The sequence below is a fragment of the Phyllobates terribilis genome, unplaced genomic scaffold (genome assembly GCF_046119375.1).
Source record: "Phyllobates terribilis strain yellow unplaced genomic scaffold, ASM4611937v1 Scaffold_7__3_contigs__length_470593459, whole genome shotgun sequence".
Taxonomy (NCBI): domain Eukaryota; kingdom Metazoa; phylum Chordata; class Amphibia; order Anura; family Dendrobatidae; genus Phyllobates; species Phyllobates terribilis.
In genome coordinates this window covers 141057028-141129116 of record NW_027362767.1, presented here as the reverse complement: position 1 = coordinate 141129116, position 72089 = coordinate 141057028, and the positions used below count along the sequence as shown (strand labels likewise).

At 45.8% G+C, this 72089-nt stretch overlaps 1 protein-coding gene across 2 annotated transcripts; it reads right to left on the bottom strand.

Moving 5' to 3' along the window:
• Positions 1–24879: 24879 nt before the first annotated feature.
• On the bottom strand, positions 24880–65908 carry LOC141153986 (Fc receptor-like protein 3). 2 transcript variants are annotated; one of them, XM_073639334.1, is made up of 14 exons: positions 65784–65908; positions 62620–62640; positions 50779–51054; positions 45724–45987; positions 45383–45640; positions 44618–44896; positions 42297–42560; positions 36019–36300; positions 29453–29779; positions 29031–29159; positions 28398–28475; positions 27869–27937; positions 27508–27545; positions 24880–26850 (listed from the first exon to the last, which is right to left on the bottom strand). In XM_073639334.1, the coding sequence occupies exons 1-14, from the start codon at positions 65812–65814 to the stop codon at positions 26716–26718; spliced, it is 2451 nt and encodes an 816-aa protein (XP_073495435.1). In that variant the 5' UTR covers positions 65815–65908; the 3' UTR covers positions 24880–26715. The 2 variants fall into 2 exon arrangements, with proteins under 2 accessions (XP_073495435.1, XP_073495436.1); XM_073639335.1 differs by lacking the exon at positions 27508–27545.
• Positions 65909–72089: the final 6181 nt, after the last annotated feature.

The window sequence follows — 72089 nt, the reverse complement described above, 5'->3', positions numbered from 1 at the left end:
GCAACGAAAAATCCTCCCAGTGGACGATGTGTTTAGGACCATACTTGGTGGCCTGCTGAAGGTGCGTTCTCTGGAGTATGAGAGACTGGGTACACGAAGGGCCGCTCTCCTCTGGAGGGGCTTTTATTTTAGTGTGCCTTAGTCTGGTCATCTCCTCTCCTGGTGGTGGGCTGCTGCTGACACCGTAGATTTTTGTTTTGTTTTGATCAGTAGACAGTGATGTAGGGCTGCAGGCTTTGTCAGTTGTGGTTATTGTATTGTTTGTTTCTGTATATATTGTATATATGGGTTTGGGTGTAGGTGTTAGATTGGGTGGTGGGAAAAGGGGGGAGGTGGGTTCATCTTGTGGGACACTGGTTATTTGGGTGAAAAACTGGCACTGCCTGATCTGTCCTATGGACGTTGAACATGGACTGAGGCATGAGGCGCAGGACCAGCTCTCAGGTCAGTGCCGGGGAGGGACTGGTGGGCTTGAGTGTGGGGTGGTTAGTTTAGTCTTGTATATATTTGTATAGTTAGTATTTATTTTATATTATTTATATAAAAAAATGTATACAGTATGGATATATTAGTTTGTATATATTTTTGTCGGCTATTGTTTATTTTACTTATTATATTGTTATTATTTTGTTTGGTAACCGGACCAGATGTCATAGTGTAAGTAGTTGTTATTCTGTATATATGTGTAATATGTGTGTGAGGAGAGAGGGAGCGGCTGGACCAGTTTCACTACATTGTTTATTTTGTGGTTATTAATTTTGTTATGTTTCTGTTATTATTATTGTTATGTTTTTTATTTTCATAATAAAAAGATCTACAGGATGTAATGTATGTACACAGTGACTGCACCAGCAGAATAGTGAGTGCAGCTCTGGAGTATAATACAGGATGTAACTCAGGATCAGTACAGGATCAATAATGTAAAGTATGTACACAGTGACTGCATAAGCAGAATAGTGAGTGCAGCTCTGGAGTATAATACAGGATGTAACTCATGATCAGTACAGGATCAGTAATGTAATGTATGTACAGAGTGACTGCACCAGCAGAATAGTGAGTACAGCTCTGTAGTATAATACAGGATGTAACTCAGGATCAGTACAGGATCAGTAATGTAATTTATGTACAGAGTGACTGCACCAGCAGAATAGTGAGTACAGCTCTGTAGTATAATACAGGATGTAACTCAGGATCAGTAATGTATGTACACAGTGACTGCACCAGCAGAATAGTGAGTGCAGCTCTGGAATATAATACAGGGTGTAACTCAGGATCAGTAATGTAGTGTATGTACACAGGGACTGCACCAGCAGAATAGTGAGTGCAGCTCTGAAGTATAATACAGGATGTAACTCAGGATCAGTACAGGATCAATAATGTAATGTATGTACACAGTGACTGTGACGCGCCCCCTGGGCCATATTCTTTAGGGGAATACCCGGAGCCGGATCAGATGGGGGTTGTAGTCTTCCGAGTGGCTGTGACCCGGTCCGTGCCCAGGGTGTCAAGCTCAGAGTATGTGGCAGTCCTACAGATGTTATAAAGTTCTTAATGTCGACTACGCCACCCGTTGTATTGCGGTCACTACGGCCGCCGCTGCAGCAGGGTCCGCTGAGGCTGATGGTGTTGGTGCAGCTTTTGGTAGTATAACCCCCAACGGTTGGGGTATAGCCTCAGGGGGTCAGGTGCAGAGGATGGGGGTTGTGGTGGTGCAGCATAGATGTTAAGTGAAGACAGAGTCGGGTTGTGCAGTTTAGGGTATTTACTCACTGCTGATGTTCCGGTCACTCCAGCTTCAAGTGACCACCCGAGCCGTGCTGCGTCCACCAGGTCCTGGATTCAGCAAACCCCCAAACAAGTCCGGAGCGTGACCCTGAGCTCTCCTTCTGTCCTTTCCTCTGGCCGTCCCCACTAGTGATCCACCTAGGTCCAGCTCCCTCGGGCCTTCTGTTGGGAGACCCTTGGCCTTGGGTTCCCTGACCCTCCACGTGGTTTGCCTTCGGGGTGGATGTGGTGGGTGGCCGTGGCAGATCCTGCCCACGGCCTCCGGTCTCTGGCTAGGGTGTGCTTTTGCCCCCACCAGTTTGGGATCCGGTACCCTATTGCCGACTCTTCACCCGGGGATTGAATTTGGGTTCTCAGAGTCCTCTCTTTGTCCCCTCTCTGGGTCTTTCCTTCTCTGCTCCACTCTCTCTCTGCAGGCTCATCTGGACCTCTGCTTCTTACTCTGACAGACTGACCCTGATCTAAGATGGTGCCCACCTTATATACTCCCTCTATGTGTGAGCTCAGGTGACCAGCACCCAATGAGCTCCTATCTTTACCCAGGCTGCTCCCCCTATCTGCCCCTACACTACTGGGATGTACCACCCCCCTCCCACTCCAGCCAGGAACAGACTCGGTCGTACCTGCACATTTCTAAGTGGGAGTACCGTTGGTCTGCTCCTCGGAAATGGGATGTGTGTAGTGCATGCAGCCTACCGAGCTCAGTTCCACACTCCATCCTTACCCGGGAGTGGAATATCACACCTCTGGGTTGAGGTGCAATACCCCTGTAGCAGCCGAATCCTCAGGGTGCTACATTCCCCCCTGGTAAATCACAGCACGTCCTCGGGCTGTAAGACAAAAACAACACCAAACATACAAATTTTTTCATAAACATAAACATAATAAAACATCATATAAAACTTTTCATATAAACATTCTTTCTTCTTTTTCTGGTTCCTCCTCCGGACACTGTGCAACGTATGTCCGGGAAAAGTGCGACAGTCTCCTAGAAAAATGGTTTTCCTATAAAACCGGTAGGGGGCGCTTTAGGACGCGCAACTATTTACAAGGGATATGGCCGCTCTCAGTCCTCGGCCAGGTAATGGGAATAGGGATGACCGCTCTCAGTCCTCGGTCAGTGGGATTAAAGGGATAAACGGGTAAACAGTTCACACATGCTGGTCCCAACGGGGACTATATTAGCAACAGTTCACTGTTCACGGTGCCCCGACGGGCAACTATATACAGCTTGTACTCTGCTGTACTTAACGACGACGTCCTCCTGCTCTTTCTTTATGGTTACCTTTAGCTTCAGACCCGTCCGGGTCCTCTTGTTCTTCCTCCTCACACCGCAGCTCTTCCTCCGTCAGGCGATGCACATGGAGGGCGTAGGGTCCTTTGGCACACTTGTGCCGGGTGAAGGTGACCTCGTCCCCGATGTAAAGGTCACGACCCCTGTGTCCCTCCGGTAGGTGGGACTCAACGTCTCTCCTGGTCACGAAGACGTCGCCTAGGGTGCGGTGGTCTCGGATGAAGCCCCACCCGTGCTGCATATTAAACTTGATCACGGTCCCGGTGGTGCGGGGACTATGCGCTGCACGGGGGTCTCTCCTGGCCCGGCTCTTCTGCTCCGCGCTCCTTATCTGGGCTTGTTGTTCCCGGACCCGCCTCTCTCTCCGCTCCCTCTCAAAGACCTCGAGCTGCTGGCGGCAGCACTCTGCACGCTCCGCTGCGGCTGCCCGAGTCTCCTGAGTGAACCCCATGAGATCTTCTCCAGTGGGGTCCCACTCAAACTGGGTCTCTTCTAGCGGGGGCGAGATCCTCTTTACGGGCTTTGGAGCCGGGATCAGGGGTGCACACATGGCCCCAGCCTTCCTCTGCCGTTCCAGTTCATGATATTCCTGGGGCCAGATGAAAGGCTGCCCATCCGGGCACGTGTGTTTGGTAAACAGGTCCTCTCCCAGATGCGGCACTCTTGGTCTTATGGGCGCGGTGGTGTTAGCGCCCGGGCTGCCCAGGCCTTGCGGCCAGGCCGGGGGTATCTGGAAGGTGAAGGGCACCGTAAGGACGGCGGCGCCCTGGGCTACTTGGCCCTGCGACCAGGCCGGGGGCTCCGCGGAGGTAGGGGGCGCTGTTGGTATTGCGGCGCCCGGGGGTACTAGGCCTTGCGACCAGGCCGATGGTACTTCCTGCTTGGTCACGCTCGGGGTCGAGGCGTGTGACGTCACAGGGGTCGCGGCTCCCGTTTGAGGCCTAGTCTGCGGCGGTGACGTTGCAGCGACGGGCACGGCAGGATAGACTTCGGGCTCTGCGACGGGGAGCTGGGGCAGGTACTCGGTTTCCCGGTTTGGGGTATAGACGTCCCCTTTACCTGCCTCCACTCGTTCGGCTCCCTTCTCGGCGCCGTCTCCGGCCTTGAGTCCTCCCGCGCCATCCTCAGAGGCGGTCTGTCTCCTCGTCTTGGGTGGCGTGCTCCGCTGACGGGTCTCGGTCTGCTGGGCCATCTCTCGGCTCCACTCCGCCAACGTCTCTCGCTGCACCCGGGCCATCCTCCTTGCGAGGCCCTCCAGAGCGGTCTGCGCACACTCCCGATCTCGGGGGAGCTGTGCTAGGACCCCCACTAGGCCTAGTGGGGTCGTTGTTTCCAGCAGGCTCCTGACCAACGGGTCGGTGCTGCTCTGCTCTCCTCCTGTTGTCTCCAGCAGGCTCCTGGCCAGCGGGCCGGTGCTGCTCTGCTCTCCCTCCTCTGTTTCTAGCAGGCTCCTGGCCAACGGGCCGGTGCTGCTCTGCTTTCTCGCCATCTCCGGGTAAGCTCCTCCGATACTCTTCTCCAGGCTTCTTGCCTCCGGGTGCGCTCGCTCCAGACTGCTCCAGGCGACACCCATCTTTGCTCTCTCCTTCTCAGTCCTCCCACTTCGAGGGCGGTCCCGGGGCCACTTGGTGATTGTCAGCTCCAGGGGCAGTTCTTTCACGCTGACAGACACCTCTAGCATCACAGTCTCTGTTGGTGGGGGCGGTTTCCACTTTTGGCGCCATTTTCGGTCCTGGCCCACGATGGGAGGCGGCCTCTTGCCATCCTCTGGCACGCCCATAATGGCGTCCGCTCTTCCAAGGCGGGAAACCTTTGGAAATGGCGGGAATCGTCTCCCAGTGGCGGGAAACTCTGCAGATGGCGGGAAAAAGCTGTTAATGGCGGACAACCGGCGGGAATCGATCTGTGACGGAGTCCGATGGCGGGGACCCTCCGGAACCGGCAGGAGACTTCTTTTTGAGGTAAACTCGTTCTTTTCTTCAGGCACGCAGTACCCGGTTGTTGCGGGCACGTAATCCTGCCGACTACGCCAAAGTTGACGCGCCCCCTGGGCCATATTCTTTAGGGGAATACCCGGAGCCGGATCAGATGGGGGTTGTAGTCTTCCGAGTGGCTGTGACCCGGTCCGTGCCCAGGGTGTCAAGCTCAGAGTATGTGGCAGTCCTACAGATGTTATAAAGTTCTTAATGTCGACTACGCCACCCGTTGTATTGCGGTCACTACGGCCGCCGCTGCAGCAGGGTCCGCTGAGGCTGATGGTGTTGGTGCAGCTTTTGGTAGTATAACCCCCAACGGGTGGGGTATAGCCTCAGGGGGTCAGGTGCAGAGGATGGGGGTTGTGGTGGTGCAGCATAGATGTTAAGTGAAGACAGAGTCGGGTTGTGCAGTTTAGGGTATTTACTCACTGCTGATGTTCCGGTCACTCCAGCTTCAAGTGACCACCCGAGCCGTGCTGCGTCCACCAGGTCCTGGATTCAGCAAACCCCCAAACAAGTCCGGAGCGTGACCCTGAGCTCTCCTTCTGTCCTTTCCTCTGGCCGTCCCCACTAGTGATCCACCTAGGTCCAGCTCCCTCGGGCCTTCTGTTGGGACACCCTTGGCCTTGGGTTCCCTGACCCTCCACGTGGTTTGCCTTCGGGGTGGATGTGGTGGGTGGCCGTGGCAGATCCTGCCCACGGCCTCCGGTCTCTGGCTAGGGTGTGCTTTTGCCCCCACCAGTTTGGGATCCGGTACCCTATTGCCGACTCTTCACCCAGGGATTGAATTTGGGTTCTCAGAGTCCTCTCTTTGTCCCCTCTCTGGGTCTTTCCTTCTCTGCTCCACTCTCTCTCTGCAGGCTCATCTGGACCTCTGCTTCTTACTCTGACAGACTGACCCTGATCTAAGATGGTGCCCACCTTATATACTCCCTCTATGTGTGAGCTCAGGTGACCAGCACCCAATGAGCTCCTATCTTTACCCAGGCTGCTCCCCCTATCTGCCCCTACACTACTGGGATGTACCACCCCCCTCCCACTCCAGCCAGGAACAGACTCGGTCGTACCTGCACATTTCTAAGTGGGAGTACCGTTGGTCTGCTCCTCGGAAATGGGATGTGTGTAGTGCATGCAGCCTACCGAGCTCAGTTCCACACTCCATCCTTACCCGGGAGTGGAATATCACACCTCTGGGTTGAGGTGCAATACCCCTGTAGCAGCCGAATTCTCAGGGTGCTACATTCCCCCCTGGTAAATCACAGCACGTCCTCGGGCTGTAAGACAAAAACAACACCAAACATACAAATTTTTTCATAAACATAAACATAATAAAACATCATATAAAACTTTTCATATAAACATTCTTTCTTCTTTTTCTGGTTCCTCCTCCGGACACTGTGCAACGTATGTCCGGGAAAAGTGCGACAGTCTCCTAGAAAAATGGTTTTCCTATAAAACCGGTAGGGGGCGCTTTAGGACGCGCAACTATTTACAAGGGATATGGCCGCTCTCAGTCCTCGGCCAGGTAATGGGAATAGGGATGACCGCTCTCAGTCCTCGGTCAGTGGGATTAAAGGGATAAACGGGTAAACAGTTCACACATGCTGGTCCCAACGGGGACTATATTAGCAACAGTTCACTGTTCACGGTGCCCCGACGGGCAACTATATACAGCTTGTACTCTGCTGTACTTAACGACGACGTCCTCCTGCTCTTTCTTTATGGTTACCTTTAGCTTCAGACCCGTCCGGGTCCTCTTGTTCTTCCTCCTCACACCGCAGCTCTTCCTCCGTCAGGCGATGCACATGAAGGGCGTAGGGTCCTTTGGCACACTTGTGCCGGGTGAAGGTGACCTCGTCCCCGATGTAAAGGTCACGACCCCTGTGTCCCTCCGGTAGGTGGGACTCAACGTCTCTCCTGGTCACGAAGACGTCGCCTAGGGTGCGGTGGTCTCGGATGAAGCCCCACCCGTGCTGCATATTAAACTTGATCACGGTCCCGGTGGTGCGGGGACTATGCGCTGCACGGGGGTCTCTCCTGGCCCGGCTCTTCTGCTCCGCGCTCCTTATCTGGGCTTGTTGTTCCCGGACCCGCCTCTCTCTCCGCTCCCTCTCAAAGACCTCGAGCTGCTGGCGGCAGCACTCTGCACGCTCCGCTGCGGCTGCCCGAGTCTCCTGAGTGAACCCCATGAGATCTTCTCCAGTGGGGTCCCACTCAAACTGGGTCTCTTCTAGCGGGGGCGAGATCCTCTTTACGGGCTTTGGAGCCGGGATCAGGGGTGCACACATGGCCCCAGCCTTCCTCTGCCGTTCCAGTTCATGATATTCCTGGGGCCAGATGAAAGGCTGCCCATCCGGGCACGTGTGTTTGGTAAACAGGTCCTCTCCCAGATGCGGCACTCTTGGTCTTATGGGCGCGGTGGTGTTAGCGCCCGGGCTGCCCAGGCCTTGCAGCCAGGCCGGGGGTATCTGGAAGGTGAAGGGCACCGTAAGGACGGCGGCGCCCTGGGCTACTTGGCCCTGCGACCAGGCCGGGGGCTCCGCGGAGGTAGGGGGCGCTGTTGGTATTGCGGCGCCCGGGGGTACTAGGCCTTGCGACCAGGCCGATGGTACTTCCTGCTTGGTCACGCTCGGGGTCGAGGCGTGTGACGTCACAGGGGTCGCGGCTCCCGTTTGAGGCCTAGTCTGCGGCGGTGACGTTGCAGCGACGGGCACGGCAGGATAGACTTCGGGCTCTGCGACGGGGAGCTGGGGCAGGTACTCGGTTTCCCGGTTTGGGGTATAGACGTCCCCTTTACCTGCCTCCACTCGTTCGGCTCCCTTCTCGGCGCCGTCTCCGGCCTTGAGTCCTCCCGCGCCATCCTCAGAGGCGGTCTGTCTCCTCGTCTTGGGTGGCGTGCTCCGCTGACGGGTCTCGGTCTGCTGGGCCATCTCTCGGCTCCACTCCGCCAACGTCTCTCGCTGCACCCGGGCCATCCTCCTTGCGAGGCCCTCCAGAGCGGTCTGCGCACACTCCCGATCTCGGGGGAGCTGTGCTAGGACCCCCACTAGGCCTAGTGGGGTCGTTGTTTCCAGCAGGCTCCTGACCAACGGGTCGGTGCTGCTCTGCTCTCCTCCTGTTGTCTCCAGCAGGCTCCTGGCCAGCGGGCCGGTGCTGCTCTGCTCTCCCTCCTCTGTTTCTAGCAGGCTCCTGGCCAACGGGCCGGTGCTGCTCTGCTTTCTCGCCATCTCCGGGTAAGCTCCTCCGATACTCTTCTCCAGGCTTCTTGCCTCCGGGTGCGCTCGCTCCAGACTGCTCCAGGCGACACCCATCTTTGCTCTCTCCTTCTCAGTCCTCCCACTTCGAGGGCGGTCCCGGGGCCACTTGGTGATTGTCAGCTCCAGGGGCAGTTCTTTCACGCTGACAGACACCTCTAGCATCACAGTCTCTGTTGGTGGGGGCGGTTTCCACTTTTGGCGCCATTTTCGGTCCTGGCCCACGATGGGAGGCGGCCTCTTGCCATCCTCTGGCACGCCCATAATGGCGTCCGCTCTTCCAAGGCGGGAAACCTTTGGAAATGGCGGGAATCGTCTCCCAGTGGCGGGAAACTCTGCAGATGGCGGGAAAAAGCTGTTAATGGCGGACAACCGGCGGGAATCGATCTGTGACGGAGTCCGATGGCGGGGACCCTCCGGAACCGGCAGGAGACTTCTTTTTGAGGTAAACTCGTTCTTTTCTTCAGGCACGCAGTACCCGGTTGTTGCGGGCACGTAATCCTGCCGACTACGCCAAAGTTGACGCGCCCCCTGGGCCATATTCTTTAGGGGAATACCCGGAGCCGGATCAGATGGGGGTTGTAGTCTTCCGAGTGGCTGTGACCCGGTCCGTGCCCAGGGTGTCAAGCTCAGAGTATGTGGCAGTCCTACAGATGTTATAAAGTTCTTAATGTCGACTACGCCACCCGTTGTATTGCGGTCACTACGGCCGCCGCTGCAGCAGGGTCCGCTGAGGCTGATGGTGTTGGTGCAGCTTTTGGTAGTATAACCCCCAACGGGTGGGGTATAGCCTCAGGGGGTCAGGTGCAGAGGATGGGGGTTGTGGTGGTGCAGCATAGATGTTAAGTGAAGACAGAGTCGGGTTGTGCAGTTTAGGGTATTTACTCACTGCTGATGTTCCGGTCACTCCAGCTTCAAGTGACCACCCGAGCCGTGCTGCGTCCACCAGGTCCTGGATTCAGCAAACCCCCAAACAAGTCCGGAGCGTGACCCTGAGCTCTCCTTCTGTCCTTTCCTCTGGCCGTCCCCACTAGTGATCCACCTAGGTCCAGCTCCCTCGGGCCTTCTGTTGGGACACCCTTGGCCTTGGGTTCCCTGACCCTCCACGTGGTTTGCCTTCGGGGTGGATGTGGTGGGTGGCCGTGGCAGATCCTGCCCACGGCCTCCGGTCTCTGGCTAGGGTGTGCTTTTGCCCCCACCAGTTTGGGATCCGGTACCCTATTGCCGACTCTTCACCCGGGGATTGAATTTGGGTTCTCAGAGTCCTCTCTTTGTCCCCTCTCTGGGTCTTTCCTTCTCTGCTCCACTCTCTCTCTGCAGGCTCATCTGGACCTCTGCTTCTTACTCTGACAGACTGACCCTGATCTAAGATGGTGCCCACCTTATATACTCCCTCTATGTGTGAGCTCAGGTGACCAGCACCCAATGAGCTCCTATCTTTACCCAGGCTGCTCCCCCTATCTGCCCCTACACTACTGGGATGTACCACCCCCCTCCCACTCCAGCCAGGAACAGACTCGGTCGTACCTGCACATTTCTAAGTGGGAGTACCGTTGGTCTGCTCCTCGGAAATGGGATGTGTGTAGTGCATGCAGCCTACCGAGCTCAGTTCCACACTCCATCCTTACCCGGGAGTGGAATATCACACCTCTGGGTTGAGGTGCAATACCCCTGTAGCAGCCGAATCCTCAGGGTGCTACAACTGCACCAACAGAATAGTGAGTGCAGCTCTGGAGTATAATACAGGATGTAACTCAGGATCAGTACAGGATCAGTAATGTAATGTATGTACAGAGTGACTGCACCAGCAGAATAGTGAGTACAGCTCTGTAGTATAATACAGGATGTAACTCAGGATCAGTAATGTAATTTATGTACAGAATGACTGCACCAGCAGAATAGTGAGTACAGCTCTGTAGTATAATACAGGATGTAACTCAGGATCAGTAATGTATGTACACAGTGACTGCACCAGCAGAATAGTGAGTGCAGCTCTGGAATATAATACAGGGTGTAACTCAGGATCAGTAATGTAGTGTATGTACACAGGGACTGCACCAGCAGAATAGTGAGTGCAGCTCTGAAGTATAATACAGGATGTAACTCAGGATCAGTACAGGATCAATAATGTAATGTATGTACACAGTGACTGCACCAACAGAATAGTGAGTGCAGCTCCAGGGTATAATACTTGATGTAACTCGCGTGTGGGGTTGTGCACGCGTCTTCTTGTGCAAAGTGGCTTCAGAGATAAGTGGCAGTTGTTTCAGAGGCCATGGACTAACACCCGTCTTCTCTTTTCACACAGGTACATGCTCTGCTCCTGCACAATTCCTCTGCTCACTGTATATGTCGTCATCTAATGCTCTGCTTCCCTGAATCACTGGTAGAATTCTCCTCTTGATATTTCTGCTTTATCTGTCACATTGCATTCAATACTCACATATGTCAGTCCTTTTCCCACAGTAGACTTTATCTGATGTTTATAGGTGCTAAACTGCAGAGCTTACAGAGTCCTAGCCCTGTCTTTGATCACCCAGCCATTTCCTGGTGATCTGAGCAGCTGCTAATCTAGCCACAAATAGCTCCCACAATGCCCCTCACATAATGCTATAGTCTGCCCTATAAAATCAGAAGCTGCCTAAGGGATGCACGCGTGTGGGATTGTGCACTCGTCTTCTTGTGCAAAGTGGCTTTAAGATAAGTCGTAGTTATTTCAGAGACAGTTAGTCAGGGCAGGAGTCAGGTAACCAACACTTTGACTGCTTACTCTCTTTCAACTATGTTTTTGTTAGCTTTCACCTTTTCCCCTATAGTCCTTCACTTTCTACTAACCACTCTAATCCCTACACCTAGTATGGAACTCTTCATCTCTCCCTCCATCCTCGCCACTCACCTCACCTCCGCCTCAAAACTATTCCTCAATATTCAGTCCTCTATCTCCAAACACAGACAGCCACCCCATGCTCTCTCCTACTCCCACTTGCTAACAATTTCTCTGCTCCTCCTCATTGTCGGCGACATCTTTCCAAGTCCTGGCCCTCCTCACCACATCCCTACAGTCACTTTTACCTCATATCCACAACCTACCACAAACTCTCGCAGCCTTTCTAACCTCATACCCATCCACCTTATCCCAGCTTCCCCAGTTGCACTAACATGAGCTCTATGGAATGCTTGCTCCGTCTGCAACAAACTTTCTTACATCCACGACCTTTTCATTACTAACAAACTTTCCTTCCTCGCCATCACCGAAACCTGGCTCACCCCCTCTGACATAGCCTACCCAGCCGCACTTTCGTATGGCGGATTACACCTTTCCCACACCCCCCGTCCCAACGGCAAACATGGTGGAGGCGTAGGTTTTCTCCTGTCAGATACCTGCGCCTTCAATGAAATCCCACTGCCGCCCTCCGTTACACTGCCATCTTTTGAGGTGCACTGTGTGCGCATCTACTCCCCCTCCAAACTCCAACTGGCCGTCATTTACCGACACCCAGGGCAAGCCACCACCTTCTTAGACCACTTCACCACCTGGCTGCTTCACTTCCTTTCCACTGGCATCCCCACAGTCATAATGGGTGACTTCAACATCCCCATCGACACTTCCCACTCATCTGTCTCTAAGCTCCTATCCCTCACTTCCTCCTTCGGCCTTGCTCAATGATCTTCCGCAGCCACTCATAAAGACGGCCACACACTGGACCTAATCTTCACCTGACCCTGTTCCCTATCTAACCTCTGTAACTCACCTCTCCCTCTCTCTGACCACAACTTTTTTTACATTCTCTGCCCTCTCCTCTCCAGGTCCACAATCCCCACTCCAAAAACTTGCACACACTCGCAGAAACCTCAAACACCTTGACCTACACTCACTCTCTGAATCCCTCCTCCCTCTTACAGACATAAATTCCTTACACAATGCAGATGTTGCTGCTGCTTTATATAACACCACAACAGCCGCAGCTCTCGACTTGGTCGCCCCTCTCACACATGCCAAAGCTCGCACAATCAACAGGCAACCCTGGCAAACCAACCTAACTAAAGAACTGTGACGGGCCTCCAGGGTTGCTGAGCGGAAATGGAAAAGGTCCCACTCCATCGAGCACTTCATCGCATTCAAACAATCCCTCACTATTTTCAAGTCCACACTCACTGCAGCAAAGCAAACCTACTTCTCATCTCTCATATCCTCTCTGTCCCACAACCCCAAACAGCTATTCAACATTTTCAATTCTCTCCTGCGTCCCCCAGCATCTCCTCCCTCTCCTCTTATCTCAGCCGAAGACTTTGCCTCATTCTTCAAGCAGAAGATTGACACCATCAGACAAAGCATTTCCCTAAAGTCCCCACAGTCCCTCCTCATATCTACTCAACCTTCCTTCTCCAAACCCCACTTCTCCACCATTACAGAAGATCAAGTCTCCTCTTTACTCTCCAGGTCACACCTCACCACCTGCGAACTTGACCCAATCAAATCCCACCTCATCCCAAACCTTACCACAGTGTTCATCCCAACCCTAACCCAACTCTTCGACCTGTCACTAACAACTGGTGTCTTCCCCTCATGTTTCAAACATGCCTCAATCACACCCATCTTCAAAAAGCCCTCCCTTGACCCATCCTCTCTGACTAGCTACCACCCCATATCACTTCTCCCCTATGCCTCAAAACTACTGGAACAACACGTCCACCTTGAACTGTCCTCCCACCTCTCCTCATGTTCCCTCTTCGACCGCTTACAATCTGGCTTCCGACCGCATCACTAGACTGATGCTGCCCTGACCAAAGGCACCAATGACCTACTAACCGCCAAATCCAAGCGACACTACTACGCCCTCCTCCTCCTGGACCTGTCATCTGCCTTCGACACAGTCGACCATTCCCTCTTACTACAGACTCTCTCATCTCTTGGCATCACAGACTTGGCCCTATCTTAGATCTCCTCATACCTAACAGACAGGACATTCAGCATCTCCCACTCGCACACCACCTCCTCATCTCGCCCCCTATCTGTCGGTGTCCCCCAGGGTTCAGTTCTAGGACCTCTGCTCTTCTCCATCTATACCTTTGGCCGGGGACAGCTCATAGAGTCTCACGAATTTCAGTATCACCTCTATGCTGACGACTAGAGATGAGCGTTGTTCTACTCGAACTGTTCGCCAATCTCAAATTCGAGCTGTTTTGGGCGGTGTTCGAGCCGTTCGGCGAACACGAACGATTTGAGAAAAATTCGGCTGTTCGAGGTTATGTTCGATAACTGTTCGTGCACCAAAATCATAACTGGATTTTTTCTCAGTAATGATGAAAATTAATGTTAATACGCAGTTTGAGTGTACAGCGGGGTGGGGGGAGGGGCAGGGGATGGATCTCTGCAGGAATAATGAAGATCTCCATTTTTTTTTCTCTTTCCCGCATTTACAGTGGGGAGGTGCAATCAGTCAGCCTATCAGCAGCGCACACACGGAGCGAAGTGCTTTTTTTCACACAAGCAAGGGCATGTGTCATTGGCCGTGTATGTCACATGTCCTTGCCCTATAAGACCAAGCCATTTTCCCCGTCGCCACCATTTTCTCACTGCTGCAGCTGCGTGTTAGACGGCACCGCTGTTGCTGTGTGCGCTATACCTTGTTAATTTCAAGCCAATTTTCGCACAAATCTACAGATAGCTTGGGAGTAGGGAATAGTTGTTATTGCAGTCCCTTTAAGGACTAGGTTACAGCATTTCCTACGACTTTTATCAGGCAGGTCTGTGCTCTTAAATAGATAGATTGTGGGAGTAAAGACTAATTGTAATTGCAGTCCTTTTCAGGACTAGGTTACATCAGTTCCTATCAGTTTTTGCCAGGCAGGTCTGTGCCAGTGCTGTGCAAGTTTTTTTCACAGCATTTGGCTGAATCTAGCAAAGCTAATCCTTTTTGGCCTATTGCAGAGTGTGTTAGTCAGTGGAGTAGCCTATCTGTGTTGCAAGATATACCACCTGTGTATAGAATACCAATTTTTTTACTGCACCTAGTGAAGTAAAATCTTTTGGGCATAGCATCATTCTATTAGTCCATCTATACTGACCTCCATCAGGTTGCAAATTGAATATAATTTTTTTCTGCATCTAGCTCTGAAAAAATATTTGGCCTTCTAGCAGTGTGTGGGACTTTCTCTATTAGTCCATCTATAATGACCTCCATCAGGTTGCAAACTGAATATATTTTTTTCTGCATCTACCTCTGAAAAAATATTGGGCTTGTAGCTGTGTGTGGGACTTGTTCTATTAATCCATCTATACAGACCTCCATCAGGTTGCAAACTGAATATAATTTTTTTCTGCATCTACCTCTGAAAAAATATTTGGGCTTCTAGCTGTGTGTGGGACTTGTTCTATTACTCCATCTATACTGACCTCCATCAGGTTGCAAATTGAATATAATTTTTTTCTGCATCTAGCTCTGAAAAAAATATTGGGCTTCTAGCTGTGTGTGGGACTTGTTGTATTAGTCCATCTATACTGACCTCCATCAGGTTGCAAACTGAATATATTTTTTTCTGCATCTACCTCTGAAAAAATATTGGGCTTCTAGCTGTGTGTGGGACTTGTTTTATTAATCCATCTATACTGACCTCCATCAGGTTGCAAACTGAATATAATTTTTTTCTGCATCTAGCTCTAAAAAAATATTTGGCCTTCTAGCAGTGTGTGGGACTTGTTCTATTAGTCCATCTATACTGACCTCCATCAGGTTGCAAACTGAATATAATTTTTTTCTGCATCTAGCTCTGAAAAAATATTTGGCCTTCTAGCAGTGTGTGGGACTTTCTCTATTAGTCCATCTATACTGACCTCCATCAGGTTGCAAATTAAAAATAATTTTTATCTGCATCTAGCTCTGAAAAAATATTTGGCCTTCTAGCAGTGTGTGGGACTTGTTCTATTACTCCATCTATACTGACCTCCATCAGGTTGCAAATTGAATATAATTTTTTTCTGCATCTAGCTCTGAAAAAATATTGGGCTTCTAGCTGTGTGTGGGACTTGTTGTATTAGTCCATCTATACTGACCTCCATCAGGTTGCAAACTGAATATATTTTTTTCTGCATCTATCTCTGAAAAAATATTGGGCTTCTAGCTGTGTGTGGGACTTGTTCTATTAATCCATCTATACAGACCTCCATCAGGTTGCAAACTGAATATAATTTTTTTCTGCATCTAGCTCTGAAAAAATATTTGGCCTTCTAGCAGTGTGTGGGACTTTCTCTATTAGTCCATCTATACTGACCTCCATCAGGTTGCAAACTGAATATAATTTTTTTCTGCATCTAGCTCTGAAAAAATATTTGGCCTTGTAGCAGTGTGTGGGACTTTCTCTATTAGTCCATCTATACTGACCTCCATCAGGTTGCAAACTGAATATAATTTTTTTCTACATCTAGCTCTGAAAAAATATTTGGCCTTCTAGCAGTGTGTGGGACTTTCTCTATTAGTCCATCTATACTGACCTCCATCAGGTTGCAAATTAAAAATAATTTTTATCTGCATCTAGCTCTGAAAAAATATTTGGGCTTCTAGCTGTGTGTGGGCCTTGTTCTATTAGTCCATCTATACTGACCTCCATCAGGTTGCAAATTGAATATAATTTTTTTCTGCATCTAGCTCTGAAAAAATATTGGGCTTCTAGCTGTGTGTGGGACTTGTTGTATTAGTCCATCTATACTGACCTCCATCAGGTTGCAAACTGAATATATTTTTCTCTGCATCTAGCTCTGAAAAAATATTTGGCCTTCTAGCAGTGTGTGGGACTTTCTCTTTTAGTCCATCTATACTGACCTCCATCAGGTTGCAAATTAAAAATAATTTTTATCTGCATCTAGCTCTGAAAAAATATTTGGGCTTCTAGCTGTGTGTGGGACTTGTTCTATTACTCCATCTATACTGACCTCCATCAGGTTGCAAATTGAATATAATTTTTTTCTGCATCTAGCTCTGAAAAAATATTGGGCTTCTAGCTGTGTGTGGGACTTGTTGTATTAGTCCATCTATACTGACCTCCATCAGGTTGCAAACTGAATATATTTTTTTCTGCATCTACCTCTGAAAAAATATTTGGCCTTCTAGCAGTGTGTGGGACTTGTTCTATTAGTCCACCTATACTGACCTCCATCAGGTTGCAAATTCAAAATAATTTTTTGTCTGCATCTAGCTCTGAAAATATATTTGGCCTTCTAGCAGTGTGTGGGACTTTCTCTATTAGTCCATCTATACTGACCTCCATCAGGTTGCAAACTGAATATTTTTTTTTCTGCATCTACCTCTGAAAAAATATTTGGGCTTCTAGCTGTGTGTGGGACTTGTTCTATTAGTCCATCTATACTGACCTCCATCAGGTTGCAAATTGAATATAATTTTTTTCTGAATCTAACCCAGCCAATAGTTTTGGCCTAATACCACAGTTTGGCCACTCAGCTCTGCTCGGTTCCCATCCATTGTTTTTTTGTGCAAACAACTCCAGAGTTGTGAATTAGTTAACCACCAAAATGAGTGGAAAAAGGCCTGCTGCTGGTGGAAAGGGGAATAGGCATGTTGGGAAGGGGAAAAAAGGTTGTGTCCGTGGGGTAGGTGTTAAAGCAACAGTAACATCTGCAGAAGAAAGACCATCTTCCAGCCAAACTAAAATGTCTACTTCTTTTAGCGGACAATGTGATAAGATCCCTTTCTTACGGCCTCGCCAATCGCTACAAATTCCAGATGAGGCACAAAAACAGCAGGTGCTTCAACGGATATCAAGTGCTCCTTTAAGTGGGCTCTCCTCCACATCAACTTCAACATCACAAATACTCCAGTCCTCAAAGGTGTCACCCCAATCGCACTTGCTTCCTCACAGCTCCCAAATCTCCAGCTGCCCGTCTGAGTATGAGGTAGAACAGATGGTTGAGTCTGCAGAGCTGTTTACTCATACTATAGCCTGGGAATCAGAGGTCGACTCCAGCGCTTCTGTGAATCCAGACGAGGAAATGATCTGCACTGATGCCCAGAATCTTTATGAGTCGGATCCAGGACCAGACGCAGAAGGTTCTGACCATAATGTAGACCCTCATTCCCAAACTGTAACTCCTGTTGGTGGAGACAATGAGGAAGACGATGATGAGACTCAAATACCTGATTGGAGCGACAACTTTAGTTTTTTGTCAGGGCAGGAACAGGTTGGCTCTGAGGACGACGGGTGTGATAACGCACAGGGTGATGATGATGAAGTTGGAGATCCCACTTATTGTCAACCCACAGTCAGCCAAGAGATGAGGTCAGCAGAGGAGGTGGAGGAAGATGCTAGTGACGACGAGGTCAGGTTGCGCCTTCCTGGACAGAGACGTAGTACTGGAAGCACGTCAACAACTGCATCCTCAAACACAACTCTGCCTCTCACCACAAGTCGTGGTGGCTCTTCAGGTCGCATGGGTGCTAAGCCTTGCATAGCCTGGGCATTTTTTCAGATCGATAAAGATGACCCAACTCGTGTTATCTGTAACATTTGTCAGCAAAAGCTAAGTAGAGGCCAAAAAATACATAGTTTGAGTACTTCATGCATGAACCGGCACATGGACATGAAGCATAAGTTGCAGTGGGAAGCTCAGTGTGCTACAATGCGGCCTAGCCGGCCGGGCCAACCACCGTCTGCCATATCTTGTGCATCCGCGGCCTCTTCATCCTCTGTGACTGGGGGGACAGCAGTCACACTTGTTTTGGGGCGCAGACCTGCCACCTCTTTACCCGCAACAGCCAGCGTGATTGGCAGGTCATCATTTTCTTTGGAGGTGGTAACACCAGCTGGTGTTGAGCGCTGTCCGACATCGATAGCACCACCTTTGGATCAAGGCAACCTAACATGTCCGCCTGCATCTTCCTCACAGACCGGCAGTTTGCCGGGGACACCCTTATCAACCCCGTCTAAGCACAATAGCCAGCCCTCGGTCCCTCAGATGTGGACAAGTAAAAGACCATTTCCTCCTAGCCATGAGAAAGCTAAGAGGTTGAATTTCACCATCTGCAAGCTCTTGGCTACAGAAATGCTGCCTTTCCGCCTGGTGGACACAGAGGATTTTCGAGACCTTATGTCCGTCGCAGTGCCCCAGTACCAGATGCCCAGTCGGCACTACTTCTCAAAGAAAGGTGTGCCTGCGCTCCACCAGCATGTCGCACACAACATCACCGCTTCTTTGAGAAACTCTGTGTGTGACAGGGTGCATTTCACCACAGACACTTGGACGAGTAGGCATGGACAGGGGCGTTACATGTCGCTGACTGGGCACTGGGTAACTATGGTGACAGCAGGACAAGGGGCTGCTGTCCAAGTCTTGCCGTCCCCACGAGTTGTGCGTCAATCCTCTTTATGTCAAAGTTCCTCCACTGCTTCTGCCTCCTCAACCTCCTCTCGGTCTTCCACCTGCACCCAAAGCCTGTCTGGTCATGCCACAAGCTTTCTAACTGCGCAGAAGGGATCCTGCACACCTCCTTACTATGCTGGCAGTAGGGCTCAACGTCATCAGGCGGTTTTTACTTTGAAATGTCTGGGAAATGTGAGTCACACAGCTGAGGAGTTGTGGTCAGCTCTGGAGAACCAATTTCATGAATGGTTGTCTCCACTGGACCTGAAACCAGGGAAGGCCGTGTGCGACAATGCTGCAAACCTGGGTGCGGCCCTTCGCCGGGGCAATGTCACACACGTGCCTTGTATGGCTCACGTGTTGAACCTGGTTGTCCAGCAATTTTTAGCCCACTATCCCAGACTAGATGGCCTTCTGCAGAGGGCACGGTCGCTGTGTGCTCACTTCCGCGGTTCGCATCCCGCAGCTCAGCGACTTACATCTCTACAGAAGTCGTTGGGCCTGCCACTTCACCGGCTAAAATGCGATGTGCCTACCCGGTGGAATTCAACTCTGCACATGTTGCAGCGACTGTGGCAGCACCGACAAGCACTGGTGCAATACGTTCTGACGTATAGCCTGGGCCAACGAGATCCAGACGTGGGGCAAATCACGCTGGAGGAGTGGTCTCAGATCAGGGACCTATGCACCCTTCTGCACAGTTTTGAAATGGCGACGAAGATGTATAGTGCTGACGATGCCATTATCAGCATGACTATTCCGGTGATTTACATGCTGGAGCACATGTTAAACAGAATTCGGAGTCAGGTGGTGGCACAAGAGGAGGTGGAGGAAGTAGAGGAGGAGGAGTTGTATGCGGAAGGGCTAACATCTGCAAGGTCCAGACGGTCGGCAGCACCAAGGCGGCAGGCATGTGAGGGTGGGGGAGATGGTTTTACCAGGGCGCATGGTAGCAGCCAAACTACTGAGGAAGGTGCAGGAGCCCAGGAAGAAGTGGAGGACGAACTGATGGAAGACTCATCAGATGAGGGAGACCTTGATCACATTTCTGTTGTGCGAGGTTGGGGGGAGAGGACAGAGGAAGGAAGCATGATTGTTACCTCGCCACCAACACAACAGGGACTTGGTGCTCCTGGATGCGCAACACACATGAGTGCCTTCTTGCTGCACTACCTGCAACATGACCCTCGAATTGGGAGAATTAGAAATAATCCTGACTACTGGGTTGCCACACTGTTAGATCCCCGGTACAAAAGTAAATTTGCAGAAACTATTCCTGCCATAGAAAGGGATGCACGCATGCAGGAGTATCAGCAGAGACTGTTGCAGAATCTTACATGTGCTTTTCCACAAAACACCAGTGGTGCACGTAGTGAATCTCACAGTTCCAACTTGCCAACCGTGGGACCGTCAAGTGTTCAGCACTCAAACCATAACAGAACTACAGTATCTGCTGGTAACATCAATTTTGCGCAATCATTTCACCACTTTTTTAGCCCATCCTTTGCAAGGCCACAGGAGACAAGAAGTCTGACAAATAGTCAACGCCTAGAGACGATGGTACAGGAGTATCTCCAAGTAAACATTGAAGCCATGACTGTGTCACTGGACCCTTGCTCTTTTTGGGCTTCCAATCTGGATAAATGGCCGGAGCTAGCCACTTACGCCTTGGAGATCTTGTCATGCCCCGCAGCCAGCGTTCTGTCTGAACGTGTGTTCAGCGCTGCTGGTGGTGTGCTGACAGATAAGCGCACGCGGCTCTCCACTGATAATGTAGACAGACTCACGTTCATAAAGATGAACAAATCATGGATCCGAAACGACTTTTCTACCCCTGTGTCATCCTGGGGAGAGTAAAAGATGGATGATTGGTTAAAATCACCCTACCAACCGTTTTAAGCTTTCAAATTACTAATCATGTTTATCTGTATCTTGGCTGGAAAATAATTTGGGCTTTGTAGCAGTGTGCAGCACTGATTCTATTAGGCCATCTATAATAAGCTCCACCAGATTTAAAATTACTAATCATGTTTATCTGTATCTTGGCTGGAAAATAATTTGGGCTTTGTAGCAGTGTGCAGCACTGATCCTATTAGGCCATCTATACTAAGCTCCACCAGATTTAAAATTAATAATAATTTTTAGCTGCATCTAGCCTGGAAAATAATTTTGGGGCTCCGAGATGCGCAAGACACATAAGTGCCTTCTTGCTGCACTACCTGCAACATGACCCTCATATTGTCAGAATTCGAAGTAATCATGACTACTGGGTTGCCACACTCTTAGATCCGCCAAACTTTTCGATCAACCTTTTCATTTTAATAAAGACCAAAAAAATGGTCATTTTTGAAATTATAAGCATTAGCAGGTTATTAGAAACTGAAATCAAACAGTTTTCAACTCAAAACTTTATTCTAGGTGATGTTACATTTTCACATAGGACCCTTGTTCGAAAGGAGCTTCTGAACTCTCTCATCCATTGAATTTGTCAGGTTTTGGATGGTTTCTGCTTCAATTGTTTTGCATGAGGACAGAATACCCTCCCAGAGCTGTTGCTTAGATGTGAACTGCCTCCCGCCATCATAGACACTCCTTTTGATGATGCTCCAGAGGTTCTGAATGGGGTAGAGGTCAGGGGAGCATGGGGGTCACACCATAAGTTTGTCCCCTTTTATGCCCATATCAGCCAGAGATGCAGATGTTTTATGTGCAGCATGAGATGGTGCATTATCATGCAAAAAAATGATCTTGCTGTGAAATACACGGTTCTTCTTCTTGAACCATGGCAGGAAGTGCTGTTTGAGAAAATCCACATACATTATGGAGTTCATCTTTAGCGCCTTCAGGGATCCTAAAGGGGCCGACAATCTCTCTCCCCATGATTCCAGCCCAAAACATTACTCCACCTCCTCCTTGTTGGCGCTATAGCCGTGTTTGCGTGGGGTGTCCATCAACCAGCCATCCTCCACTCCATCCATCTGGACCATCGAGCGCTGCACGGCACTCATCCGTGAACAAAACAGTTTTGAAATCAGTCTTCATGTAATGTTTGGCCCACTGGAGCCGTTTCTGCTTGTGTGAAGTGGATAGAGGAGGTCGACAGCATGGCGTATGCACAGCTGCAAACCTCTGAAGGACCCTGCATCTTGTTGTTCGGGGGACGTTGGAGGCACCAGCAGCTTCAAAAACTTGTCTGCTGCTATGACAAGGCTTTTTTGCCGCTGCTCTTTTAACCTGACGTAATTGCTTGTAGGAAAGAGTCCTCAATTTGCCCTTATCAGCACGCACACGTGTGTACTGTGAATCAGCTACATACTTCTTGATTGCCAAGACACTTCATCCTGATCATCGCACAATGTTGATTGTAGTCATGCCTTGACCTAAACGCTCCACAATTTGTTGCTTCTCAGCAGCCGACACATCCTTTTTCTTTCCCATTTTGGCAGAAAATGTAGGCTGCTTAATAATGTGAGACAGCCTTCTTAAGTAGTCTTGCCTTTCATTGGACACACCTGCCAAACTAATTAGCACAGGTGTCTGCAATTGCTTACAGTGATATAAAGAGCCCTGACACACATCACCATCAATGAGTTTAACTGACAAACAAACAAATTCTTCCCTTATCACTCCTAAACACTTTTTGCATAATAATTTGGAACACAGTGTACATGTGCTTTTCCACAAAACACCAGTGGTTCACGTAGTGAATCTTACAGTTCTAACTTGCCAACCGTGGTCTGTATGGAGTTATTCAATAAAGGGCCCAAAATTAAGATAACATAGATGGGAGAGGTCTCTATGAATAGGAATTCCTAAGTATTTGATACCCTGTGAGGGCCAGGCAAAGGGAAAGTTGGACTGGATGGAATCCTATATGGATTTGGGGAGGGAGACATCGAGGGCCTCAGACTTCGCTGCATTGATTTTAAAATTTGACCATGTAACAAAGTGATCTATTTCAGCCATAACAGCAGGGATGGATATATGTGATTGAGTGATATATACTAGGACATCATCAGCAAATAGAGAGCACTTGTACTCGGTGCCTCCCACCTCAATCCACCTAATATTGGGGTTATGGCGAATTGATGAGAGCAGGTGCTCCGTCACTAGGATGTATAAGAGAGGGGACAGAGAACATCCCTGCCTTGTCCCATTGGTGATTGTGAAAGGTGATGAAAATGTTCTGACGCGCCCCCTGGGCCTTGGGACACCCGGAGCCGGACCCTTTTTGGTGGATGCTGGTGGTTGTAGCCTCCGTGGCGGCGACCCGGTTCCGTGGCTCAGGGCTGTCAAACCAGTGGCGGAACTATTTATGTGGTTTTGATGTTTAAATGTCCGACTACGCCACCCGTGGATTGCGGTCAGAGTGAACCGCCGCTCCAGGGCAGACCGCTGAGGCTGGTGTTGTGGGTGCAGCAGAGCGTAGCATAACTCCCCACGGGAGGAGTATAGCCTCAGGGCAGTGTATGCGGAGGATGGGGGTGATGGTGCAGGGCAGCAGCAGTAACGACACGGAGTCAGTGATGCAGTCCAGGGCCTTTACTCACAGTTCTTATTATCCAGACCACGTCTGCAGGTAACGGCTGCCCACGCCGTACTGTGCTCACCAGGTGAGGGGCTCAGACAACTCCCAGATAACTTTGGAGCGCTTCACAGGACCCCCTTTGTGTGTCCTTTGTCTGGCCTTTCTTACCAACCCTTCTGTCCGGCTGCCTCGGGCCTCCTCTTGGTAAACTTGGCGCCAGTTTCCCTGACCCTATGTGGTGCCTTCCTAGCGGGTGTAGCGAGGGGCTGCGCCACATAAAATGTCACAGCCTCCGGTTTCTAGCTGAGGGTCGTTTCCTGCCTCCACTAGTTTCGGGGACCGGTCTTCCCCTTTGGCCTGACCCCTCCACGCAGGTGGATTCGGGCGTGCGGTGGCGACTCGCCCGTCCGCACCCCTGGGATCCCTTCATTCCTCGTTCCTGGAGCCTTCTCCGCTCCTCTTCCTTCCTTCTCCCTCTTCCAGGCCTGGGCCTCTGTTACTAGGCCCGCCTCCAGAGCAGAGTTCATGCAGAGCCCCTGCTCCCTGCCACTTCTGCTCAGACTTCTCTGCACTGAACTAAGATGGTGCCCACCTTTTATACTCCCTTCTCAATGCACCCAGGAACTGCTTCCTCCCTGCTCCTGCACTACAGGGTTCCCCTTCCTCAGTGTTCCCTCCCCCCACTCCAGCCAGGGACAGGGACTGTCGTGCCCATCTCAGGGGCATATTGGTCGCCCTGCCCCACGGCAATGTGGTGTAATGCATGCAGGTGTCGGGTCCTGATCCACACCCCATCCTTACCTGAGAGTGAGATATCACACCTCTGGGTGAGGTGCAATACCTCTGTAGCAACCGAGCCCTCAGGGTGCTACAGTTCCATTTATCTTCAGCCTAGGTGACGTATTGCGATACAGGGCCGTGATTTTGGCTATAAAAGGGTCCCCTAGACCCCTACCCCAAGCTTTTTAAGAGAATCATATATGGCGTGCCAGGAGACTCTATGGAATGCTTTCTCAGCATCCAACGAGAGTATCTAATTACAAATTTTTAACTGCATCTAGCCCAGGAAATACTTTGTGCCTAGTAGCAGTGTCTGCTAGTCAGCGGATTATCCCGGCTGTTAAGCAAGCTACACCACCTGTAGTTTTGACACTTAATTTTTTCAAAGGAAATGCTTCAGGACCACGGGATACTCAGTGAAGAGCATCAGGAGGCACCCCAAGGCATAGGGGCTGGGACTGGCAGTAGGATGCCTTGCGGTGGACAGCCGAGCTCGATCCTTATGAAAGCTTTTTAACTGCAGCAGCTTTAGTGGACGCTACTGGAGCTGGAATTACGCGGCTGCTGGCATGAGACTTGCCCTCCAATAGATCCTTGTAAATGGATTTAAAGTGTATTCATTCAAATTAGAGAGACAATTTAAATTAAAAAGCTTAGAGCTGCCTCCACCACAGGGGGGCTCGCTCGACCCACCAGCGGACAGGCACCAGTATTGGGAGAGGGGGGCTGGCCGTCAGGGTTCACCGCGGCTCTGGCACAAACCCGGCGACACGGAGGTGGCACTGGCAGGAGCGGACTGAACGTGTCGGCTTCTCACTTTTTGGATTTTAGAAGGGCATGACATGCCTATATCTGTGTCTCCCCCTCCTTTTACTCCTCCACCTCTTTTCTTTTCGCATGACTACATGTACTTGTCACTTTTCCATGTGTTAGTTGTGTCTTCAGAGCAGTTTGTCAGCTTTTGGACATCTTTGAAGGTGTTTTCTATGTGTTTCTATGTGTTTTTGTTTGCCTGCCATTGGTTTTAACGGTGTTCGAAGGTGTTCGACGAACAGTTCGACGAACAGTTCGGCGAACACACGGGTGTTTGACGAACCGAACCGAACTCGAACACTACGGGGGTGGCTCAACACTACTGACGACACACAGATCTACCTCTCTGTACCCGATATCTCCTCCCTACTAACCAAAATCCCACAATGTCTGTCCGCTATCTCATCCTTCTTCTCTGCCAGATTTCTAAAACTCAACATGGATAAAACAGAATTCATCATCTTTCCACCTTCTCATTCATTCCCCCCATCTGACCTATCCATCAACGTCAATCGCTGCCCACTCTCCCCAGTCCCGCAAGCTCGCTGCCTCGGGGTAACCCTGGACTCTTATCTCTCCTTCAAACCACATATCCAAGCCCTTTCCACTTCCTGCTGACTCCAACTCAAAAATATCTCCCGTATCCGCGCATTCCTCAGCATAGACTCTGCAAAAGCATTAGTGCACGCCCTCATCATCTCCCGCCTTGACTACTGCAACCTCCTGCTCTGTGGCCTCCCTTCCAACACTCTCGCGCCCCTCCAATCTATCCTAAACTCTGCTGCCCGACTAATCCACCTGTCCCCCCGCTATTCCCCGGCCTCTCCACTCTGTCAATCCCTTCACTGGCTCCCGATTGTCCAGAGAATCCAGTTCAAAACCCTAACCAGGGCATACAAAGCCATCCACAACCTGTCTCCTCCATACATCTGTGACCTAGTCTCCCGTTACTTACCTGCACGCAACCTTCGATCCTCACAAGATCTCCTGCTCTACTTCCCTCTTATCTCCTCTTCCCACAATCGCATATAAGATTTCTCCCGTGTATCCCCCCTACTCTGGAACTCTCTACCCCAACACATCAGACTCTCGCCTACCATGGAAGCCTTCAAAAGAAACCTGAAGACCTACCTCTTCCGACAAGCCTACAACCTGCAGTAACCATCGCTCCACGACCAGCTCTACCCCCACCTACTGTATCCTCACCCATTCCTCATAGATTGTGAGCCCTCGCGGGCAGGGTCCTTGCTCCTCCTGCACCAGTCGTTGACTCGTTTTGTTAAGATTATTGTATGGATTTTTGCTATGTATACCCCCTTTTTCACATGCAAAGCACCATGGAATAAATGGCGCTATAATAATAAATAATAATAATAACTCAGGATCAGTACAGGATCAAAAATGTAATGTATGTACACAGTGATTGCACCAGCAGAATAGTGAGTGCAGCTCTTGAGTATAATACAGGATGTAACTCAGGATCAGTACAGGATCAGTAATGTAATGTATGTACACAGTGACTGCACCAGCAGAATAGTGAGTGCAGCTCTGGGGTATAATACAGGATGTAACTCAGGATCAGTACAGGATTAATAATGTAATGTATGCACACAGTGACTGCACCTGCAGAATAGTGAGTGCAGCTCTGGAGTATAATACAGGGTGTAACTCAGGATCAGTACATATATGTACTGAAGAGAGCATACTATGTGCTATCTTTACCCCATGGGTCTTTACAAAGCTCAAGAAAAGCAGTTTAGCACCAATGTCTATTTACATTACTTGAGTCATCGTATACGGACTATATGGACATGTACAATGACTCAGGCAGCGAGCAGTGAATGTTATTAGACTGATCTATATACAAATATTCTTCCTTCGGAACTCCACATGTTAATGATCAGATGTTAGTGCTAATCAGCATTGAAGTTATTTGCTGTGATGTTATGGTAGATATCAGTGGAGTCAGATGTCTCGGGCGTCTTGTAGTCTGCTGTGGTTCGAGATGTGACATTGGCACACCCAACCTTGGAATACAGAACCGTGATCTGGTGACAGAAAAGAAATAACAAAAATTCTCAAAATAAATCTGTAAATGATTCTGAACATTGAAATGATACAAAGCTAAAATCAACAGAGAATTGTGAACTTGAAATGAGATTTCTATAATCTATAAAGGAAATATGAGTCTCACCAGTTAAGGTCTCATGGTATGGACCAGTGTTGGCCAAATGGTAGATATTGGTCTACCAGTAGACCTAAGAGTGTGGATTGTAGACAATGATTTTAGGACTAGTGGCTTTAAAATGGTGGTCGTGTGAAGACAACCAGATAAGCCTGTGCTTATGCTGTATTGGGCCAAATGGACATCATAGACAGAAGATCTGTAAGAGTGGCTCCTTCTCTAGTGGACTTGAGCTATTCATGTAACTATGGCTGATATCACCGTTATTGGAAAACCAGGGCATCTCAAATGAGAACATGGAATCATTTATAGCAGTGTTCTCAGGTCAGGTGACAGTCCCTGCTCGCTTGGTAAATTTCCTAACCTAGGCTCCGTAGTGAAAAAGTTGGATCAAGTCAACCGCATTGCATACTGCTATAATCTCATACTTCCGAGCATATGAGTAATTCTTGAACTGCACGTGCAGTGTTGTTGCTTTCTGCATAATTCATGTGACCATAGTACTCTTCTAGATACTTACATTATTTTCCGACACATCAGCCGGGTAAGAGGAAGCAGCTGAAATATGATAGGAAGAGAAGATAACCATCAGTGGTTGTCAGATTCTCCGAGGTGGCTACATCTTCGGCTCAGGGTCGAATTTTTGCTCCTTGGTCTATGGAATCACAACTGTGCCACTACATGCTATATTCTACCTAGTGGTCAGATAATGACCCCCCACCCACCAACGCCGACCCACATCTCTATCCAAAATTCCACTGATTATGGCTCATAACTAAAGGTATCAAGCTAAAGTATAGACATCAGATGATGCAAACATCTACATGAAAAATTTAAGATTTATGCCACCGCTTTGCATCAAGTTAGTAATTTGGACTGACCATGTACTGCTTTGACAGTAATATAGGTGCAACCTTCCTCTTCGTAGCCAAGATCCTTCCTTGTTGGTACTGTCAAAAAAGATGATTTGGTCAACCCTTTTGTTTTTAAAACTCAAGTTACAATGCAGATATATCATTGATGTGGTCATCTCTACTGCCAGAACAGACAGGAGAGAGCATTGTATAATGGAGGCAGTGAATGGAAAGGAAAAAGGTTAGTGGACTGGAATAGAAAGAGAATGAAAGAAAAGGTAAAAAGAATTGAAATAAAAAAAAGAAGTGAATGAAAGATAGAGAGATGGCAAAAGAAGTAAATGGAAGAAAAAGTGAAAAAAATGGAAGTAAAAGAGAAAGGGGTGGAAGAGAAAGTGATTGAAAAGGAAGGCAAAATAATGAGAAGGTAAAGCGAAAAATAAGAAAAGAATGAGAGGGAAAGTGATGGAAATGGAAGACAAAATAGAAGGAAATAGTAAAAGTAAACAAGTGAAAATGAAGGGAATGAAATTAAAATTTGGGTAAATTTTCTTACTATTTGCATACACGACTTCTTGGCCGGTAAATGTATTTTGTTCATTGACATCTTCATTATTCCGCTCTGTCCTCATCCCTGTGGAGGACGATTGAGAAAAGATTGGTTAGAAAATGGAAAGTATAAAATTTGGAAGGTGATCTGTTTCGTACTCCCTTTTCTGATTTAAGCTCAAGAATGTAGTTCAAAAATAGTGTTAGTGAGATATATAAGTCATATAATAAGGTAATGATGGCAAACTAAAGTAAAAGAATCAAGTCATAAGGCAGCGTTTATACATTATTGATGAATACTACTAATCAGCGTAGCTTCCCAAAATTCTAAGGCAAGCTGACTGAGTATGACCATCTCCTCTAGTCATTCAACACAACTGAGAAGTCAAAGAAATCAGTCTACATTACTTAAAAACAGTTAGGCGGTGTGTCTCCTGCCCATTGAGACATTATAGTGTGTCCACTAATTCCCCTTGCATAGTTTATCATATAGATGTTCTAATTTGAAGAGGGTTCTACATTACTAAAACTCTTTAGGCTAATTCGTAGGAAATTGAATGTGTAGGTATAAGAAGTAGGAAGCATTTTAAGACTAATTTGTGATAGTTTTGTTGGCTTTATGGATATTACTGATCATCACCTGTAGATGGTGTTTTGTTGTGACAAATTCGAACAGCATACATTTTTTTACGGCTTGTTATGATCAGGCCACCAACAATGGTGATGACCAACAGTAGAATCCCAAGCATTGACCACCAGATGGTATGGTCTGTAAATCAGAAGAAGAAAAGCCACCAGGCAATAAAAAAACTTAATCCTGATAATTATAAGTGGTTGGAAGCTTTAAAAAAGAGACAAATAAAAAAGAAGGTAAAGAAGATGACAAAAGAGTAGATAAAGAGGAAGTCAGAGAAAACAGGTACAAGCCAAAGCAGTAAAATATAAGAAGTTTATAAAGATAATATAGACAATGACAAACACAAAGTAGAAGACAATTACGTAAAGCACAGAAAAAGAAAAAGAGCATGAAAGAACATTATAAAACTGGTATTTAGCCACGACCTGTCTTACTGCCAGCACTCAACTCCAAGACGGTGATGTTTCGAATTTCACTGAGCACAGAGAAAGTCCTGCTGACTGATAGTTCATTTTTAGCATTACACTGGTATGTTCCTTCATGGTAGCGTTGAAGTGAATGTATGTACAAGACTTTCCCATTGTCTTGAAGTTGATAGAAGTCAGAATTTTGCTTCACCATAGTCTTATTGTGCTCCCAGGAGACAGAGATGGAAGTGCCGCGCCGAACAGAGCAGGTGAATGTTAAAGGTTCTCCAAGTAAAAAAACTTCACCTTCTTTATCTGTGGTGATGTTAATGTCTGATACTGGCTCTGTCAGAAGAAAATTGTTGAAAGTGAAATCTGATACAAGTGAATTAGTAAAAAAATATATATATTTGAAGGATTTGGGTATTAGGGATTTCCTTTATGCTCAATTTCAGTAGAGTCTGGTGGTTTTTCAGACTCAAAATAAAAGGGCCCTTACTATTCACTATCACTATTTACATATGTATTAAGGGATATATTGATATATTGAAAAAGGAGAAAAAGTGAGTATTGCGGCATAAAAAACATAATTTTATTCAATCAAGATTACATAATGGCAAATACAAAATATCATATAACATGATAGGAGATATAAAGTGCAAAGTGCCAAGTATCAGAGGGTCACACGGATGATGAGTCATGCAAATTGTGCGGATATAGATAGCTCCATATAGTCACAAATGACAGGAGTTGGAATATATATCAGGAAAGTTTTGTAGGGATAAATACTTAGTAGTATGCTGTTCAATGCTAATAGAGAGCTGTAAACCCCAAACGTATAGGTAATCCCCTTTAGTACTTATCCCAACCCCCTGTCATGGTCCGTCCAGCTTTGTTAGGTGGGCCACTGTTTGTTTATTTGCTGTTCTCTGTATTTATACAGTTCGTTATTGGCCCAAAATGGACTTTCGAGCGCAAGACACTACTTGGCTCGTGCAACTTAATGAGCTATCAAATGATGGGGATATGGTGGTGCCAGACTCAGATCAGGAGCAGCGGGAGAGCATTCTAAAGTTTAAGACATTATTAAAACGTAGGACCCGTACCTGGTGGAACCATGCCTTTTTAAAGAAATATATTGAGAAGTCTCTTATCCCCAGGGGCCTGCGTATACAAATTTTTCCTTCTTTTACAATCGACGATGATTCCTTTAAAGAAAAATGGGAAGCATTGGGTGACACTTGTTCCCTGGGGTTTCTAAATCTCCTAAAAGAACATAATAAAAAATCTCTCCTGGAGATGGAGACCAAAATTGATTCACTTCAGGGTCAGATTAAGAAAGAGATGTCTAATGATGAAATAAAAAAACTGAATGAGGAGATTGACTCTGAGTGTCAGAAATGGGTAAAAGAGATACAAATTACTAAGAGCAAAAAAATTCCAACGAGATATCCAAGATAAGCATTCTCATAAAGTCTACAAATGGAGATCACCAGCAAAGAGACCGGGATTAAGATCTAGGAACAATTCACATTCAAGTTCCAGATCTACATCCATAGCCTCAGGAACCTCTAATGAGGACCCTGAAACATCTAATAATTCTGACTCTCACGTGGGATCATCGATACAACCACCAGCACGGATCCAGACTAGACCTAATGGCAGGAGGAAACGCAGCACCCCATTTCAGGTTGGTGACCCTCAGGGGGGCTCCGTGTTGTAAACTTAACTACCCACACACTAACTGAGACCCAGATGGAGGTCCTAAGCATGGGTCTGTCTTTTGCACCTACTAACGCATTCGATTATTTTACGGCCCTCGAGGACATCCATCTGTTCGCTCGGAAACAAATATTAAAAAACTCCATTCCAGGTCGGGTGGTGATGCCGGTTCTATGATGGCGGCGGAGATGGAGGCCCTACAGAATCTAGAGGATCTTCTCCAGGAGCAGAAGACTCCCCCTACAGGTGGGTTACCACAAACAAGACTTCCGAAATCAACAAAATTCCCTCCCTTGTTTCTAAGCCGGGTGGTGGAGATTTTTGTACATTTGGTTGCGGAAGACTTCAAAAAACTCCCTACACGGAGAAAATTTGATAATTTGGCATTTGCACAACGTACCGCGATACACCGACTACAATCTCTTCATGATACTATCATCAAACCGGCTGACAAGAAATATGAGAGGGAGGCTCTGCGCCAACTTAGGGATAGGGAGACCTACTCTAAACTATCTCACAATCCAACGGCCTCCTTCTCCGTCGCCTTGCAGGGAATTCTGGCCGGTGCCTGTGAGCGGGGTGTGATAGATAAGGGGACTGTGAAGGCCTTGACTGTGCGCTTTCCCAAAACAGCCACTTTCTACTTACTTCCAAAAATACATAAAGACACCGTCAACCCACCTGGGCGTCCGATCGTGTCCGGTCTGGGTGGCTTATGTGGCCCCATTTGCCAGTACATCGATAGCCACCTGAGACCATTGGTGGAGACACTCCCATCGTACACCAAAGACACGACGGACGTCCTAACTATGGTTGACGGTGTCCTTTTGGAGCCTGGTACTATCATGGTCACGGCCGATGTGGAAAGTCTGTATACCTGCATCAGTCATGATCTGGGCCTAGCAGTGGTCCGTCTTTTCTTGGGGACCTCCGACCTGGACGGCCCGTCGCGTGAGTTTATCTGTGAGCTCCTCCACTTCGTCCTCTGCTATAACTACTTTTTATTCAAAGATACAGTGTATCTGCAGCTGTGCGGCACGGCCATGGGGGCGGCCTGTGCTCCCTCATACGCCAACCTCTTCCTGGGTGCATGGGAGAGAGACATTTTTGGCGACGAGGGCGTGCAGGGCGCAGACCAGGTCATGACGTGGTTCAGATACATTGATGACGTTTTATTTTTTTGGCGGGGGACGGTGGAGGAGCTCGATGAGTTCATGAGGCAGCTTAACACTAATACTCACGTACTCTCATCATCATCAACGCATGGACTTTCTGGACGTCACTCTGAAGGTAGACTCACACTCTTTCATCCAGATTGACGTCTACAGAAAGCCCACTGCGGTCAATTCTTTGGTTCATGCTACCTCGGCACATAACTCATCAACGATTAGGGCCGTCCTGGTCGGACAGTTCCTAAGGGTAAGACGTATATGCTCTACTGATTTCAACTTTGAAAAACAGGCTGCAGATCTGACTGATCGATTTAGACAGAGGGGTGCAGAAATAGGTGCATCGGCCGTGGCTATAGTAGGGCGCGCAGTACACCCCACAGCCTTCTTCTATACCCCGATCAACGGCATCAACATCAGACCCCTGAAAGGACCCGCTTCATTTCCACATTCAATCATGAGTGGGGGACTATGAGGCGGGTCCTCTCCTGACACTGGAATATTCTCAGCACGGAGCCCTCCCTGAGGGACCCTGTGGGTGATAACCCACTGATGACGGCCAGACGTGCCAGCTATCTAGGGGATCTTCTCATTTCCAGCCATTATGTCCCCCCTCCATCCAATCCCTTTGGGTCACGCGGTCCCACATTAGGTTCCTTCCCCTGTGGTCACTGTGTGGCATGCGCCAATGTCCTTAGTTGCACGTCTTTTAATTCATCTGATGGCTCCCGCACTTTTAAAATTTCTAAATTCATCTCATGTGGCTCAACCCATGTGGTGTATTACGCCACATGTGGTTGCCAGAAGATCTATGTTGGATTAACCACCAGAGAGATGAGAATTAGAGTGCGGGAGCATGTGCGGGACATTGGCGCAGCCAAATCAGTGACGGACCCCCGGGAGCTCAAAACACTACCACGTCATTTTAAAGCAGTTCACAACTGCGACCCACGCACTTTGCGAGTGCGTGGTATAGACGTGGTACATTTGGGCTCCCGGGGTGGGAATGCCAAACAACTTCTGGCCCAGAAAGAGGCCAGATGGATTATCACTCTAGATACTATGGCTCCGCGTGGCCTAAATGAATGTCTGGGATTTTCATCATTTCTATAATAACGGTTTCTCGTTTTCGGTGCTCTCCCGCTGCCCTCTTCCTGAATGTACATCCGGTTGTGGTGACGTTTTTAGTTTTTGTTTTTATCTTTTTTAATCCTCTGTTATGTCTTTCTTCACTTTCTATTAATAGTGCCATTACTCCAACAAGCTTTGAGTGCCCGACCTTGGCCCAGACATGGAACCTGGAACACGACCCATTTGAGCCGGAGGAGGTTCAGGAGATGCTTCCCCCCTCCCCTTTTTTATGATATGTCGGCTATTCATGTGAATCTGTTGTGTGTACTCTACATCTTTTTGTGCGGACATTTGCCTATTTCCTATCCATTTAACTATGGGGTTGGTATGCCAGTGTTCCTATTGAAGTATATATACATACTGTATATGTGGATGTGGGAGACAATTTGTGTCTTTTTATTCCCTTACTCCTACTTGACTGGTATGTCATCTCCCCTATGTGATCCCCCCTCATCCTTCTGATCTGCTGTGAATGCGGCGGCCGTTACCATGGCTGCCCACTTTGGAGTTGTGCGAATGCGCCACGGTCCTCCGCTCCCCCATGCCCACTCCCGGCCGTCTCTATGTCCCTGGGGCGTGCCTTTGGGTGCACTCCCGGGTGCGACCCTGGGGCGTGACGGCTTGGGTGCGTGCGGCGGGGGGGACTCCGGGCGCACGCACCACCAGACTCCAATGGGCTTCTTTGGTTTCCACGGTCACATGACTGGCCAGGGGCATATATAGTAAGGTCCTGTGGGTGCTCTGGGACTTGCGCCTCTTGATAAAGATTGGCGAAACGCTCGTCGGGGCGCGCCATCATCCTCATCACCACACCTGTTGGTGGGTCACTCCTGGGTGAGTTTAACATGGGATACTATACATGACAGGGGGTTGGGATAAGTACTAAAGGGGATTACCTATACGTTTGGGCTTTACAGCTCTCTATTAGCACTGAGAAGCATACTACTAAGTATTATCCCTACAAAACTTTCCTGATATATATTCCAACTCCTGTCATTTGTGACTATATGGAGCTATCTATATCTGCACAATTTGCATGACTCATCATCCGTGTGACCCTCTGATACTTGGCACCTTGCACTTTATATCTCCTATCATGTTATGTGATATTTTGTATTTGCCATTATGTAACCTTGATTGAATAAAATTATGTTTTTTATGCCGCAATACTCACTTTTTCTCCTTTTTCAATATATTCCTCATATGAGTAGGCAACAATCGGTCCAATATCTGGTACTTATGACCAGACATCATGGTCCGTCCAGCTTTGTAAGGTGGGCCACTGTTTGTTTATATGTATTAAGGGAGTTGACAAAAGCTAAAGATTTGTATGGATCACAATTAGTGATGAGCGATCATGCTCGTTACTTGAGATTTACGAGCATGCTCGGGCGAACACTGAGTATCTTCAGCGTGCTCGGTGTTATGTTTGAATCACTCTCATGAGCATGATTTGCGACTGTTTGACAGCTTTAATACATGTGAGGAAGGCCAAAGAAACAGGCATTCCTCACATGTATTAAAGCTGTCAAACAGTCGCAAATCATGCAAACGGGAGTGATTCAAACATAACACCGAGCACGCTGAAGATACTCGGTGTTCACCCGAGCATGCTCGCCGAAAGGGTTAACAGAACAGGCTCGCTCATCACTAATCACAATGATAATAATTGTGGACGATATCCTAGATGATTTACTGAATAGTCTATTGAGTTTCAGTTATAATAATAAGGCTACATTCACATTACTGGTGAAGGCACCTGCTACACATCAGTCTCGTCTTCAGGACTTAGTGCCACACCTTTTCACTACAGGGAACACCTGGATCCTTTGGCCTCCATCATATTCTAGATCCACCACATCTTGGCTTCCATTATGAACACAAAGAGTCAAGGAGTCCGAGGTCAAAAGCCAGGAGGGTATGTCATGAACGGGGGGAAGAGACAAAGGCGTAGTCAAGTAACAGTCCAATGTCAGTATACCAGGAGGGAAGTGGATCAGAGCAAAGGGAGCAGGCAAAATGGATGGTCAGAATGAGATCCTAAGATCAGGCAACAAAAAGATCCAAATGCAGAACACAAGGCACAGAGAGACCAACCACACAGAGCTGAACGCACATCTGGCAGAGGTCTGGGACTGGAAGCCCAGCTATAAGTAGCTTGGCAATCACCTGGGACAGGGAACACATGAAGGCAGCCCAGGATCTCCCAGTCTCAGATTGACTGGCCAAGCTGTCAATCAAAACACTGACAGCTCAGCATGTCCCTGCACCAGAATGGATGGCTGAGCTGTCAATCAAAGTACTGAAAACTTCAGCACGACCCTGCACTAGATTAACCAGATGAGCTGTCAATACCTGCATCCCAGACATATTGAGGGGTGGAATCGTGACACACAAGCCTCGACGCATAAATAAATAAAAACTTACCCAACAAAAAGTATTTATTATACAATTTATTAAGATTTCAGATTTTATTGGTATTTTCTAGATGCATTGTATGTAATAAATCGTAAGAACTTTACTCAAACTTAGAATACTTACACAAGTAACTACTGTACTTACCCATAACTAGCAAATCGACTTTCTCACTGTGTAGATGTTGAGTATAGACATCATTGTATGAAGCACAGTAGTAGAGTCCACCAGTGGTCAGTGACTTAATGGTAAGTTTTAGCTCCGCTGCCTTCTTTTGGATAACAGTAATATTTCTTAATAATGTCTCATTGTGATAGAACAGGTAATGTATCGGGAGGAAACCTTTGGAGGACTCGCATTGAAGAGCAGCCTCATCTCCCACAACCACCTTGTTTGGTGAGACCATCAGGTTGGGTTTATTTACGGCAACTGTGAACAAGAAAAATGTATTGTAACTGATTTACTTAACAGTTTTCTAAAATAATCAAATTTAGTCTTAAAATGTAAACAGAATTTTTTTTGTATTGCTATGTAAAGTGGGGAATACATTTTCAAAATTTCTGCAAACATTTTACCTAAATTTGATAGGATATCTTGAATTTGTGTCGTATGAAAATGCATTCAGAATATAAGCTGATTTCAGTTCATGTTCTACAACAATGTTCTAATTCTGAACTTTATCATCACTGCCTTTCCCAGAAGTCAAATTACTTCTGTTTTAAACAGTTTGATGAACTGATTTGTAACTTTAGGGCTGACATATTGAGACAATTTCCTTTTCTTTACTTGTTAAAATTACCTGTTAAGATATGTGTAAAGATCTGAGGTTGTGGGTTGTAAGTAATCACCTAGGCAGATTAATGATGCACCAATATTTTATTGATCACAGCCATGGTTATACAGCAATTCCAGGTAAATGGCCAAAATACAGTTCTCTCAGTCCTCAAATTCCCAATCTGTGTTCAGTAGTTCCACTGGCTTTGTATAAGGCCATACTCACTGTCTCCCAACTTTTGGTTGGCCCACAGATTTCGTATCTCCAGCCAATATAGTCTGTAGCCACAGTCCATGATCCTCTAGACGGCAGATAAAACGATGAAAGCCCAGGTATCCAGTAGCAGCAGTCCTTTTAAGAAAGTGTAAATCCAAACGACATAATCCATAATGGTAACATGTTTATCCATTCATCCTGCCAAGTCCACGGTCTCCATACTCATCCTTCAATTCTTCCACACAACTCTCACTAAAAACTGACTCTCCTTTCTTTCCATGGGATCAGTCCCCTCCCAGGTCAGAAGTGATCACCCTCCCCCTCAAGCATTCACTGTAAGCCAAAAAGCAATGAAGAAATTTCTAGAAGCCTTCATCTGAGACTGCCTGCAAGACCCCCTGTGGTGACGGCTCCACTGTGTCTCAATCCATGCTCACCTAATGAGACCATTGGCTGTTGAAACAATGGACTCCTGAGATAAAGATGAGATTAGTGGAATGCTAGACATTTTACAAGTGAATCTTACATACTGACAAGTAAGCAGAACTATATAAAACATAGCAAGTAAATCACTAATAATACACAATAATAATATTGAGAAAAATGGTGGTCCGTTGCTGGAAAAGTATCATAGTATTTAGTAAGTGGGCAGCTCCTCACATACCTCCCCCACTTTTTCAGCAGAGACACGAATATAAGAGGTCTCGCCTTTATGAGAACGAAACTTTGTATCATCCAGTTTCCTCAAAGCATGTCGTCCTTGCGAATATACTCCACAGTCCCCATTCAACCCTGGCGTATGTCAGTGTAATAGACATCTCCCGCTTCTCTCATATGGTCTTTCAGATCCTGCCAACTTCCCGATGGAAGAAGCCCTGAGACGAGGACTCTGTATTTAGTTCGCTGGATCAGGGGTCTGTTCCTTCCGCGGGGTTTTCCATATCCCCCCCCTGATCCCTGGTTTATCCTGGGAAGCTCCCCACGTGCCCAATGAGAACCAAACTTGTATCCATTGCTACCAACCCCAGAGTGCTGACACCCAGTTAGGGAGATGGTCACTTGGTGGCCTGGTAAAGGGAGCTCTGGGGGGATAGTATCTGGGCTGACGAGGGTGATGGTAGATCAAGTGTCCCGAAGTCCCTGGGCCTCCTCCCTGATGTAATTTACCTCCCTCAGATTACATTCCTTCATTGTGACAGTCATTGCATTTTGTGTATCACTCACCGCTGACATGTTGATATTGCTCCTTTCCCTATCGGCTGATGCAGTGTGAACCGGTCCTTGGCTTCCGGTTATGACATTGGCCCTGTAGTACACCAATCCTACTCCCAGATTGTTTCTCAGCAACACATCTACTGATAGGTGCCACACTACTCCTACATCCACCATTCCATGACTGTGACACCAGTCTAAATGTAGTCGGGCCCTCCGAATGTTCAAAGTTTCTCCTCCGGCTACATTTACTAACATACGGCTGCCGGGGACAATACATTGGTCAGGTACTAAATGATCTTTTATCAATGTGACTGAGGCTCCGGAGTCATGGAGCCCCACAGCCTCCACACCCTCTACCCAGACTGGCCGCAGATGCTGGTTAATAAACTCTAAGGTGTCCCATCTAGTCTGGGACACTTCTCCTTGTACAACATATGCCTCTTCTTCTTCCGGTAGGGGTAGTGGGATCCTCTCTCCCTCAGCATTCCAGCCCCATTGCAGCACAGTGTTCACAGGCTGGGGATGCGGATGATGTGGACTAGAACATTCCCGGCATTCCCTGGCAAAGTGTCCCATGCATCCACAGTTATGGCAGTTAAGCCTTCCTCACCCCAACACGGGCTGTAATTGGGGGCTTGGGCAACCTCCCCCTCTTTGTGAAGTCCGAACTCCCTTCCGTTTCTCCTCTGGCCAGTGCATGGGTTTCAATGGCCTCCCTGTAAGCTCCTGTTCCCGACTCACTGCGGTGGTACTTCCACGTTGCCCTGGTCGATTAGCAGACCAATCATCAGCCAATCTTGCAGCCTCATCCAGGCTGAGTGGTTTTCTATCTGCCACCCATTCTTTTAAATTACTAGGGAGCTTTGACAAATTGTTCCAGCATGATTATATCCATTACATGTACTGTTTCCTGAGCCCTCAATCCTTCTATCCACCGAGTGCATGTCGTACGTAGTGTGTTGTCAAACTCCCGATGTGTGGGTGCAGCGGGCTTGTCAGTCTCCCGAAACTTCCTCCGGTAGGTTTTCGGCGTGACCGCATACCTCTCTAGTAATGTGCTGCGAATGGTATAGTAACATCTCTGATCCCCAGAAGACAAGTTATTAAAAGCTTCTCTTGCTTTTCCGGTCAGGCCAAAACTCAAAAATCTGGGCCAGTCACTGACTGATACCTCATGCAGCATACAGAGGTTCTCAAATAACCGGAGATGTTCATCAATATCCGAGGTGTCCTCATTGAACTGTGGTATATCCCGATACCATAAAGATGCGGGCCCCTCTCTCCTGTTATCCACTGTCCTCTGCAATGGGGCGGGTTGTGGTACTGCTACATGCACACCCAAATATTTGCTTAACACTGCCGCCCGCTCTATCTCCGTAGCCCAATTTCCTAGCACTTCCAGCATCCCCCTCAACTCAGTCGGTCGATCTCCCACCATCTGGATGACAGCCCTGGGCTGTTGTCCCTCATCCACGTCTGAACTGACCTCCTAATGTGGTTGTTCCTGGTCCCAATCATCCAAGCGTTGCATTACGGTCGCCCGATTGTTCTCCGGCAACCACTCTAGTTCTCTCTCAGAGCAAAGGGCTCTCAGCTCCTCCTTCTTGAGCCTCTTGTAGATGGAGTCTGCCATTTCTTCTGCCAAGTCACCTCTCAGTAACTTTCCCTGGTATGCTGTCCAGAGATAGGTGATCCCACCTGCTGCCACCACTTGTAAAGATCTGAGGTTGTGGGTTGTAAGTAATCACCTAGGCAAATTAACGATGCAATAATATTTTATTGATCACAGCCATGGTAATAAGAAATTCCAGGCAAATAGCCAAAAAACAGTTCTCTCAGTCCTCAAATTCCCAATCTGGGTTCAGTAGTTCCACTGGCTTTGTATAAGGCCATACTCATTGTCTCCCAACTTTTGGTTGGCCCACAGATTTCGTATCTCCAGCCAGTATAGTCTGTAGCCACAGTCAATGATCCTCTAGACGGCAAATAAAACGATGAAAGCACAGGTATCCAGTAGCAGCAGTCCTTTTAAGAAAGTGTAAATCCAAATGACATAATCCATAATGGTAACATGTTTATCCATTCATCCTGCCAAGTCCACGGTCTCCATACTCATCCTTCAATTCTTCCACACAACTCTCACTAAAAAATGACTCTCCTTTCTTTCCATGGGATCAGTCCCCTCCCAGGTCAGAAGTGATCACCCTCCCCCTCAAGCATTCACTGTAAGCCAAAAAGCAATGAAGAATTTTCTAGAAGCCTTCATCTGAGACTGCCTGCAAGACCCTCTGTGGTGACGGCTCCACTGTGTCTCAATCCATGCTCACCTAATGAGACCATTGGCTGTTGAAACAATGGACTCCTGAGATAAAGATGAGATTAGTGGAATGCTGGACATTTTACAAGTGAATCTTACATACTGACAAGTAAAAAGAACTATATAAAACATAACAAGTAAATCACTAATAATACACAATAATAATATTGAGAAAAATGGTGGTCCGTTGCTGGAAAAGTATCATAGTCTTTAGTAAGTGGGCACCTCCTCACAATATGAGACTGGAATTCCTCCTTATATGCCGACCTCATAACTAGGAGAATCCATAATCTCAAATATATCCACTGTGTTGAATTCATAGAATTTTCTTAGGAAACATCTCCATTTCTCCATTCTGCTACTCTTATAGTTTTGTGGTTACTACTTACTGTACGTTCATGACATCAGGAGATTTTTCATTATATTACAAAAACAGTTGCGGCCTTACATTGATGACGTTAGTCTTATTTTGTGGGTCAGTATTATTATGTCAATACAAAATGTATGTACTTTTTTAAATGTTTTTCTACTGTTGCACAATAAATGGTGCTGTCTTGCCATATTCCTAGAGCCATAACTAAATTTCGAGTGACAAGAGTTAGGTGGAAGCTCAAATTTTTATGGGAAAATCTATCATTTTCATTGATACCATTTTGGAGCATACATTTTTTTTTATCATATTTTATTCCGTTTTTGCAGAGTCAAAATAAAAAAATACCATTTCTGGAACTGTTTATTTACAGTCTTCACTACTTGGTATGATAGACACAACGGAAGAGAATCTGGGATTCAAATTCGTCAGATTGCTTGAATTTAGCAGTGAGATTTTTTGAAACCTAAAGTTTATTCGTCTTTTCGTTAAAACTCCTCAGAATTTGCCTCATACCTCAACTGATAATTTTGGAGGTCATTGTTACAAGTAACCTCAGCACTAGTGATGAGCGAGCATGTTCTTTCAACCCTTTCGCTGAGCATGCTCGGGTGCTTTCCGAGTATCTTCGGCGTGCTCGTATACTATGTTCGAGTCCCTGCGTCTGCATGATTTATGGCTGTTAGTCAGCTTCAACACATATGAGGATTCCCTAATAAACAGGCAATCTTTGCATGTGTTGAGGTTGCCTAACAGCCATAAATCATGCAGACGCAGGGACTCGAACTTAATATACGAGCATGCCGAAGATACTCGGAAAGCATCCGAGCGTGCTCAGCAAAAGGGTTAAACGGGCACACTCGGTCATCACTACTCAGCACCACAAAAAAACAAAATGGGACTGTAGATCTTGCTGCGGTGTAATTTATTTTTATCCGGGAAGAAGTCAAAAGAGATATGGTCCAACGTTTTGACTGAGAACGGTCTCTGTCAAGGACACCTGTGTGTAGCAAGAGCCGGGAACCAGGAAATGTGGCAGGGCATTGGCCGTTCCGGCACTTCCTACACACAGTTGTCATTGCCAAAGACCGTTGGATCATATCTGTTTTGACTTTCTCCGGGATCAAAATAAATAACACGCCAGCAAGACCTACAGTCACATTTTGATTTTTGTGGTGCTGAGGTTTCTACTTTGATTAGTCTGGACCACTAGTCCCTTCCTCGAGCACACTATATTTAAAAGGACGGTGTGGCTGGTCTTTCTCGTTCATCTAATTTGTTACAAGACTTAGCCATGCAAAAAAGACTTGTGGTCCATGCCTAATACTTAGGCCAGATGTTAAGCTCATCAAGGGATAGAACATTGACTTACCGGGTGGCTACCTACACATGGCGATAGAGAGATGGCGTGTTTTTTCTAGGTCAAATCTAGCACCCCATGCGTGGCTACATGTGTTACTATAGTATGGTTTCATGATGAGGACACAACAGGTGATTATGTTTCAGACTTTTAGGAGACAAACGATACTCACTTTGTACCACGATCATTTGCTTGGAGCTGTTTTTAGAAATACTTCTATATGTTAGTGAACATTGGTAATTTCCAGTGTCCTTTTCTGAGGCATAAAGAATCACATACTCGCTCATGTGGCTTTCTTTTTGTACAGTTTGTGAGTCTCTGTAGAATGTGTATGATGGACTATGAAGCCATTCGGCATACAGACACGTTATCGTCACCATGTCTCCTTCTCGAATTCTTTCGGAATGGATTTGTAGCATTGGTTTCTTGAACAACTCTAGAAAATATATTAATAGAATTAAAATGGCAATTTCTAGAAAGAAAAAGGTCAAAAACTGGTCTTAACCCCTTCAAGACCTATGATGCATAGATATGTCATAGGTTGTATCCCGAGCAGATGAAGGACAAAGCATCGGTCTATGGAGCGCTGTCATTCTCTGGCAGCAGCATTTAACATGCGTGCGCCGGAAGTGCATCAAAAGCCCACCCATCAACGCCCCTGTCACATAACTGCAAGGCGCTGATGGGTTGGTATGACAATTGGGGGTCTGCAGAAGACTCCTATTCTTGTTATTGCAGATCTGCTATGAGTGTCGCGCCATGGCCAGCATTCATAGCAGATGATCAATTCTGCTACACATAGCAGGTCTGAAGCCCTGCTATGTGTGTCACAGGCAATCAGATGATTGCAGCTTCTAGTCTCCTATGGAGACTATTGAAGCAAGTAAAAAAAAAAAAGGTTTTAAAAAATATTAAAAAAAGCTAAAATTTCAAATCACCCCCCTTTTGCCCCATTCAAAATAAAACAATAAAAAAAAGAAATTTGGCATTGTTGCGTTCAGAAACACCCGATCTATCAAAATATTAAAATTTATGAATCCAATCGATAAACGTCGTAATAAGAAAAAAATCAAAGCACCAGAATTAAGTTTTTTTGGTCGTCGCAACATTGCAATAAAATGTAATAATGGGAGATGAAAACATCATATCTACCCCAAAATTGTATCAATAAAAATGTCAGCTTGCCGCGCAAAAAATAAGCCCTCACCCGGTCCCAGATTCCGGGTCTCAGAAAATGGCGCTATTTTTTTATTTATTTATTTATTTTTTATAAACTTTGGATTTTTTTTCACCACTTAAATGAAAAAAGAACCTATACATGTTTAGTATCTGTGAAATCGTAATGACCTGGAGAATCATAATGGCAGTTCAGTTTTAGCATTTAGTGAACATGGTAAAAAAAAACAACAATTGTGGAATTACACTTTTTTTGCAATTTCACCACACTTGGAATTTTTGTCTCGTTTTCCGGTACACTAAATGGTCAAATCGACGGTGTCGTTCAAAAGTACAGCTTGTCCCACAAAAAACAAGCCCTCACACGGCCATATTGACAGAAAAATAAAAAAGTTATGGCTATGGGAAAGGAGAGCAAAAAATGAAAACACAAAAAGGGAAAATCCCAAGGTCATCAAGGGGTTAAAGAAGAGACATTGTGATTATTTAGGCATTTGAATAGAGTCCAACGTCTTATGGCCAGAAAACCTCACGATTCCTTAGATTGGTACAAAAGTTCTTATGCTTCAAGAGTAGGATCTGAAAAAAATAAATTGGTGTAAACAAATGTACTTTATTACCCCAAACCAAGTGATTATAGTGGATGGTTAAGGGTTCCGGTCACTCTTAGGCTCCCTATACATATTAGACTAATGTTGGCCAACCCCCAAATATGGACAAGTTCGGTTGACTGTCTAATGGCCAACAGGTGATGCCGAGGGAGATAAAGATCCGACATGTCCATTTCTGAACTGCCGATCCTTAAGTGCTCTAAGAGATAAGGCACCACCAGAAATGTCTTGCACTGGCTCTTTCATTGAGAACACACAAGTGCTCGGCAGTTTGAGTGTTCCTGTGTATGGGAAAGCTGGGCGAGATAGCTGCAAGCTGATATGTCCTCCTCTACGAGCTATCTGCAGGGCATGGCTGGCTTTAAGCTCCTGGTACTGAAATAGATCAGAGCAGATCCACTCATGTAGACCAGGAGCTACCAGGGTGGGCTGCCCATGGGTGAATTCCTGGACAGTCCCAATGAGGAGGGACCATATAAATGGGAACCCTCTATTAAATATGGTGCATTTGCTCTTAGAGCCATTAAGCATATGGTCCATCTATATCAATGTCCTCACACAAATATCAACCCGATTCAAACAGATTTGGTAACAATAAACAAATTGCACCAAAAAAAGGATCCCGTTTTGTCCCTTTTTTAAGTGTTTCAATAGTTTTGAAAGGCGTAGAAAAAAGAAATGGCTAAAATAAGGTCTTCATGAAAACCTGTAATACTGATGTACAACACATCGCTCATCTTCATCACGGTGTATAACGGAGTCCGCGCCTCGCAGGTATAATTCCCAGAATCCACCAGCTGAGCAGACTGGACTCTGTATGTACCAGATGATCCAACTTCAATCACTTTCTGCCCATTTCTGTAGAAGGTAAAGCGCAGCTCTGTGCTCTCTCGTAGAGGGTTACGTCTGTTGTGACACGTCAGGGTCATGGCATCGCCTTCTTTTATGGCAGAAGGCCCTTCCATTTTTGGACTTGTAAAAAGATCTAAAAAAATTATTAATAATAATATTACCGTGACCATCGTGTACCAGGACTGACCCCATCATGGCACCTTCTGCTTGTGCCATTCCCTTCCACCAGTTTATTACCATACAGAATGCAATGATTAAATCATACAGTTCCTAAATATAAGTGCCATGTAGTATGATACCTAAATATTAGTGCCATATGCTAATGAAGTAACAGCGGCCACCACATGTGCCAAAATACCCTGCTATAGTAACAGTGCGACACAATGCACATACAGCCATACAGTGCTCACATAACATCATATAGTGTCCACATATCGGCTACATACAGCAACATTATATAATAAAAAGTTCTGAAACTTTCTAACCTCTTCATGGCTGTGTCTGATATTGCCGCTCAGTCCCACTTACTGGTCAAGCAGCAGATATTTCTAATCTCATAAAGTTCCTATAAAGTTGTAATGGTTGGAGCTTTTTATGGGTAGATTATTACATTTGTTACCTTGAACAAATAGAAAAGTTTCTTTGGCTTCTAATAATATTCCATCTTTTATTGTTTTTTCACACTGGTACGCCCCAGTCATGGATTTATTCACATTGGGTAGTTGTAAACTGTGTCCTGTTGTCTGGATAACGGCCCCGTCCTTATAAAATGTTGTGTACCCCTCATCATTGTAGAACGTAGGCCTGTGACATCTCAAATACAGGCTGTCGCCTTCCACAATATCGGGGGGAGTTTGTAGGATGATTGCATTTCTGTCTGAAAACAGAAGAAAAAAGGAGAAATCACCACATTGTTCCTCCTGTAGATGTTCCCAGGTCGTAGTTGGGGCCAAGTCTCACCTTTTTCGTAGACCTCGAGTCTGATGGGGTAACTGACTGTGCTCCATTTTCTGCATCTATAATCCCCACTGTCCGTGTTTTTTGCCCAATTGATTATGACAGATTTCTGATCATTCACCATTTTTTTATTGTCTTTGTACCACTCATACTTCTGGCTTCGTGTTCCAGTAAATACATCCTCACAAGAAATGTCCATCTTTTCCCCAACAAATATATTCCTGAAGTTTGGACTGAAGTTCGTGTTCGGTCGTCTATTCAGGGAATCTTCAATACAAAAGGGATAAAAGACAAATATAATAAAAGTGATACCAGATGTATCTAGGCCTCTTACCCCCATGTCACACAACATGACCACTTGGCTCATAGAGGTCATGACGGACCTGATATGGGGCTTCCATGACATGGATGTACAGTATTGTTTATGTGAAGGTGTGAAGGGAAGACGTAGGCAGATAAAGATGGGGGGTGACCTATAAAGGTTAGATCTAGAGAAGAGGACAAGCTAATCCCAGAACTGGGGACATTAACCTTCAGATCAGGCAACAAAATTGGGAGTTTTTAGTTATTGGCTGGAGAGTAGTTAAATTTGGAATTTGATCATTAGGAGCAAGGATTAGAGGCCACCATGACATGCTAAAAAGGATAGATAATAGATAGATAATAGATAATAGATGATAGATAATAGATAGATAGATAATAGATAGATAATAGATAATAGATGATAGATAGATAGATGATAGATAGATAGATAATGGATAATAGATAGATAGATAATAGATAGATGATAGATAGATAATAGATAGATAATAGATAGATAGATAATAGATAGATAGATAATGGATAATAGATAGATAGATAATAGATAGATGATAGATAGATGATAGATAATAGATAGATGATAGATAGATAAATAGATGATAGATAATAGATAGATAGATAATAGATAGATGATAGATGATAGATAGATATATGATAGATATATGATAGATTATAGATGATAGATAATAGATAGATCTATGATAGATAGATAGATATATAATAGATAGATAATCGATAATATATAGATAATAGATAGATAATAGAGAGATAATAGATAGATAATAGATAGATATATGATAGATATATGATAGATAGATAATAGATAATAGATAATAGATAATAGATAGATATATGATAGATAGATAATAGATAATAGATAGATAATAGATAATAGATAGATAATAGATAGATATATGATAGATAGATAATAGATGATAGATAATAGATAATAGATTGATATATGATAGATATATGATAGATAGATAGATAGATGATAGATAATAGATATATGATAGATAGATAGATAGATAGATAGATAGATAGATAATAGATAGATGCTTGTGAGTTACAGATATAATTCATATTTACAGAAACCTCATGTTATATATAATTACAATCAAATATCAGGTGTGTAACATCCAATAACCTTTAATACTTAGACTCACCGCATTGGAACATAAATCCCAGCGCCAAAATATCGGCGTCTGAGACCGGAAGGTCCATTCTCTTTTTTCTGATAGTATATCTGTGATGATTCAATCTTATCTTAAGATCTAATGTTGTTTCACCAACATAGAGCAAATTACAAGGACATTTCAATAAATAAATTATGAATTCAGAGTCTCAGGTCAGGTAATGATTAATTGTAAATTTTTCATTGGTTAACGGGTGTAGAAAGCTATTTTCCTTCAATAAATTATTATAATTGATGCAATTGAGACATGGAAAGCAACCTTTCCTAGCAGTCCCTGTTAGCGACACTTGTTTGGCTGTCAATTCCTCTTTGTGAATAGTGAATAGTCAGTATGATTTAATTTTCGTTTTGCTGCCAATAGACCTCTATTATGCTGTATCGGTGTGAATAAAGAAAGCGCTTCAAACAAAGCTAATATGAATTTTTTATTCATCTCCACATCTTTCAGTTTTGTTAAAAAATCTGTAGTGTTCTATATACATTGCTCAAAAAAATAAAGGGAACGCTTAAACAACAGAATATAACTCCAAGTAAATCAAACTTCTGTGAAATCGAACTGTCCACTTTGGAAGCAACACTGATTGACAATCAATTTCACATGCTGGTGTGCAAATGGAATAGACAATAGATGGAAATTATTGGCAATTATCAAGACACCCTCAATAAAGGAGTGGTTCTGCAGGTGGGGACCACAGACCACATCTCAGTACCAATGCTTTCTGGCTGATGTTTTGGTCACTTTTGAATGTTGGTTGTGCTTTCACACTCGTGGTAGCATGAGACAGACTCTACAACCCACAGAAGTTGCTCAGGTAGTGCAGCTCATCCAGGATGGCACATCAATGCGAACTGTGGCAAGAAGGTTTGCTGTGTCTGTCAGCGTAGTGTCCTGAGGCTGGAGGCGCTACCAGGAGACAGGCCAGTACACCAGGAGACGTGGAGGGGGCTGTAGGAGCGCAACAACCCAGCAGCAGGACCACTACCTCTGCCTTTGTGCAAGGAGGAGCAGGAGGAGCACTGCCAGAGCCCTGCAAAATGACCTCCAGCGGGCCACAAATGTGCATGTCTCTGCACAAACGGTTAGAAACCGATTCCATGAGGGTGGTATGAGGGCCCGACGTCCACAGATGGGGGTTGTGCTCACAGCCCAACACTGTACAGGACGCTTGGCATTTGCCACAGAACACCAGGATTGGTAAAGTCACCACTGGCGCCCTGTGCTCTTCACATATGAGCACATGTGACAGACGTGACAGAGTCTGGAGATGTCGTGGAGAGCGATCTGCTGCCTGCGACATCCTTCAGCATGACCGGTTTGGCAGTGGGTCAGTAATGGTGTGGGGTGGCATTTCTTTGGAGGGCCGCACAGCCCTCCATGTGCTCGCCAGAGGTAGCCTGACTGCCATTAGGTACCGAGATGAGATCCTCAGACCCCTTCTGAGACCATATGCTGGTGCGGTTGGCCCTGGGTTCCTCCTAATGCAGGACAATGCCAGACCTCATGTGGCTGGAGTGTGTCAGCAGTTACTGCAAGATGAAGGCATTGAAGCTATGGACTGGCCCGCCTGTTCCCCAGACCTGAATCCGATTGAGCATATCTGGGACATCATGTCTCGCTCCATCCACCAACGTCACGTTGCACCACAGACTGTCCAGGAGTTGGCGGATGCTTTAGTCCAGGTCTGGGAGGAGATCCCACAGGAGACCATCCGCAACCTCATCAGGAGCATGCCCAGGCGTTGTAGGGAGGTCATACAGGCACGTGGAGGCCACACACAATACTCAGCCTCATCAGGAGCATGCCCAGGCGTTGTAGGGAGGTCATACAGGCACGTGGAGGCCACACACAATACTCAGCCTCATCAGGAGCATGCCCAGGTGTTGTAGGGAGGTCATACAGGCACGTGGAGGCCACACACAATACTCAACCTCATCAGGAGCATGCCCAGGCGTTGTAGGGAGGTCATACAGGCACGTGGAGGCCACACACAATACTCAGCCTCATCAGGAGCATGCCCAGGCATTGTAGGGAGGTCATACAGGCACGTGGAGGCCACACACAATGCTCAGCCTCATCAGGAGCATGCCCAGGAGTTGTAGGGAGGTCATACAGGCACGTGGAGGCCACACACAATACTCAGCCTCATTCTGACCTGTTTTAAGGACATTACATCACAGTTGGATCAGCCTGTAGTGTGTTTTTCCACTTTAATTTTGGGGGTGACTCCAAATCCAGGCCTCCATTGGTTAATAAATGTGATTTCCATTGATGATTTTTGTGTGATTTTGTTGTCAGCACATTCAGCTTTGTACAGAACAAAGTATTCAATGAGAATATTTCATTCATTCAGATCTAGGATGTGTTATTGGAGTGTTCCCTTTATTTTTTTGAGCAGTGTATATGAAGAGACCCTTCTAGCTAAGGGACCCAGGATTATATCGAGAAGAATGGTTACCTCCCAGAGTGGACGGTTCTGGTTATGTGAGTGTGTTGTTTCAATAACACACAGGGACACAGCTGATGCCACGCGCAGTGCGGTTTGAGGTCTCTTACCTCAACAAACACAGCCGCTTAGAGCGCCTGCCCGGCTAGGACATTTTCTGGCATTGACGGTGACATGCGCAGTATTAAGTGAAGACGCCGATATTTTGGCGCTGGGATTTATGTTCCAATGCGGTGAGTCTAAGTATTAAAGGTTATTGGATGTTACACACCTGATATTTGATTGTAATTCTATATAACGTGCGGTTTGTATAAATATGAATTATGTCTGTAACTCACAAGCACTTTATTTGAATCACCAGTATAAAATTATGTTTGAACATGTCTATTGTACTATCTATATTGGTACTGTAAAGCACTTATGCACTTTATTTTTATAATTGATTAACTAATGGATGTTTCTATTTATATGATGTAAACTCACTTATGCACTGCTTGAGAAAGGCTCACATTGGAGCCGAAACGTCGCCACTAGCCTTTATGGGCCATTAAAGTCACTGCTGATTTTTTGCTAAAAGGAGTGCTGTCTTCTATTTTTGGAATAGATATATGGATAGATAGATTATAGATAGATAATAGATGATATATATTAGATGATAGATAATAGATGATATATATTAGATGATAGATAATAGAAGATAGATAATAGTTCATAGATAATAGATGATAGTTCATAGATAATAGATGATAGATGACAGACAATAGATGATAGATAATAGATGATAGATAATAGATGATAGATAATAGATAGATAATAGATGATAGATAATAGATAGATAATAGATGATAGATAATAGATAGATAGATACTAGATAGATGATAGATGATAGATAATAGATGATAGATAATAGATAGATAATAGATAGATAATAGATGATAGATAATAGATAGATAGATACTAGATAGATGATAGATGATAGATAATAGATAGATAATAGATGATAGATAATAGATAGATAGATACTAGATAGATGATAGATGATAGATAATAGATAGAGAGATAATGGATATATGGATAGATAATAGATAGATCATTCACCTTTATCCATGACATATAACCTTAGTGGGTGACTTTGGTCACCATATCCGATCCAGCATTGATATTTTCCTGCGTCATCATATGTTGCCTTGTTAATGGTAAATTCATGTTCTCTATCTTTCTTTTGCTGTATCTGTCTATCATTTTTATACCAGTAGAAGTTGTAGTTATCAATGTTTTTATTTGGTCCAATGTCACATTTTAATGTCACCGAGTCCCCCGTGTATATGTGGTTCCAGTTAGGACTGCAGGTGACCACGTACCGGACCGGCTGTCCTGCAAGGAACCAAAGATAAAAACTTTACCAAGAAAATAAAAAATAAATCCAAAGGCATGGTGGAAAAAAACCTTATTAGAATTGATTGTGATGTTTAAGATGTCAACCTGCCTGTATACCATGTGTGAGAGGTTATCAGCCTCACCTCCTGATGACATCTCTAATATAATATAATGATAATAATAATAATAATAATTTTTATTTCTATAGCGCCAACATATTCTGCAGCACTTTACATTTTAGAGGAAAGTTGTACACCAATAAAAGACATTACAGAATAACAATAATCACATAAATTAACAGATACCAGGAGGAGAGAGGACCCTGCTCACAAGCTACCATCTATGAGGAAATAGGGGAGACACAAAAGGTGGATGGTAATAATTGCTTGTATTGTACGGTCAACCATCAATGTAATAAATAGGGTAATCATATAATGCTGAATGAACCAGTCACCAACCAGTGTTTAAATAAGTACAGACACAGTAGTCTACTAAGTTATGGGGTGTGTGAACATAAGACACGAGGGACCTGATTTGGAAAGAAGTTTTGAATGGGGGGGGGGAATAGTTAGATTGGCTAAGGCGATAGGCCAGTCTATAGAAATGCGGTTTTAGGGCACGCTTAAAACTGTAGCTATTGGGGATTAATCAAAGAGCCCTGGGTAGGGCGTTCCAAATAATTGCCGCAGCACGCGAGAAGTTTTGGAGACGGGAGTGGGAGGTCCGGATTATTGAGAATGCTAACCTTAGGTCATTAGCAGGATGGAGGGCACTGGTTGGGTTTTAGACTGAGATGAGGTAGGAGATGTAGGGCGGTGCTGAAGCATGGAGCGCTTTGTGGGTGAGGATGATGAGTTTATATTGAACTCTGTAGCGGATGGGTAACCAGTGCAACGACTGGCACAGGGAAGAGGCATCGTTGTATCGGTTGGTAAGGAATATAATCCTGGCTGCTGCATTCAGGACAGATTGGAGAAAGGAAAGTTTAGTGAGAGGGAGACCGATTAGTAGAGAGTTGCAATAGTCCAGACGAGAATGTATCAGTACGACAGTAAGAGTTTTAGCAGAGTCAAAGGTAAGAAAAGGTCAAATTATTGAAATGTTTTTGAGGTGTAGATGACATGAGCGGGCGATTGATTGGATATGGGGAGAGAAGGAAAGATCTGAATCAAGTATAACTCCAAGACAGCGGGCTTGTTGCTGGGGAGTAATGGTGAAGCCACACATGGAGATGGCAATATTGGGCATAGGTAGGTTAGTGGAGGGAGGAAACACGAGGAGTTCAGTTTTTGCCGGGTTCAGTTTCAGATAGAGGGCGCAGTGTTAGAGACGGAGGAAAGACAATCACTGGTGTTTTGTAATAATTCAGGGGTGAGGTTAGGAGACGATGTGTATAATTGAGTGCATTCAGCATAGAGATGGTACTGAAAACTGAATCTACTAATTGTTTGTCCAATAGGGATGTTGTATAATGAGAAGAGGAGGGGGCCTAGGACCGATCCTTGAGGAACCCAAACAGTAAGGGGAAAAGGGGAGGAAGAGGAGCCGGCAAAAGACACAGAGAAGGAGCGGTCAGAGAGAAAGGAGGAGAACCAGGAGAGAACAGTGTCCTTGAGCCCGATAGAGCAGAGCATAGTGAGAAGGAGATGGTGATCCACAGTGTCGAATGCTGCAGAGAGATCCAGGAGAGTAGAGACCATTAGATTAAGCAAGTGACAATAAACGTACAAGGATTAAGTTTATCAACACTTATCATCCTTTTAGTGGGTCCATTTTCAAATGTATTCAACAACATTGGGCTTTGTTGAAATAATCGTATCCTATGATACCTGAATTCGCTAAAAAAACACTATTATTTAATAAACTTCCCCATAACATCTGGGATTATTTAGTTATGGAAGATGTGGGATCCACTGGTAAGGGTCCCCTACAGCATACCTTGGCGACTCTGCGCCGTGGCACTTTCCCATGTTTGGGTTGCGTACAGTGCTCTAATGTCATGAAAGGCGATTCATTCACACATCCGCAATCAGGTAAAAGGGACTCATCCTATGTGATATATCTTATCAAATGTCCTTGCGGTCTCGGATATGTTGGAGAGACCACCCAACATATCCGAGACCGTATTTCCCAACATAAATCTACAATTAGATGTGGTCGAACGTTGCTACCCATACTGGCCCATTTCAGCCAGATGTTACATAAAATAACACAATTAAGATACCAAGTCATCGACCATGTTCCACTTAATAGGAGAAAGGGGAATCGAATCAAAAGACTTAAAGAACGTGAAACCTTTGGGATTCATACACTACAAACCCTATCTCTGAAAAGTTTAAATAGGGAATACGAATTACATTATTGACTTTAAAAAAAATTCTGCAGGATCTATGTAAATTTTCATATTATGTACTATATATTATGTATATGAAATAGTATACTAATGTGACTTTGATTGTTCCCTCTGCTTGTTAATTTTACAGGTTCCTCATTAATTCCGTTTTCATAGTGCATTCAATAGAGGCGTACTTATAATCAGTCCTTACACACTTTCCTATATTTATTGCGCGCCTGTGGTCATTGATCCTAATTTATACCAATAATGCTATAGCGTATGCCTGAAATCCTCCCCTAATATGTTCTATTGTAACAAACGCTGTCCCCTTGGTTCCTCTGATAGGCATGATCGGCGACGCCATTGCGCATGTCCTGAAGTCCTTGTCAGTGTGTTCAACCACGGCGTGCGGTCCAACAGCCGGACCGCGTACTGCGCATGACAGGATGTCCCTTAGCGCGCACTGTTACACACTTGAACCACCAATGATACTCACACTATGGGGTATATAAGGGATGTCATTTCCCCCAGACCTTCACCACACCGCTCACCACTACGGCGATTCCATAGGCACCCACGCAGCAGGTATGTGTGTTTCTCTGGATTTGGTCTCATGACACGCTGTCTCTATTTATTAGCACTAATATTACATGAATTTGCACTATCAGTGTCTTTCTTTTATATTTTGCCAGGATATTGCAGGATTCCCTTTGACTACCAGACCTCTGGTCCTGAACCTCATAGATTCATTTTTTCCTGTGAACTAGGTATTGATTTTGCTCATCTATTTCTGTATTATTCACCTTTGATAATGATGTATTTCTTTTTTTGGACATAATTTCTATGAAATATATGTATATGTAGATCAATTTCACATATCACTGCTGCATTAATTTACATCACTTCTATTAGATAGCCATATGAATTAATAATTATGAATTTGGAATAACATTTATGACCCTAATTAATTATATTTTGGTCAGTATTATGATGCATTTCATGTTATTTGGATAGCCATAGATTTTGATTCTCTTTTCTGTATATTTATTTAGAAGTATATTGCCTTGAAAAAGACCAAAAGGTTGAAGCGTTGGCAGCAAGCACCCTGCTAAATGTATATGGGGTCTCAATAAAGCGTTATAAAAGCATCTACATTGGAGTGTCGAAGTCTTTTCTATTCATTAGATTTAGCTGTTAGAAGATCATTAGAGACTTTAGTGAGGGCAGTTTCAGTAGAATGTAAAGAGCGGAAACCAGATTGTAAAGGGTCAAGAAGAGAGTTGTCTGAGAGATAGCGGATTAGACGGGCGTAGACCAAGCGTTCCAGGAGTTTAGAGATGAAGGGGAGATTAGACACGGGTCTGTAGTTAGCAGCACTGTTTTGGTCAAGGGATGGCTTTTTAATTAATGGATGCATGCTGGAGTGTTTAAATGAGGAGGGAAATGTGGTGCCCCTGAGGGTTCAGTTGCCACAGAGGTACTGCACCTCACCCACAGGTGTGGTGTCTCCCTTCTCTCAGGTAAGATGGGAGTGCTGCACGGAACCCCAAAACACCTGCATCCAACACTACACTGCTCCAGGTCGGCTGAAGGGGCAAGACGCAATGTATGTTTCTGCTGAGCCCTGACCCTGGCTGGAGTGGGGGGAACCCAAAGGTAGGGGGGAACCAGTAGTGGGTGTGGGTGGAGGAAGTAGTTAGAGGGAGCACTTTAGTAGGAGTATAAAATAGGGAAGCCATCTTAGGGTGGAGAGTCGTGTCAGTTCTAGGGAGCTGTTCAGAAGAACTGCTCGGGACAGTTCAGAAGAACAGTCCGGGAGCAGAGTCTCATTAGGAGATCTGCTCCACAGTTAGGGCCAGGTCAGAAGGCCCCGGAGGGGAGCAGGGAGTAGGCTCCGTTCTACAGAAAGGATCCCAGGGGGTACGGCGCGTGCAGGACGGCACCCGTGCACCCCGCATCTGTCAGAAGGCAGAGGGATCGCTGAGGCATTCTAATCCCCAGGAGGGTCAAGTAGGTCCCGGATCCGACGTACAGGAAGGACTTCAGAGCACCCGAGCGGGATTGAGAGTGGGCAGCGCAGAGCAGGAGGGAGAAGGACCAGAGTAAAGATGGTCAAAATAGGAACACGAGAAAGTGGGGTTCTGCCAGGTATTCCCAAGTTGCCTGAGGAAGGATTGAACCTCTGCCCAGTGAATGCAGTGCGACGCGGGAGACCTTTTCCTGTATAGTGCACCTGTGAAGTGTCTAAAGAACTGTGAGTAAAATCTTGGATGACTGCACTGCACTGCCTCCGTCCATTCTTCATCGGCACTATCGTTCCCCCTGCACTACAACGCCCAGCGCAACCCTCTCTCTATTACTACACTGCCCTGAGGCCTGCTCCAACTGTGGGGAGCCATCCCATCTCAAGCTGCCCTAACATCTGCCTCAGAGGACTGTTGCAGCGCTGGTGATCCTCACCAGACACCACAGGTGGCATCATGAACTTTCCCAAATCCCCATATCTATAATATCCCCCCTTTTGAGTGACCGCCCTGGGCCACGGACCGGCCAGCCACCGTGATATCCCCCCGGCAACCAGGGGCCCGGCTGCCAAATACCCCACGGCCCTGGGGGCGCGTCAGAAAGATACCGGATGAGAGAGAGAGATTAAATATTTCAGTTAGGTGAATGGTTACAGCCAGGGAAAGGGACTGAAGGAGATGTGAGGAAATAGGGTCACTGGTGCAGGTGGTAGGGCGAGAAGATGCAAGGTGCCTGAGAACTTCTTCTTCCGTGACTGGTTCAAAGACAGAGAGTGAACTAGATGTAATGGGAGAGAGAGAAAAGTGCATGATATCAGGGGATTGGGAGAAAATTTCCTGTCTGATGTGGTCAATTTTTTCTTTGAAATAATTAGCCAGATCGTCAGCGCTGAGGTCGGTAGTCGAGGCTTTCACTCTTGGTTGGAGGAGGGAATGAAAAGTATCAAAGAGGCGTTTAGGATTTTTGGAAAGTGAGGTGATGAGGGTATTGAAATAGGTTTGTTTGGAGAGGTGAAGGGCGGAGTTGTATGTTTTAACCATAAATTTATAATGGATGAAGTCTTCGGCTAGATTAGATTTTCTCCGCAAACATTCAGCGCACCTGGAGCACCGCTGTAGAAAACGTGTTTGCAGCGTGTGCCGGGGTTGTCACCGTTTGTGCCAAGTTGTTCTAAGTGCATGAGGAGCAGCTTCATCCAGGGCACTCTGCAATGTATCATTACAGTGTTTCAGTGCAGAGTCAGGATATGAGAGGGAGGAGATCAGGGCCAATGATGACTGCAATTTCTTGACAACTTTCTGGGTGTTAATGGCGCATATATTTCTATAGGTGTGGTAAGTGGGGGTGTCCTGAGTGGAGTGACAGTTACTGACAGAGATGACAGAAGGTTGTAGTCAGAAAACGGGAGAGGGGAGTTAGTAAAATCATGCACTGAACAGAGCCGGGAGAAGATCAGGTCCAGCGTATTTCCATCTTTGTGAGTAGGAGAGTTAGCATGCTGTGAAAGGCTGAAGAAGGAGGTTAGAGATAAAAGGTGGGTGGCAGATCGAGAGAGTGGGTTACTGATGGGAACCCTTGATGAGGGTTGGGATGTCACAGGATAAAAAGTGAGGAAGCCAGGTGGCAAAGTGATCCAAGAACTGATGGGAGGGGTCCGGAAGACGATACACAACCGCCACTCGCAGGGAGAAGGGCCGGTAGAGTCTGACAGTGTGGACCTTAAAAGAAGACAAGATAAGTGATGGTACTGGGGGGATAACCTGAAAAGTACATTTGGCTGATAGGAATAGACCAACACCTCCACCTTGTCTGCTCTCAGGTCTGTGGGGGTATGTGAAAAGTGTGGGCCACCATATGAAAGAGCAGTAGCGGCGGTGGTGTCCGACTGCTGGATCCAGGTTTCAGTAAGAGCCAGAAGGTTCAGGAAATTTGGAAGGAAAAAGTCATGGATGTAAGAGAGTTTGTTACATACTGACCGAGCGTTCCAAAGGGCACAATTGAAGGAGACAGAAGGCATGCAGGGAGTATTAATGAGTGTTAGAAAACTCCTGTTTGTTTTTTCCATCTTGTGTTTTGCGGTCACTTGACCATCTGCCTTTATATTCCAGCTCCGCACTTGTGGCTGTGCTGGACTTCAGTGTTTAACTGTTTCTCTAGCCTGGTGCTTCGGTGTCTTTCTCTGTCAAGTTCGCTTGGTCCTCTGGGACCTCTAGTACATTTTTGACAGTTTGTCTTTTTGTGTTCTGCAACAACTTCTCTGTTTAGGAGGTGTCCCATTTTTGTCCCAGTCCTTAGTTCTTTTAGGGACCCCTCCCTTAATTCTATAGGTCTTCGTTCAGATTAGCCGAGGACTAAGGCGGGTCTGTTCACTAGGAACAGGCAGCCCGCTACATCGTAGGGATTCAGCTTAGTCTTACTGTAGGGACAGCTTTCCCCTATCTTTCCTTTGTACATGTTGCAGATCATAACAATGAGATTAGCAGGGTTTCTGAGTGAAGCAGGGGAGAGGTTCGACTAACTAATAGAAGAAGGGCCAGGGTTGGGAGAGATATCTCCTGCAACTAGGAGAAGGAGACTAGAGAGCGTGAGCAGATGGTTAAGTGACTTGTGAGAGCATTTCTTGTGTTGTATAGTGGGAGTGAATGGATCTGTGCAGTTTAGAATAGTGAAAAGAGCATGAGTGCTGTACATAGGAGAGGAGAGAGGGGCCGATATGAATGGAGTACACAGAGCGTGTGTAAGGACAGTGGATGTGAGTGAATGCAGCAGCCAACAAATAAATGATACAAATACATATGGTGATTATTTGTTGCAATGCAAATGTTGTGGAAGTAGTTTTCTTTGAATGTCTTACCTGTCTCCTGCCCTGTCTAACTTCCATGATTAACTGCTGCAGGGACTTTGATACATTGACTTAAATAACATGAACATAAATGCCCCCCCTACATAAATGCCTCCCCAAAGCTGTGTCTCAATATATAGGAGAGGTTACTCTTAGATCTATCACTAAATTAGCTCGTTAATAATCAATCAACTAGCTTAAGACGGCAGGAGGTCATAAATGCACAGAAAAATAAACAAACTTGCAGAGCACTGTGGCGCCCCTGAGGGTTCGGTCGCCACAAGGGGGGATACTGCAGCCTGTCAGCAGGTGTAGTGTCTCCTCGCCCAGGTAAGGAAGGTGCACTGGTCAGGACCCTGAATCTACATTCAACACTACACACTCCTGACCTATGGGAGGCAAGTATGCACCATAGTGCTGCCTCAGCAGGATCACAAGTGAGGGGAACCAAAAGTTAGGGGAACCATGTAGTGGGTGAAGGGTAGAACACAGTTTTAGTTTGCACACATAGTTTCATATATAATAGCCAGCCATCTTATGCACAAGGTTCTTTGATTGTGGTCTTTGCAGCTGACAGTGGCCTTGTGTAGGAGCCTGCAGTGTGCTGAAGATGAACGGTCCTCGTGCCCTGACCTTGACACGAGGAGCGGGTATGAGTTAACAGCGTCTCTATCCCGGTCAAGTTCCCTTGCTTAAGAAAGTCGGGAGCTATAGTGACAGCTCCACAAGCAAAAGGATCCCAGGGAGCACGGACGGAGCGGCGTGCGCCACCTGTACTCTCCATTCTGGCCCTGCCAGAGGGACTCATGCTGCAAGAGGGGTACCGGCCCCCGATATCTGACTTTGCCACTTCACGTCTCTGTCAGAGAAGCCCGGTAGGATACAGTGGATCCCGTCGGGTGACGGGCGGAACGGAATTGCCGCCTTACCCTATATCTGTGCATAGTCCAGAGAGAGACCCAGCCTTTGCACGCACACGGACAGGAGAGGTTCAAAGGGGACTGTTAGGAACACTCGGAGGGTCCTGATCGAGGTACCTGAATACCTTGGGTGCGCTGAGCCCTCATCCCTGGTGGCCACAGTGATCCGTGAGGAGCTGGGAGAAGCCTTGCCGCTGCTTAAAAGAACTGTGAGTAAAAGACCTGGAAGACTATCCCTATGGCCTCTGGTTCCTTCATTTCTGCACTGCACCACACAGCACCTGAGTGACCCATCCTCCTGTCACATCTGCCCTGAGGCTCTGCTCCGCCTGTGGGGAGTTATACCATCGCCTGCTGCCACTACATCCAGCCTCAGAGGACTGCTAGCAGCGCTGGTGGTGCATCACCAGACACCACAGGTGGCGTAGTCGATAAATACCACTCAACCCTGAAAGCCCTTACATCCTTTTTAATGTGACTGCCCTGGGCACGAGACGGGTCCAGGCCACGGCTGCATCCCCTCAACATCTGACCCGGCTCCGAGTATCCCCCATCTTCCCAGGGCAGGGCTGCGAGCGTCACATACTTGGCGTAGTCGGCAGGATTGCGTGCCCGCAGCAACGGAAGAAGATTGCCCATTGCTACCGGGTACTGTGCACCTTTTTCAATAGACTGTCGTTTTTCACTTAAAATGGCGCCCGCCCAAGAAGAACGGACGCCATAATGTGCAGAAAGGACAGCGTCTTGGCACCTCCCATCGTGGGCCTGGCTCCCCAATGGCGCCAAAAGAGCAGACCGCCCCCTCCAGCAGAGACAGTACGCGCAGGGATGTCCGTCAAAACAGATGGGATGTCCCTGGGAGGGTCCGTCAGCCAGCCACCCTGGAGCCGCCCTAAAAAGAGGTGGAGACGATTGAAACAACAAGGTGCGGCCATAACAGTCCGAGACTTACCGCACCCTGCAGCAGTAATGGACGCCGCCGAGGAGAGTTCTTCTGAGTCCTCCAACGTTGGCCCACGAGCTGCTACCTCCCTCGGTATGGAGGGAATTCACCTGACCCCGGAGGAGGCCGAGTTCCTCCGCGGTGAAACGAAGGACCTGATACGGAGGGTCAAAGAGGCCGCAGCCCAGGCGGAGGAAGCCCAGGAGGCACCGTGCAGCCCCGAAACGGGTAAGGAGAAAACCCCTATCCCGGGTGCGGGACGCAACGTGGCCCTCCTGGATCTCATGCCGGCACCCCCATCCTCGGACGCTACCCTGGGAGCAGTTGTTCGCCCCGGATCCTGAGGCCCAAGCCGCCGCAGCCTCCGGAAGCCTGCTATGCCTTCCGACTCCCAGTTCAGAGGATCCCACGTTTCTTGGGCTGACCATCTGCCCCAACCCGGACTAGTCCACACAAGACGAGGACTTGCAGCAACCCCTGCTGTCGCCGCTACCTGTGCCTCCGGTCACCTGCCCGGCGGCGGAAGAGATGGCCTGGGACAACCAGGGGGGGGGGAATCCGTTTTATAGCCCAACTTCTGACCTCTGAGGTAAAAACTGTCTGGAGTGGCTCTCCTGGAGGTCCAACTCAGGATCTTCAGGCCCTGCGGCCACCCCAGGGCCTACATTGAGGGTTTGGGAAAGGTCCCTCATGCTGCTGGACTCGCCCTTTTGCAAAGTTTTCTAGTTATATAATGTTTTATACTTTTGTACTTTTATAATTTTATACTTTTGCACTTTACTGTTATACAACGTTCAAGTGTCCTTACCTCCCATAAAGGGAAGATTGTTACGGTTTCATAAAAATGTCTTTTTCAGGCTTTGCTCTCTTTGCAGCCCGCGGACGTGCTGTGTTTTACCAGGGGGGAATGTGGCGCCCCTGAGGGTTCGGTCGCCACAAGGGGGGATACTGCAGCCTGTCAGCAGGTGTAGTGTCTCCTCGCCCAGGTCAGGAAGGTGCACTGGTCAGGACCCTGAATCTACATTCAACACTACACACTCCTGACCTATGGGAGGCAAGTATGTACCATAGTGCTGCCTCAGCAGGATCACAAGTGAGGGGAACCAAAAGTTAGGGGAACCATGTAGTGGGTGAAGGGTAGAACACAGTTTTAGTTTGCACACATAGTTTCATATATAATAGCCAGCCATCTTATGCACAAGGTTCTTTGATTGTGGTCTTTGCAGCTGACAGTGGCCTTGTGTAGGAGCCTGCAGTGTGCTGAAGATGCACGGTCCTCGTGCCCTGACCTTGACACGAGGAGCGGGTCTCTATCCCGGTCAAGTTCCCTTGCTTAAGAAGGTCGGGAGCTATAGTAACAGCTCCACAAGCAAAAGGATCCCAGGAAGCACGGACGGAGCAGCGTGCACCACCTGTACTCTCCATTCTGGCCCTGCCAGAGGGACTCCTGCTGCAAGAGGGGTACCGGCCCCCGATATCTGACTTTGCTACTTCACGTCTCTGTCAGAGAAGCCCGGTAGGCTACAGTGGATCCCGTCGGAATTGCCGCCTTACCCTATATCTGTGCATAGTCCAGAGGGAGACCCAGCCTTTGCACGCACACGGACAGGAGAGGTTCAAAGGGGACTGTTAGGAACACTCGGAGGGTCCTGATCGAGGTACCTGAATACCTTGGGTGCGCTGAGCCCTCATCCCTGGTGGCCGCAGTGATCCGTGAGGAGCAGGGAGAAGCCTTGCCGCTGCTTAAAAGAACTGTGAGTAAAAGACCTGGAAGACTATCCCTATGGCCTCTGGTTCCTTCATTTCTGCACTGCACCACACAGCACCTGAGTGACCCAGGACTACTCTCTCCATCCTCCTGTCACATCTGTCCTGAGGCCCTGCTCCGCCTGTGAGGAGTTATACCATCGCCTGCTGCCACTACATCCAGCCTCAGAGGACTGCTAGCAGCGCTGGTGGCGCATCACCAGACACCACAGGTGGCGTAGTCGATAAATACCACTCAACCCTGAAAGCCCTTACATCCTTTTTAATGTGACGGCCCTGGGCATGGAACGGGTCCAGGCCACGGCTGCATCCCCAATATCTGACCCGGCTCCGAGTATCCCCCATCTTCCCAGGGCAGGGCTGCGAGCGTCACAGCACCATGGATCATAAACTAAGGAAAACATCAGGGTACAAATTCAGAAAGTTCAGAAACATACATAAGATATATAACATGTCTGATGTAATCGGACATGAGACCACACACCTTATACTACAGTATCAGCCATCATCTATTAATGCTGACAACAAGACTGTATATTCTGTTTGAGAGGTTGTCAGCCCCGCCCCCTGGTGATGACATCACTGATATAATGACAAGGGAGTATAGAAGCTTACTGCACTCTGGTATATACAGTCAGTATAGTTCAAATATATAGAGTAAGTAAAACTGCCAATTAGCCATGGATATTTTTTTCTATTACATCCTAATGCTCATTGGTGGAATATTTACCTGAATTTTCCATTATCAATGCTGAAATAAAAAAGAAAAATACAAACTGTTAGTAAATGCAAATATGGGAATACACCGCAGCCATGCAGATAATATGTCAATGCATTGGTATTATTTTCAGACACATTGTAGAATTCATAGTCTGAGGGGGCAATGATTGGATGATAACGTAACACCAGTATTGGTGGATTGATCCTCATGGGCGGTACCAGTGATTGATTAGCTGTGAAAATAGCGTCTTTTATCCTAAATCTGAATTTTTCAGGGTATTGCCTGGGGGCATCAGAGAAATGAAAGACATTTTTAAGTAATATTTATCTAACAAAATAAAAATGACCTCACCAAAAGACCACCTGGTTGAGAAGACCTCCCCCGTCTTTCGTTGGTTGTCTCATTTAAATTTTGCTATTTGTTGTTCTTATTGTTATTTAACACTGGGTGTGATTTTGACTTCTGTGTCACTACTTTTTTTCCTCTCTTGAATAAAACAAAAGCATTGTCTCCCTGCACCGCAACCAGAATTTGAAAAAAAGAAATCGAGTAAAAATGCAACAAAAAAGAAAAAAATATATAGTTTTATTTGTAACAACAAATAAAAAAAATACCAAAAAAAAAAAAAATGAAGATATAAAAACTTGCAAATGGACGCGGTACATCAATGACATTTTGATTATCTGGCAGGCAACAGACTCTGAGTTAATATTGTTTATGGAAGAATTGAATATCAATGACCTAAATATACACATTACTTATCAGTATAGTGTAGAAAAAGCTGAATTTTTGGATGTCTCATTAAAGAAGGATATGGATGGTCTAATACAGACCGACATCTATAGGAAGCCAATTTCCACCAATATGCTCCTACACGCCTCCTCCTCCCATCCCCAACACATGGTGCAGTCGGTCCCAGTCGGACAGTTCCTCCGACTCCGCAGGATCTGCTCGACAGACCATGATTTTGAAATACAGGCTAGAGAATTGACATCCAGATTCCATGAACGGGGATACAGTAGGAGGGCCATTAAAAGAGCTTGTGGGCTCATATATGTGGGCCTAACCACACGCCAATTCAAAATAAGAATCAGGGAACATGTACTTGGCATTTTCTCAGCATTGGAGCAGACAGATTTGTCCACGGCATTTCAAACAATACCATCAGTGTAATGGCAACCTGCTAAGAGTAAAAGGTATTGATTGCATTGACATGGGAATTCGTGGGGGACAAATCTCCAGACGCCTGGCCCAATTGGAGGCCAGGTGGATTTAGACCCTTAATACCACCCATCCAAATGGACTCAATGAGAACTTAAGTTTCGTACCATTTCTGTGATTGCCACCTTCTTTCCCTCCCCCCCTCCTTCTCCTTCCCTCTTCCTTCATCGACATGCATACTGTTGACCCACTTTGCTGTTTTAATTTGATTTTAATTACATGTTTTTATAGATTAGGTACGTCTTCTATTAGTCCTGTTTGGGCTACTCACTATGCGCCTGTATGATGCCCTTGATTATTCAAGAATGAATTCATTCACTGTTTCCTCCTGATGCATGCAAGCAATATTACTCTACATCTACAACTAGCTATATTGGTTACTGCATATATGTGATTATTTATTTATGCGCAACTATTGATATTGTGTATATGAATACTGTGTTATGGTAAATATCTGTAGGTGGGCTTTCTTCTGGGAACTTCACATATTTAATATATTTACATGTGGTTAGTATCATATAAGGGATACTCAATATATAATTTTATGATATGAAGCTATACATCCGTACAGAACTTGTAGTGTCCCTTATTTTTACTCCCCATGAGTGTTGACATAAATACTATTGCTCCCATTTGCAGATTTTGCATACATAGACTTATCCTTATGCACGACTGTTGCTGCGAAAATGTTTCCTTTAACATATTCACAAAGGTTGGATTTTAGTCCCCCCACCCACACCATGATGTTCCGCTTACCTGTACGCACGTGTCCCATGGTCCCTGTACGCCCTCCGGCTTGCGACATCTCTAACTGGTCATCCAGTGATGCCGCCGCTGTTGCACGTCCTGGTTACCGTGGGAACATGCGCGTCACTTCCGGTTCGCGCATTGCATCTCTGGGTCTACGGGTGGCGCCACCACTGTGTATGCTCTGTCACCATGGTGATTTTTTACATCATTTCCGGTTGGCGCATTGCATCCCTGGGAACTCATAGGCGCCACCATACATACTTTGCACCGTACACACATATGTGATGGGCGTGGGGGTGTGGCACAGGTGATATCTTTTTCATTGGTCGACATTACCTTTTTATACAGCACTTGTTCACTTTCATACATGCCCCTTGACAAAGGCTGATCGCCGAAACGCGCGTCGGGGTTGGCGCGCACGTGGCAGTTACTTAAGGTAATTTTGATTCAGAGGTAATATTTATCCCTTGACGTATTGATTATGTCAGACTCACACGTATTATAAAGCTTCAAAAAGCAACATATATGTATCAGATATCTGTCATGTTAATGATATTTAATGTGATCACATATACCATGTTAACTATGTTTCCAATGGAGCTTGTTTCTCCACTGTGCCGCCATTTTAACACACTGTGTGTTTTTTCATGTATGTGCATTCATCCCAATTGTAATTTTCCAATAAAATTTGGACTATTTGTTATAATATTTGTGACTTATCATCAATTTTTGAGCCTTGGCTCTCCATCCCTTGCATGTTTTTGTATGATGATGATCCCTCCATTATTCAGGTCCTAGGTGGGCAAATTTCGTGATGGAATATAATGAGTATACTATATGTATTACATGTATAGTGCCCAAATCTGTCAGATTTCCTCTTCTCATAGGATTGTAGGGTCAGCAGATCGTGGTGGGTGAGCTGGTAATCCAAGATACAGTAATGGTGTAATATAGTATATTAATATGACTGTGTGGCCATATAATACACAGTCTCCTGACGTCTGCAGTTCTCTTCTGTGACTCATTGAAGAGAGTCCCGAGAAAATGTCTACAGGTAACAGTCACCCAAATAGGACAACATCTTCCGAATCGAAGACTCCCCACATTTTGACTAGTTCCATACACTATATATGAACTTTATCATAAAACATGCAGATATATAAAGTAAACCTATATAGATAAGTGAGCACATCTCTGCTTACCAATGAGGGTGATGAGTGCCAGGACGGCCATTGTGCGCTGTGTGCTCTCGACTTCTCGGCTTTTTCTGCAGATGCTCGCTGATAGTTTCACTACCTATTTTTAATCAGTTTATTAATATACGAGTGATGGAATGGAAAGAAGAAAAAAAAATTGTTGGTTCTCAATAATATTACTTCCCCAAAATAGAAGAGTATGGTGAGAATCTAGTTAGGTTGTTATGCTTCAGCATGTCTTAGGCTTTCACAAGGTTCCTCAGCAAAACTAACTTTGAGAGTTCTAGCAAATTTTGGAGAGGGTAAAGTCTAAAATGCGCCCATGGCACATGGAACGTCCTTTATTAGGCACCTGCTTCCATTCACATAAGGAAAGAGAGATAAGGATTACAAACCTTGCTCACTGATGGATAAACTGTTAACTCTATGTACTGTTATGCATAAAGCATGTAGAAGCCAAATGATCGAAACATTTTTAATGGTGCCATATTCAAAAAGTGATTTTTAGCCTGAAATGCATGAATGAAATTGCCTCCGCAGTTCTCCATACCTTTTAAATGATAAAATGCTGATTGGGGCACCAATAGGGCGGCGGATCTACACCTCCCCAAGCAAAATACCTTCTGGAATTTCGTCCTTGAATCTTCTTGAGTCATATTATTGAACACTCAGATATCAATGGGAAATGATTATTACATGACCATTATCAGCTCTTAAGCCCACTTGATACTTTGAGGGTGGGTGTCATGGCCTCAGTCCTTCATCAAAGGAGTAAAATAATGTGAAAACCCACACACTTCAATTTTGTCAGTCCAATACTTTATTTAGTAACTCTACCCAAAGAGACCTATGAAGTTTTTTATTATGTAAAAAAAATGAAAAATGATACAGCCCATTGTTATTTTAAGAAAAATAAAAAACATTTTTTTCCAAGAAAACCCCAAAAATACTATTATCAGTCAACTAAATGTATTGAATGCAGAGCTTTACATTAAATTCCTCCCATGAGGTTCCGGCTTTCTACTCACTCCCCTTTACATCACCTGCGCCACCCCCTTTTCCTCATGCTTTGTATTGTTCCTTTTTTGCAATCATTCTCTTCTAGCTGTCCCCAGGAGAATATATGACAATACGATGAAGATAAAACAGAAAAGAGATACAGAGCAACATTAGACAACACAAACGTATAACACTCTCACAGTTTATCTTCAATTCCCACATTAAATAAAAAAATCACAAAAATGTAAATATGAATGTCAATCATTTTCTAAAATATTTCAGGAGAAGAGAGATAAAGGTTTCAGACCTTGTCGTCAGAATAAGTCCAGTGACGGATTCACTGGTAAATCATTCTGCAGCCTGCTATGTATTATGATGTGTAGAGGCTGTAGAAGCCAAATGGTCAAAACAAATTTATGAAACCTCACTCAAAAATAATTTTTTTAGCCAAAAAATACATTAATTTAGGGAAAAAAAAACACAAGAAGAATTCTTATCAATTAACTTCATGAGTTTGTGAAGGAAAGTGTGAGATCAGGAGCGTATCCGAAAAATGCAGTTCAAAAGATATATCATGTCGTGAATGTTGAGGTCCAAAAATTTTCTTACTTTCTTCTATCAACCCAGTAATGTTTAAAAAAGGAGAAGTGAGACTATCAGTCTCTACGGGCAGTGCTGAGAACTGCATGGGCACACACTGTGAGCGCACCATGCCTGTCCTAGCCCTCATCATCCTCTGTAAATATGCTCATTGATTTTTCATAGGTTATTGATTAACTGACCCAAGGCTATCCCCATAAGGTAAGCCATGAGTTCGGAGTGCTCATGGCATATTGCTCTGTCCTGAGTCATTAAAAACTTTTTCTTGCTCCAATTTTCTTTACATTATATATGTTGTATGATATGGATTGTTTATTATGTATGAAACTAGTGAAAAATTTAAGGCTGTAGGATAGGATATGAGAAATTCGACTATTACAATCGGCTGACCCTTTAACCATTGATGGTTGGTACATTCTGCTCTTTACAGTCTGTGGTAAATTATGAGAACACATTATACCATTCCCTAACTGAAAAAAACAAAGACAGAAAAATGATACTCAAATACCCTACAAAAAAGAAATAAATAGCAATAGTGCATGAAAATAATATAGAGTACTTAGTTAACATAATTTTGATCAAAATAATGCAAAAGCCACCCCACCACGTCACGGTGACCCTATTCGGGACAGTCCTAATATTTAAAACCTTACCATTTGTTAAGTGCTAAAAAAAAAAAAACCTAAATAAATGAATTGGGATATAAATTGGTGTGCATGCAGCACATAAGAGCATGTTCACGCATGGCCACTAAATAAAAAAAAAAGACAGAAACACAATACTCAAATACCCTCCAAAAAATAAATAAATAGCAAAAGTGCATGAAAATAATATGGGGTACTTAAGTAACATAATTTTGATCAAAATAATGCAAAAGCCATTCCACCACATCACGGTGACCCTATTCGGGTCATCATGAAATATGTATGGTAACATTTTACATTTTTTATTTTCATTTTTCAAATTTTTGGTAATTTTTTATGACTTGTTAGAAATTTAACTCTTTTTTCATTAACTATTTTTATTTTTTATTGTTTTTTTTTGCTCTTTTTTTTATTACCCATTACTATATAATCTACTTTTAAGCTTTGTCATATTATATTCTTCTGCATGTAAAATGAAATACGAAATACATAACAGGAAAGTCCCAATCATACTCAGTGTCGAAAAAAGTACTAAAAAATATACACTTTTATTTAAAGAGAGACATTCATAAAGGCAATAGGATCTGCTGATGATTTAACACTACAGTAAGAGCCTACTTGCAGTCAATGCTAACACCAGATTGCACTATTTCCTAACTGAGCCTGTGGTTTTCTATGTAATTTTGGGTTTAGTTTTTCATGTTTGATGTTTTTTGTGTTTCTGCTTAAAAAAAATCCAATTCTTTAACCTCCTTTTTTTTCACTTTAATTATTTTTTTTATTATTATTTCCTTTTATGGCAAGTTTCCATATCATCTATTTTTAACTTTTTAACACTAATATTGATTTTTTTCTTGTACAAGTGAAAAATGAAAGAATGACAGAGTAAAAATCGAACCCAGTGTTAAAAAATGCTGAAAAAATGTGCAGCATAATCTAAATAAGGTAACCACCCAAATGTGGTTTTCTTGAAAAAGCTATCTTTTATAGAGGTGTTGTAACGCCTGCATCCCTGCATGGTTCAGTTCCTCACCCTTACCCCGGCAGAGACGCCGACATGCTCCCCGTCACGGCCGCTCAGCGCCATCTCCTGTGATGTCTCCTTCCGTGGCTTCAGCATCGTGCATGTCTCCCGACAATGCTCTTAGGGCGCGTGCCCGCTCCCCGCTTCTTAACTAGGCAGCTTGCGCACTTCGGAAATGTCCTCAACCTATAGCTGCAAGGCATTAGGTATTTAAGGCACCCTCCCCTGTGGAGAGGTGCCTGAGCAACTTCAGTATATAGTTAGTCTACTTTCTAGATCATTGCTAGGTCCCCATTCCTGTGCCCAATCTGGGTATCTTGTACCTGTCCTGCCAGTACCCTGAGTCTGTCCTGTCAGAATCTGCCATTCTGTACAAACCAGAACCCATCCTGTCAGAACCAGCACCAGTATCCATTCTGCCAGTAATCCCAATCCTGTCCTGCCTGACACTTCGAGTCCATATCCGCATCCCTGATCCCTGAGGTCAGCTGCTGCGCTACCGGGGACTGTCTTAGGAATGGTACCTGGTGGCTACCTACAGTTTAAAGCTTAAACCTAACCTCACCATCAGAGGCTCTAGTAAAGAACCAGATAGCCACTTAGTCATGTCCCTCCAGGTTAAGCTCGATCCGTGACACAGTGGGAACACCCACCAGCGTGACAGGTATCATCGTATTTGTATTTTTTACTTTCTTAGTGAAATATTCCATTATCATTTCTTTATCTTCTTTGATGCTCTAAGGAAATACCCAGAAAAGATTTGAATCAGGACAAAAGCTATTGCAGCAGCTGTTACATCACTAGGACCGCCCATAGGGAAATGTCCAACAACACAGGCAGTTCCACATTCAGTCAGAGTGACAAAAGAAGTATTGTCCTATCTAGTGATGAGCGAGCACTAAAATGCTCGGGTGCTCGATGCTTGGGTCGAGCAAATTGGAATGCTCGGGTGCTCGACCCAAGCAACGAGCCCGATGTAAGTCTATCGGAAACTCGAGCATTTTTCAGGGGGCTCCCCCCGGCTGTCTGCAGAGGCCTAAAAATTGCCCAAATCAATGGGAACAGTGCTCAAATGGCATGGGAACAGCACGGGGAAGACCCCTGGAAGCATTTCTGACTCCCAGATCACTGCTGTCAACAACGTTGTCAGAGGTAGTACGCCACTTTTCCAGACTCACAATAAAACATACTAAAACAAAACCAAAATGGATTTTCCTGGGAAATATGTTAAGGAACATCCTTTCCAGGGTAATGACTTGTATATAAGGCAAAATAAATAACCAAAACCAAAAATACTCCTCCCCACCTTGGGCTATGTTCACACGTAGCGTTTTTGATGCGTTTTTGCACTTTTGCATTGCTTTCAGCCGTGACAAATGCATTCACGGGGAGATGTCATTTTAACATTTTACAACCTTATCTGGCCATGTGGTGTGTGAGACATGATCAGACACATCCTGTTTCATTTATGAAGGAGGGACCCTGAAAGTCACAAAGCCTATTTTTATAGGGCCATCAGGCGGCCTTTACTATTCTTAATGGGCCAGCAGTCGGCCCTCACTATTGTTAGAGAGCCATCAGCTGGCTATGCTTTGTTGTTCCCATTACTAAAGAGTGGGTATCCTATACTGTTATTGCGTATGCAGTGAGTGGCAGGACTGCACAAAATTTGGACGCACCCCAATACCCCTTTGAAAATTTGGATGCACCCCAATACCCCTTTGAAGAGACTTAGAGGAAGGCCTCCTGAAAACAATGTTCCCATTATTAGGAATTGGGTCTCCCATACTGTTTGCCTATGCAGTGAATGCAAGGGCTGCCAAAAATTTGGACCTACTCCAATGCCCCTTGGAAGAGACGTAGAGGAGGGCCTCCTGAAAAAAAATGTTCACATTATTAGGAAGTGGGTCTCCCATTGTGTTTGCCTATGCAGTGAATGCAAGGGTTAACAAAAATTTGGAGGCAATCCAATGCCCCTTGGAAGAGATGTGGAGGTCAGAGGGCCTCCTGAAAACAATGTTCCCATTATTAGGAAGTGGGTATCCCATTGTGTTTGCTTATGCAGTGAATGCAAGGGTTGCCAAAAGTTTGGAGGCACTCCAATGCGCCTTGGAAGAGACGTAGAGGGCCTCATGAAAAAATGTTCCCATTATTAGGAAGTGGGTCTCCCATAGTGTTGGCCTATGCAGTGAATGCAAGGGGTGAAAAAAAAATTGGGAGGCACTCCAATGCCCCTTGGAAGAAACGTAGAGGGCCATATGAAAAAATGCTCCCATTATTAGGAAGTGGGTCTCCCATAGTGTTGGCCTATGCAGTGAATGCAAGGGCTGCCAAAAATTGGGAGGCATTCCAATGCACCTTGGAAAAGACGTGGAGGAGGGCCTCATAAAAAAATGTTCCCATTAGAAAGAAGCGGGTCTCCTAAACTTGTAATGCCCATGCACTAGGTGTATGGGCTGACAAACATTTACCCCTGGGGGGTATACATGAACATACTGTATAAAAAAATTTTTTTATGGCCATCATAAACACCCATTAAAAAAATTATGTGGGTGTTGCATCACGGACCACCGTCACCCTGGTGTATGGTGGTGGAGGATGAGGATGAGGAGAAGGTGGAGGACAAGAGCAAATAGCCAAAATCAGGAAGTGTATATGACGCCCCCCCGGTCAATGCTGGGGGATCTCACAGTGACAGTGACCCGGTCCATGACCCAGTGCGGTCAATAAAAGGGGAATAAAGAAAAGGGGAATTAAAGTTTTATATATATAATATTCGTGACGCCACCTGTGGTATGCGGCTATATGGGGCCGCCGCTGTGGTGCAGATCCTCTGGAGCTGATGATGACACAGCAGAGTTGGTTCAGCTCTCCACAGGCAATGCTTAGCTCCAGGGCAGGAAGTGGTGATGTTATAGATGTTGCTGTGCAGTGTAGTGCAGGAGATGGAGCAGATAATGACCAGTCCACAACTTAATGGCGGTTTCCTTTTATCTTTACTTGCGGTGGTTAGGCAGACCGGGGAACGGGTACTAGCTGGTAGTG

What these genes read in the sequence shown, in the direction of transcription:
- LOC141153986 (XM_073639334.1), bottom strand. Translation starts at nt 65,814, where the DNA reads ATGGCCGTCCTGGCACTCATCACCCTCATTG. An exon ending in ACTCGAGGTCTACGAAAAAG is followed by an intron (nt 45,641 to 45,723) that starts GTGAGACTTGGC and finishes TTCTGTTTTCAG; the next exon opens with ACAGAAATGCAATCATCCTA. An exon ending in GAGTGCTGGCAGTAAGACAG is followed by an intron (nt 29,160 to 29,452) that starts GTCGTGGCTAAA and finishes TCTGATTTACAG; the next exon opens with ACCATACCATCTGGTGGTCA.